Source organism: Triticum urartu, chromosome 3A, assembly GCF_056163025.1.
Source record: "Triticum urartu cultivar PI428250 chromosome 3A, HENAU_Tu73, whole genome shotgun sequence".
NCBI classification, from domain to species: domain Eukaryota; kingdom Viridiplantae; phylum Streptophyta; class Magnoliopsida; order Poales; family Poaceae; genus Triticum; species Triticum urartu.
The window spans coordinates 212,259,987-212,318,948 of NC_141875.1; the positions used below are offsets into that span (position 1 = coordinate 212,259,987).

Genomic DNA, 58,962 nt, shown 5'->3' on the forward strand with positions numbered 1-58,962 from the left:
ACTTTTCTTTTAGCGCGATGGTTGTGCTACAAGTACAGAATGGCGACAACGTGCAAATCGCCACAAGAAGATAAGGCTAGAGCATCTCTCTCCACAAATGCCTTCCAGAAAAAATTCCTTGATGGTCCAAACACATATGTGTCTGAAGTTAGGGAGAGAGCATCTAGCATCAAGTACACTATATCGAACATCTAGCATGCCCCAAATAGGGAACACAGAGTTTTACATATGTCTAGAAGAATCATGCATCAAAGAAACTCCTGCGAACTAGAGATTCACCAAACAAAAAGCCATAGTGTAAACATCCTATGAATGCTGGCAGTTGAAGCAACAACAGAGAGAGGTGTGGTGGCGTGAGACGTCAAGGAAATGCAGAGGAGTGTGGTGGCCCGGTGGTGAAGATACATATGGAAGTGGGGAGGAGATAGTTGCACTGCACGGGTATGGGGTGGTGTGGTCTCCCGCGGCGGTGTGACCCGGGGAGGCAAGCGGCTGTGGTGGCGGGATCCGAGCACCAGCGATGGCGAACCGGGTGCAGGCAGCGCCATGGAAACGGGGAGGGGCGTGGGCGACGACGGCTGCGGTGGTGGATGGTGCGGCGGGAAGCTGGCGGCCACGACGGTGGCATATTGGGCAGCGGGGAACTTGGGATCCACAGCGGCGCGCGGGGCTCCACTGCCGGGCGGCGGTGTTCGGAGATCCAAGGCCCGGCGGCGCAAGGGGATCCAGGGACGGCGGCGACCGGCGGATGGCAGCTTGCGTGCTGTGGGCGGCGGCTCCGGTGGCTGGCAGCACACGCAGGTGGGGCGGCGGATCCAGTGGCCGGCAGCGCTGCGGGGAAAGAGGAATCAGGTGGGGGACGGGCCAGTGGGGAGTCAGGGGAGTGCGTTATTTTCTTTTCTCGATTCGGGAGTTCGGGAGGATGTCCGTCGCCCCTATATATAGGTGATCGTGATCCAAATAACTATTCTAATCTCAGGATTAGAATAGTGCTATTCTATATATATATATATAGTGTTACTATTCATCACCCAGTGTGCAGAATAAGTTATTCTTCATCCGAGGTAATCTTACGATCATTTCATAATTAAATTATGTTTCGAATTCAAATAGTTACATTCCTATTGATTCACTACGTAAAATTTGACATAAGAAAAATGAAAATATAGGTCATAAGACAAAAAAATTTGCAGTTTATGTGTATTTTAAACTATGTTTTTACGTTTGTAATTTTACATAACATAAAATATTTATTACGGCGATTATATATTTTCTTATGGTCCCTTTTTGCGTCGAAAATAAAACAAAACTTACAGAACGTAAAATTACGGTGCATTGATGGTAAAATAGAGGGGGGGTGAAGAATAACCATTCCTCACCCAGTGTGACGAATAGCGCGACCCTATATATATATATATATATATATATATATATATATATATATATATATATATATATATATATAGCCATGTAACCTTTCGTATTTACCCTATTGTATAAGGGGTTTCCTGCATATATTCCACACATGTACATGTATATATAGTGGCCTATAGCCACCTACAAATAAAAGTTGCATATTTTCTAACATGGTATTAGAGCTAGGTCAATTTTTTGCACATCACAACTCGTGATGTTGATCAAATTTGTGGCCGCCGCTGCTTCTATCTCTTTCCGCCGGCTCTCCACCTCCGATCCTCTCTCCTGCAGGTCCACGCTGGCCTGCTCTTTCCTTCGTCCCGCCCGCTAGACCATTGTGTGTCGTCTCCTCCGATCCAATCAACGTCGCCCCGTCGCTGCAGGACCATCCGCCTGCTCGCCAGCCCAGGTCGAGCCGAGCGCGGACCTCCTGCTTGGATCGACCTCCCGCCTGGATCGCTGGATCGTGAGGCTGGATCGCTGGATCGCGAGTGCCCAAGGTTCTGCCCACTGCTTTGCTGACCAATCAACGTAAAGAGCTAGTACTTCCATCCGCAGCCTGCATGTTGTTCCTTGCCCATCGCTGCATCTCTCTTCAGCGGCTCGGCTGTCTTCTGCTGCTGCTAGCTCCGGCACGTCCGGTTGTCATTTGTTGCGGCTCTCGTCAGGTCCCTCTGCTACGTTCGTTGCTGCCTGTTGACCAAAAAAAGGTCACGATGTCTCAATCCTCGGGTTATGTTGTTGTTCCTCGTTGTCCGCTGATTTTTTATGGTACCAACTATGTTGGGTTTGTCGTCTTCATGCGGATTCACATGCGTGGCCTTCGTCTTTGGGGCGTTCTTTCTGGCGAGGTCCCTAGTGCGCCATGTCCAGTTCCTACTCCGCCGATGCCACCGGTTCTTGCTGCCGACGCTGATCAGGCTGCAAAGGATGCAGCTAAGCTGGCTGATGACGCTACCATTCTTGCTTACGATGAGCAGGTTCAGACCTATGAGGACGCACTTCAGACTTATCATGCAGCTCTGTCTGCTTACACTCAGTGGCCTAATGATGATGCTCGTGCCGCAGCTGTTTTGACTGCTGGTGTTCTGCCTCAGTTTGCCTCTGAGTTTCTCGGCCTCTCTACTTCATTTGAGACGTGGACTCAGCTTCGTCAGCGCTATCAGCCCTCTGGTGATGCCTTATACCTATCTGTGGTTCGTCAGGAGCATGCTCTTCAGCAGGGTGACTCCACAGTTGATGAGTTCTATGCACAGAGTTCTGCTATCTCACGACAACTTGATTCTCTCCGCACCGCTGGTTGTCGTACTTGTCAGTGTTGCCAAGCTGTGCGGGCTGATTTGGAGTTTCATCGTGTCTACAAGTTCTTGTCTCGACTCCGTAAGGAGTTTGAGCCCTGGCGCACTCAGTTATTTGCTCGTGATCGTATCCCCCTCATGGTGGCGCTTTCTGAGATTCGTGCTGAGGAGACCCGCCTCCGTGGCGCTGGTTTACTTGAGGTTCCCTCTGGCTTGCTACTCGAGTTCCTACTATGCCTGCTGCACCGACTCCTTCCCACTTGAGTGCTCCGCCGCTCTTGCCTACTCCCGCGGGCGGCCAGGGTCGGTCTCGTCCTCACTGCGGCTACTGCAAGATGGATGGTCATGTTGAGTCTCAGTGCTTCCAGAAGAAGAAACACCTGCGTAAGGCGCGATCATCAGCTTCAGGGACTTCTTCTACTTCGACATCTTCAGCCACCGCCTTGACTGAGCAGGATATTCTGCGACTTAAGCGTCTGCTTGCCGCTTTAGGTTCTCCTTCGATGCGTACTGCAGGTTCTGTGACTGATGCTTCCCGCACTGAGCAACCAACCTCTACACAGTCAGGTACATCCTCGTGGGTTCTGGACTCCGGAGCTTCTTTTCATATGTCTTCTCATTCTTCAAATTTGTCCTCTCTTAAATCGCTTGATTTTCCTGTTCATGTACTCACTACTGATGGTACTCCTCTTTCTGTTGCTAGTCGAGGCAATCTTACCACACCTTCTTACTCTGTTCCTGATGTTGCTCATGTTCCTTGACTTACCATGAATCTTTTTTCTGTCGGTCAACTTACTGATTCTGGTTGTCGCGTCATCCTTGACGTTGACTCTTGTTCTGTTCAGGATGGTCGAACGCACACTTTGGTTGGGGTTGGCCCTCGCCGCCGTGACTCTCAGGGTCTTTGGGAGCTAGACTGGCTTCGTGTTCCTTCCGCTGCCAGTCCATCCGCTTATGTCGCTTCAGCTACCGGCTCCTTCCAGTAATGGCATCATCGACTTGGTCATCTTTGTGGGTCCCGCTTGTCATCATTAGTTCGTCGAGGTCTTCTGGGGTCTGTCTCAGGAGATGTCTCTTTAGAGTGTTAGGGTTGTAGACTAGGAAAACAGATTTAGTTACCTTACCCTACTAGTGAGTCGGTGTCTCGGCGTCCTTTTGATTTTGTCCATTCTGATGTATGGGGTTCGGCTCCCTTCGCTTCAAAAGGGGGCCATCGATACTATATTATTCTCATAGATGATTTCTCTTGTTACACTTGGCTTTATTTTATGACTTTTCGTAGTAAGGTTCTTTCCATCTATAAGCATTTTGCTGCCATGGTTCACACTCAGTTCTCTTCGCCTATTCGTGTGTTCCGTGTTGACTCCGCTGGCGAGTATATTTCCAAGATGTTGTGTGGTGTTCTTGCTGAGCAGGGCACTCTTCCTCAGTTCTCTTGTCCTCGTGCTCATGCTCAGAATGGTGTGGCTGAGCGAAAGCATCGCCACCTTCTTGAGACGGCTCGTGCGTTGATGATCGCCGCTTCTCTTCCACCTCATTTTTGGGCCGAGGATATATTCACCTCCACCTATCTCATCAACATTCAGCCGTCCGCTGCTCTCCAGGGTGGTGTTCCTTTCGAGCGTCTCTTTGATCATTCTCCTGATTATTCAACGCTTCGCTTGTTTGGTTGTGTTTGCTATGTTCTTCTTGCCCCTCGTGAACGCACAAAACTGACAACTCAGTTTGTTGAGTGTGTCTTCTTAGGCTATAGTGACGAGCATAAGGGCTATCATTGTTGGGATCCTATCGGTCGTCGGATGCGTATTTCTCGGGATGAAACTTTCGATGAGTCTCATCCTTTCTACCTGCGTCCATCTTCCTCGACCATTTCAGTGGAGGATATCTCTTTCCTCACTTTTCCTGACACGCCTCCCTCTGTGCCCAGTATTCCTATTCCTCATCCTGCTATTGCAAATCCGACTCCATCCTCTCCTACGGATTCTTCCCCTCCCTTATCGCATGACTCTCCACCTTCATCACCGACACATTTCCCAGCTCCACCTTCATCACTGATACCTTCCCCTTCTCCACCTTCATCATCGCTACATTCCCTGTCTCCACCTCCAGTGATTCCACATCTTCCCTCCTTCCCTTTTCATTATACTCGTCGTCCACGTGTTGTGGATAAATCCATTGACGTGCCATATACTTCTGGTGCGTCGTCCTCCTCATCCCAGCCGACTTATGGTCTTCGGGCTTGCCCTCGCCCTCCCCCTGACCGCTATTCTCCTAGTCGATATGCTCTTTCGGCTATACTTGAGCCTACGTCTTATCGCGATGCTGTTGTTCATCCTGAATGGCAGTTTGTGATGGCAGATGAGCATGCTGATCTTGAGCGCACTAGCACATGGGATCTTGTTTCTCTTCCTCCCGGTGTTTGTCCCGTCACTTGTAAGTGGGTCTACAAGGTTAAGACTCCTCTGATGGTTCTCTTGAGCGTTACAAAGGTCGTCTTGTGGCTCATGGTTTTTAGCAGGAGCATGGTCATGATTACGATGAGACATTTGCTCTCGTGGCCCATTTGACCACTATCTACACACTTCTCGTTGTGGCCTATATTCTCCATTGGTCTGTTTCTTAGCTTGATGTTAAGAATGCATTTCTTAACGGTGAGCTGCGTGAGGAGGTATACATGTAGCCACCACCTGGGTATTTTGTTCCTGATGGCATGGTATGTCGTCTTCGTCGCTCTCTCTATGGCCTTAAGCAAGCCCCCGGCGCCTGGTCTGAGCGTTTTGCCTCTGTGGTAACTGCCATTGGTTTTTCAGCGAGTGCGCATGATCCAGCATTGTTTTTCCACCTTTCTCCTCATGGTCGGACTCTTCTTCTTCTCTATGTTGATGGCATGATCATCACTGGCGATGAGCCTGGGTATATTGCCTTTGTAAAGGCCTGTCTTAGTGAGAAGTTTCTTATGTCCGATCTTGGACCTCTTCGCTACTTTCTTGGGATTGAAGTCTCTTCTACCTCTGATGGCTTTTTTATATCCCAGGAAAAGTATATACATGATCTTCTTGTTCGTGCTGCTCTTGCCGATGAGCGCATTGTTGAGACTCCAATGGAGCTTAATGTTCACCTCCGTGATACTGATGGTGACCCCTTGCCTGATCCGACGCGTTATCGTCATCTTGTTGGGAGTCTTGTCTATCTAGCTATCAATCGTTCGAATATCTCTTAACCGGTTCATATTCTGAGTCAGTTTGTCTCCGCTCCCACTTCGGTTCACTATAGTCACCTTCTTCGTGTTCTCCGATATCTTTGGGGCACGATCTCTCACCGTCTATTCTTTCCTCGCTCCAGTTCTTTACAGCTTCAGGCCTATTCAGATGCTACGTGGGCTAGTGATCCCTCCGATCGCCATTCACTTTCTGCTTACTATGTTTTTCTTGGTGGTTCTCTCATTGCCTGGAAGACGAAGAAATAGACTGCAATTTCCCGTTCGAGTGCAGGGGCTGAGTTACAAGCTATGGCTCTTTTGACGCTAGAGGTGACTTGGTTATGGTGGTTACTTCAGGATTTTGGTGTTTCTGTTACTACACCTACTCCGCTCTTGTCTGACAGTATAGGTGCTATTAGCATTGCGCGTGATCCTATGAAGCATGAGCTCACCAAGCATATTGGTGTTGATGCTTTCTATGTGCGCGCTAGTGTGCAGGATCAGGTTATTGCTCTTCAGTATGTGCCTTCCGAGTTACAATTGGCGGATTTTCTGATGAAGGCCCAGACTAGAACGCAGCATGGCTTCTATCTCTCCAAACTCAGTGTTGTTAATCCACCATGAGTTTAACGGGGGTGTTAGAGTTTTATATATAGGTAAATTGTTTGGGGCACCTAGGTGCCTGGGCACCTTATTGTTTTGGAAACCGTGTTATATTTAATTTGTTTCCTAACTATTCTTCATGCAAGACTTTCCCTGCTTACATTTTATTTGATTTTTCTAATTACTACGCATGCAAGACTTGCCATACAATAAAATGTAAGAATATTGATTTTGTTAGGATTGATACAGGTATCTAATACGCGTATTTTTGTTTCCTAACTATCTAATACAGACATCTAATACCTACCAACGAAATTATGGACATACGTAGCTATGTATATATTCAATCATTTATTTTTTAAACTATTACATTTATTTGTTTCCCAATTATCTGAAGTGGGTATCTTATACTTTTTCGGAAAGGGGGACACCCCGGCCTCTGCATCAGAACGATTCATACGACCCTCTTATTAGAGAAATAAAAAGGTTCCAACAAGGTCTAAAAGTCTCCAAAAGAAGATAAGAAGGAGCTCACACAGAGCCAAATAAAAGACAGCACAACCGGCTGGCAAAAAGGAAAGATAGGTAAACTAATTGCCTATCCTATTACATGACCGTCATCCAAACCGGTTGAATATATCCCGTGCTGCCATCTCCCATCGGATAGATCCAGTAACCAAACGCTCCCTGGCCTCCATCGGAGTGAGTAGTGACCACGAACGGATCAGTGCCGTGGCTTGGAGAATAACCTGCAAAAAATGAACGCGTGTTGTCCTGTTAAAAACCAAATCATTTCTGCAATTCCAGATAGCCCACAGCAAGGAGCAAACTCCTACGCGAATATGTCTCGCTAAAGCGGGCTCTATCCCGTTAAGCCACGTTCCAAATAACGTGTTGACAGAACTCTATGGAGTAATATTAAAAGCAATATGGACCGTCCGCCATAAAACTTTGGCTAGTGGGCAATCAAGAAAAAGGTGTTTGATCGTCTCGTCCCGATCACAGAAACTACACCTAGTAGGACCTGTCCAATTACGCTTTATCAAGTTGTCCTTGGTTAAAATAACTTGTTTATGGACAAACCACATAAACACTTTGATTTTCAAAGGAACTTTGACAGCCCAAACATGTTTGGAACTAGGAATGAAGCTTGAATTGATGACATCAATATACATTGATTTAACTATAAATACTCCAGACCTAGTGAGCTTCCAACGTAATTCATCGGGTTGTTGAGAGAATTGCACCGCCATCAGTCTACTTACTTGGCGGAGCCTATCTTCCCAACGGTTGCCCACTAGCGCTCTTCTGAACTGAATATTAAGGGGGATAGATTGAAATACTGTTGCAACAAACACCTCGCGTCGTTGAACAATAGGATACAAAGACGGGTATTGAATGGCTAAGGGTGTCTCCCCGAGCCAAGTATCCTCCCAAAATCTCATACTAGCGTCGTTACCAATAATAAACTTTGTCCTATTAAACATGGATTGTTTGACTTTCATAAGCCCTTTCCAAAAAGGTGAGTCAGTCGGCCTTACTGTGACCTGAGACAAAGTTTTGGTTTGAAGATACTTGCTACGAAGGATTTGCGCCCAAGTGGCATTAGTTTCACTTGATAACTTCCACAATCACTTGCTGAGAAGGCATCTGTTCTTAACTTCAAGATTCTCAATACCAAGACCTCCTTGGTCTTTCGGTCTACATATGATATCCCATTTAGCTAGACGGTATTTTCTTTTTAGTTCATCACCCTGCCAAAAGAAAGTGATCGATAAAAGTCCAGTCTTTTCCTGACTCCAACTGGGACTTCAAAGAACGACAAAAGAAACATAGGCATACTTGTGAGAACCGAACTAATTAGTATTAATCGGCCTCCGTATGACATGAGCTTGCCCTTCCAGCAACTCAGTTTCTTTTCGAATCGGTCCTTGATGCACTTCCATTCACTGTTTGTTAGCCTACGATGGTGGATTGGTATACCTAGGTAGGTGAAAGGTAAAGCCCCCAAATCGCACCCAAACAATTGCCTATATGCCTCTTGTTCGTCATTGGCTCTACCAAAGCAGAACAACTCGCTTTTAAAGTTAATCTTTAACCCGGACAATTGTTCAAATAGGCATAACACCAGCTTCATATTTCTCGCTTTGGCCAAGTCATGCTCCATAAAGATGATTGTATCATCGGCGTACTGAAGGATGGACACACCTCCATCAACAAGATGAGGTACTGAAAGTGCGTTATATCGACTAGAGGGGGGGTGAATAGGCGATTTTTATGAAAGTCTTCAAAACATGAGAGTTATGAAGACAAACAGCGAAGATTATGCCTACTACTATGCAGCGGAAGTTAGATTACACTAGGCCAGCCATGGTCATGTATTCAATAGAGTGAAAGCACAATAACAAACAGCTGCAGTGTAATAAGGATCAGGTAGGAAGAAGTTATGAAGCCAAACAGATCATACATTCACGTTGTGAAGACAAAAGATAAAGCAAGCATGCAATGGCTTCACAATGAGTAACAGTAAGAAAAGGAAGTGAAGATGAAACCAGTGACTCGTTGAAGACAATGATATGTTGGACCAGTTCCAGTTGCTGTGACAACTGTACGTATGGTTGGAGCGGCTAGGTATTTAAACCTTAGAACACACAGTCCCGGACACCCAGTCCTGAACACACAGTTCAGGACACCAAGTCCTCACCGTATTCTCCTTGAGCTAAGGTCACTTAGTCCTCGCCCAATCACTCTGGTAAGTCTTCAAGGTAGACTCCCAAACCTTCACAGACTTCGTTCACTGGCAATCCACAATGTCTCTTGGATGCTCCGAACGCGACGCCTAACCGTCTGGAGGATTCACAATCCTCAAGTGTAATAAGTCTTCAGATCACATAGACAAGAAGACTTAAGTGATGCCCAATGTTCTCTGGCTCTGGGTGGTTAGGGCTTTTCTCCTCGCTAGGAATTTTCTCTCAAAGGCTTCGAGGTGGGTTGCTCTCAAACGACAAAAGCCGTGCACTGAAATCTGAGCAGCCAACCATTTATGGTTGTAGGGGGTGGGCTATTTATAGCCACTTGGCAACCCGACCTGATTTGTCCGAAATGACCCTGGGTCACTAAGGAACTGACACGTGTCTCAACGGTCAGATTTCAAACTCTCATGGCAACTTTACTTGGGCTACAAGCAAAGCTGACTTGTCCGGCTCTGGACAAGATTCGCTCTCATTGTCTTCACTCGAAGACATAGGTTTTTGATTTAGGCATCACTTCAGTCATTCTGACTGGTTCTCTTGGACCCCACTTAACAGTACGGTGGTTCCTATGACTCAACACAAAAGAAAAAGAACTAAAGATCTAAGTCTTCGAGCTCCATAGGCTTCATAACGTGTCTTGTTTTGTCATAGTCTTCAATGTGAATATCTTCATATACCACCTTTGTCTTCAATGTCTTCATACATTTTTAGGGGTCATCTCTGGTAGTAAAACCGAATCAATGAGGGACTTCTACCTGTGTTATCCTGCAATTCTCACGAACACATTAGTCCCTCAACTAGGTTTGTCGTCAATACTCCAAAACCAACTAGGGGTGGCACTAGATGCACTTACAATCTCCCCCTTTTTGGTGATTGATGACAAACTAGTTGAAGTTTTCAACGGGAAATATAGTCTGTGAAATTGTAAAGGATAGAAATTGTCTTCATAAGTTGCAAGGGCTCCCCCTGAAGATGTGCATATAAGTTAATTTGCTTTTGGAATGCGAATGCACATGGCAGGTTGTACTTGTGGAGATCCACTTCAGCTTATGATGACAATCCACTATGCATGTGAAAGTATATGAAGATAATGACATGCATAATGGAAAATGGACGTCTGCAGAATGAGATAAGTGCGGAATTTATCGTCGCACATGCGGAATTTATCTTTGCATACAGGGTGGCAAACGAGTAGCAGATGACCATCGAGTCTTAGTGTTACAACTCAAAGAACCAAATGAAGCAAAAACGAGAGTTGTAAGCACGAAGCAAAATATAGCAAACATAAAGCACCCGCCCATATAGACCTGCTTGAAGACTATCAACCCATATGCTTCTCCCCCTTTTGTCAGCAAGGACTAAAAAGGTTTGAAGACATAGAGTGTCTACTCGTTTCCAGGAGCGGAAGGGTCGTTGGAGGTGTTTGGCGGTGCAGAAGAGCTTGGAGGTGCTGAAGCAGGTGGCGGTGATGTAGCATCGTCTTCTTCATCAATAATTCTGGCAGTGACTGTGGCAGCAGATGAAGAAAACTCAGAGTCTTCAAGTGATGGTGTGTTGCGCATCACAGCCCTTCTAGGAGGTGTGGTGTCAAACTTGAAGCGCTCAGTGAAGCCATCCTCTTCAAGTTCAGCTTTAGTACATATCATTGAGAGCCCTTTCCATGTACGACGGCAGGTTTCATGTGTAACAAAAGCATTCTTGGTGGCAAGGTTTCGAAGACGATTGACATCCACCAAGAGGCTTTTCATCTGACGCTTTAGCCAGACGTGATGCCTATCTTGTTTTTGATGAAGGGCCACAAGAAGCTCTCGGTCAGTGAGAACACGAGTGCGCTTCTTGGGTCTTGAAGCATTTGTGCTGTCTGTGGCTTCAGTAGATGCTGGGCGTGGTGCACGTGTAGTGCTAGCCAACGGATACACCCTAGATATGGCTTCAACACCTTCATCATTCTGAGTGAAGCTCTGGTGTTCTGCATTCTGAAGACTTATTGGTTGCTTGGCAGGCTCAGGATATATAGCTTCAGCAGAGGTATCCACATCTGGCAAGAAGATCCGATGGTTTCGGGCTGAGAGCTGATACGAGATCACAGAGTGCAGTTTGATCAGCTTCATCACCCAAGGAGCATAGAACTTCAAACCAAATAAATCTGAGCCTGACGCTGCAAGTTGGCGTATGAAGAAATCCTGTGCGTTGAAGCATTTGCCATGAAGGATATAGAATATGAGAGTCTTCATTGCACCCTCAATCTTGGCATGTGGAGAGTGTCCCTTAATGGGCCAGAGAGTCCACCGGATGATGTGATATATGGTCCTGGGCAGGTACTCAAGGTCTTCAACGAAGAACTCAGTTGGATAGGGTGCATCATGAGGCAATGGCTTCATCATTGAGAGCATCTGACTCGTATTTGGTTCAGGCCTCTGGAATATGCTCTCAATAGCTTCAGCATGTAGTTGACAGCCTTCCTCGAAGAATTCACCAGGAGTGGGCAGGCCGGTGAGCTCAATGATATCAAATGCATTGGCTTCATGATGGACATTGCCGGTCATCCACTCCAGGACCCAAGTCTTCGGATCTCTGTTGTATCCTTTAATATGGAGGGTGGCATAGAACTGAAGCAGAAGCTCTTCATTCCAGCGCTCTTCATCAATGACAAACTGCAGCAGACCCACTTGCTTAAAGCAATCCAAAGCTTCCTCTAGACATGGCAGACCAGCAATGGCTTCAACCTCAAGGCGCTTGTGCGGGAAGATGCGACCTTGGTTGTATAGGATGCTTGAGTAGTAGCTGCGCTGAGGATAGCTCCAGAACCTATCTGATACAATCCTTTCCCTTGAATAGGGGTTCTTGGAGCTGTTGAAGAATGTGCTATCTGCCTTGAAGCTATTGATATCAAAGGAGCCAGGTGCTGATGCAGGACCTGGGAACCTTGGAAGCCTTGGGACTGGCTTCTGGACATGAGGCCTGTGCTCAACATGATAATCAAATTGAGGACCAGCAGCAGACTCAGGAACAGAAGTGTCTGGATCAGTAGCTTCGCTGTCTGCTGAAGCTTTTGGTGGGGAGGGCTCCACATTTGCTTCAGTGTGTGTTGTGGCAGCCTCAACATTTTCAGCCTCCACTTGTGTAGTTGGAGGGACAAACTCAGGCACGTTCTCCTGGAGAACTGCGTCTTGATGGAGCGGGGGAGTGGGTTCTGGTGGTGCTTCTTCATTGTCTTCGGCTGATGCAGCCGGAATTTCTTCAGTATAGACTTGAGGCCTTGGACCTTTGCGAAGCCTGCGGAATGCAGACGACGCCTGTGGGGTTGGAGTGGGCTGGGCCTCAATGTCTTCTTCCTCTTGAGGGCGATCTGCCCATGACGCATCTTGTGCAATTGGCGTCAGAGGATGACCAATGCTGATGAGTTCGCTTGTTTCAAGCTGAGGAAGGGCTGCATCATCTTGCACATTGTCCTGGTGACCAATGTCTTCAGCAGCTATGGGGTCGGCTGCTGGAATATCTTCAGCTTCAGGAGCCTCTATGGGAGCAGGCTCATGAACTGTCAGTTGTCTTTCTGCATTGGGGTGAACCATAGAGAGGGGTTCAACCATCAAGGGCTCTGTGGGAGCAGCCCGAGCTTTCTTGACCTTGCGCTTCTTCTTGCTGGGGTCAGAAGGAGAGGCTTCAGAGTGTTTCCTCTTCCTAGCTTCAGCCTCTGCATTCCGTGTCTTTTTGAGCTCTGAAGCGGTTGACCGGCTCTTTGGCTTCGAGCCAGTCGTGGCGGTTGGGAAGACAATCGGAACATCTTCTTGCCTTGGTGCCTCTGGTTCAGCTGGAACAGCCTTCTTCTTTTTCTTTGTGGCCATCTTGGGGTCGATGCCAGGACGCCCAAGTGCCTTGCACTTCTCGGCCTCATTGTAGGCCTGCACACATCTTTCAGCCAGAGACTTCATCCGCTCACGCGAGCCCTGAGCTTCAGCACGCTTCTTCAGAAAATTTTCCTTGAGCTCATGCAACATGGTTTTGAAGCTCTTCACTTCCTGCAGGCTGAGCCTGGCCATGTGCTTCTTGAACTGAGCCTTTTCATGATCAATTTTCTGCTTCAGCTCAACAATGCGCTGAGCAATGGCAAGTTCTGAAGCAATTGCGCCTTGGAAGGCAACGCTGAGGCCGACAGGCAGCTGCAGATCTTCGAAGCTGATGTCTGGTGAGGCAAACCATTCGTCGATGAAGTTGTGGATGATGGCGACATCAAAGAGAGGCAAATTGTTGAAGATTTCAGCTTCTTCTTTGCTTTTGATAAGCTGCTCTAGAGCGTCATCTCCAAGATCTTCATCGCTTGATAGATCAATGGCTTCGCTGCGCAGAATGGCAGCAGCAGTGAGCTCTTTGCCGGTGTGTTGCTGGGGCACCTTTTCCTTCTGGGGCTTGGATACGCGGGATACGTCTTCAGACTGCACACTGACTTCAGGAGGTGCAGTTTTCAATGGCTTCGCCCTTGAGATTTTTGACGAAGGGGCCGGCTTTGAAGCTTTTGGCTTTTTGGACTGCTTTGGCTTCGGTACAGCAGGAGCTTCATCAGACTTAGAGTCAGCTGGAGGGTCATTCACAGCAGTCCCTTGGACTAAGATGTGGGTGATGAGGCCCTCAAGGTTGGCAAACGGACCGATGATATTGGGTTCTGCGTAGCGTGTGCCATCTGCCCTTGGTGCCGAGGGACCAGGGTTGAAGTCTAACCCAAATTTCTTCTTATTCAGCTTCGCTGATTGTTGAGCAAACTAAAAGTTGCGCTTGAAGAGATTGTCGTCACGACACCAGAGGAGTGACGACAGATGCGCATCATCAGGCTGTGGTCCTCGGACCATGCATGGGTAGAAGCCTTGAGCAATGGCTTCATCTCTGGTCCTGGGTACGAGATTCTTGTAAAGGATGTCCCCCCATGGTTTCTTGATGGCACATTTCTCAGCATACTCCTGGGTGACGAAGCGGTATTTGAACCATTGTTCTGGCCAATAGCGTCGAATCCATTGGATTCGGGTCTTGCGCTGCCCATAACTCTCTTCAGGATCTGTTTTATACATTTCTGCCAGGTCTTCAGGCAGATCTTTGGAAGTCCCTTCACGTCTCTGTCTGCCCCCCTTCCTTGCTGCTGCTTCTGAAGCCATAAACTTTAACTTGAAAGGCTTCAAGACTTTCAAAGGCTTCAAAGGCTTTCTTTTGCTGGACCAACAGGAACTGGCTTCAGGAGAGTTTATGTGATGCTGTAGGAATTCTGCAAATGAATGCAGACTATGAGAACCGAAGGATTCTCCCACGGACATGTACCTGTGACAGCATTAAGGTGCGAGGGAAGGGGAAGAGGTCATATGCATTCTCAGAAGGTTTTGAAGATTAATCAGTTTAGAAGACATTGACCTCATCGTGCGAAGACATTCACTCATAGATAAGAAGTTGGTTCCAGATTTGTACGAACCCATAGATCAGTACAAGTGAGGAATCTAACTACTTCATGAAGCACAAGTGAATATACTAGGCATGTTATGAGATGCAGATTGAAAGATCTAACTCATGTGAAGATAAACTTCTTATGGTAGAAAGTGACAGAACCATGAGATCAAAGGGGCTGTAAAAAGAAGTTTTATTTACCACACTTGGAACTGCTAGACGGAAGTGAGAGATGATGCCGAGCAGTTCAGTCCTCCGTGCCCTAACTTCGCGACGGAAGACACCTACGGCGACGGCGAAGAGAACGATGTCCGCGGTCGGCGTGAGGACGGCGTCGGAGAGGTTGCGGCAGCGAAGCGCTTCGTCGCCGGCGTCGTCGAGTGCTAGCGGTGGTGCTAGGGTTCTTGCGAGGGTGGAAGAAGGAGATAATGACCGCGGTAAGTGTGAATTTATAGGCTCAGGGGCGGCACTGTGCTATTACACAGGTGCCCCTGGCGATTCGCATCTGAGGAACGCGTGGCCAGTTTGCGGAAGTTTTGGGTCTGTTCCACGTCCCACGCACGCCTGGATTGTCGGGCGGTCGTTCCTGCTTCTCTGGATTTTATGTGGAGGAATGGGCATTTAAAGCGGACTTTATGGTTGTCTCTATATCTTCAGCTGACAAGGACGCAGTGAAGACATTCGACAGTTTCAATAGAATGCATATGACTTGGAGAGATAGAGTTTGAGATAGAAAGCATAGAGAGATTAGGGTCCGATCACATTCACTTAGTTCAAAAGATTCAACCAAGAAGACATAGCTATAAGTGAATGCTGTAGAGGACAGAACACTAGTATGTATATATCTATATAATCAACGTAGTGAAGATAATCATGAAGACATGTTGAGTTCGAAGCCAAACCAAATGTGAAGATATTGCAAGGTAACGCCATGAGTGAAACACTTCGAAATGGAACGTTTGGTGGTGGCGTTACCCACCGTATAGGAAGTATTAGACCCAGACACGGCGCAGAATTATCGTGGCGCTCCGAAGTCAAATTCCACATTAATGTATTCACACTTAGAATGTATGTCTTCATTGATTGAAGATATACTTTACTTTGTGTGTTGCACATCTAAGTCATCATATGCATAAGTGTTAGGATGTGTGCCTGATCACAGGACATTTGAGGATTCCAGGATATTTAGCTCACACCGTAACTTGCAAAACCTCTTCTCTTCCAAGGGCTTGGTGAAGATATCTGCCAATTGCTCTTCAGTGTTGACGTGTATGATATCAATGTCTTCCTTCACAACATGATCTCTGAGAAAGTGATGACGAATTTCAATGTGCTTTGTCTTCGAGTGCTGAACTGGGTTGTTGGCAATCTTGATGGCGCTTTCGTTGTCGCAGTAAAGTGGTACTTGCTTCAGATGAATGCCATAGTCCTTGAGTGTTTGCTTCATCCACAGAAGCTGAGCGCAGCAAGATCCAGCAGCAATGTATTCAGATTCAGCAGTGGAGAGAGATACACAGTTCTGCTTCTTTGAAGACCAACATACAAGTGATCGTCCCAGAAAGTGACATGTGCCTGATGTAGACTTGCGATCAACTTTGTCACCAGCATAATCAGCATCCGAAAATCCAACCAAATCAAACTCTGAGCCCTTTGGATACCATAATCCTAGAGTTGGGGTGTGAGCCAAATATCGAAGAATTCGCTTCACAGCTAAGTGATGCGACTCCTTTGGTGCCGCTTGAAATCGAGCACACATGCAAACACTAAGCATAATATCTGGCCTAGATGCACATAAATAAAGCAAAGAACCAATCATGGAGCGGTATACCTTTTGATCAAACTCTTTACCATTGTCTTCAGGACCTAGATGATGTTTGGCTGGCATTGGAGTTGTGAAGCCTTTGCAGTCTTGCATACCGAACTTCTTTAGGCAATCTTTGAGATACTTCTCTTGAGATATGAAGATGCCATTGCGTTGTTGTCGAATTTGAAGACCAAGGAAGAACTTCAGCTCCCCCATCATGGACATCTGATATTGCTCTTGCATCATATATCTAAACTCTTCATTGTACTTCTGATTGGTGCAGACGAAGATAATGTCATCCACATATATTTGGCACACAAACAGTTCACCATCATATGTCTTCGTGAAAAGAGTGGGATCCAGGGGACCAGGTATGAAGCCTTTGCTCTTCAGGAAGTATTTGAGTGTGTCATACCAGGCCCTAGGGGCTTGTTTGAGGCCATACAGTGCCTTGTTGAGCTTGTATACCATGTCAGGATGTTTTGGACTTTCAAAGCCGGGCGGTTGTGCAACATAAACTTCTTCTTCAATCTTGCCATTGAGAAAGGCACTTTTCACATCCATTTGATATAGAAGTATGTTATGATGATTTGCATAGGCCAGCAGTATGCGTATGGCTTCAAGCCTAGCCACAGGAGCAAATGTTTCATCGAAGTCAATGCCCTCCACTTGAGTATATCCTTGAGCAACGAGACGAGCTTTGTTTCTGACAACTTGACCATGCTCATCTTGCTTGTTGCGGTATATCCATTTGGTGCCTATTATGTTGTGCTTCCGTGGATCAGGACGCTTGACCAGTTCCCATACATTATTCAGTTCAAACTGTTGAAGCTCTTCTTGCATAGCTTGAATCCATTCAGGTTCCATGAAGGCTTCTTCAACTTTCTTGGGTTCTGATATTGATACGAATGCGAAGTGTCCACAGAAATTTGTCAGTTGAGTTGCCCTTGAACGAGTGAGTGGACCAGGTGCATTGATGCTGTCAATTATTCTGTTAATCTGCACTTCATTGGCAACACGAGGATGTACAGGGCGAAGACTTTGCTCTTGCTGATCTGTGTGGTTGTTGGGAGGAATGTCTTCAGGCTGAGCATTGTCTTCATGTTGATCAGGTGCTGAGATGATAAGTTCTTCTTCAGGATGAGCTTCAGAAGGTATAATCTCTCCAGTTCCCATTAGCTTGATTGATTCACTAGCTGGAATCTCATCTAGCACATTTGGCAGTTGCTCTCTTTGTGAACCATTTGTCTCATCGAACCGCACATCCACTGTTTCAACCACTTTGTAATGAAAGAGATTGAAGACTCTGTAGGAGTGTGAATCCTTTCCATATCCAAGAATAAAGCCCTCATGTGCTTTTGGTGCAAACTTTGAGGTGTGGTGTGGGTCCTTGATCCAGCACCTTGCGCCAAATACTCTGAAGTAACTGACATTTGGCTTCTTGCCAGTTAGGAGTTCATAAGATGTCTTGTTCAGAAGCTTGTGAAGATAAACACGATTGATTGTATGGCATGCAGTGTCAATGGCTTCAGTCCAGAATTTTCTTGGAGTCTTGTATTCATCTAGCATTGTTCTGGCCATCTTAATGAGTGTTCTGCTCTTGCGTTCGACGACGCCATTCTGCTGTGGCGTGTACGGAGCTGAGAATTCATGTGTGATTCCCAAGGTATCAAGATATGTATCAAGGCCAGTGTTCTTGAATTTAGTGCCATTGTCACTTCTGATGTGCTTTATCTTGGCGCCAAAATTGTTCATAGCACGATTGGCGAAGCGTCTGAAGACATCCTGCACTTCAATCTTGTAAAGGATTATGTGCACCCAAGTATATCTAGAGTAATCATCAACAATGACGAAGCCATAGAGGCAAGCAGTAGTAGCAAAAGTTGAGTAGTGAGTGGGGCCGAAAAGATCCATGTGGAGCAGTTCGAAGGGTTGAGTAGTAGTCATGATTGTCTTCGAAGGATGTTTTGCCCTTGTCATCTTCCCTGCTTCACAGGCACCGCATAAGTGATCTTTCTTGAACTTGACACCCTCGATGCCTATGACATGCTTCTTCTTCGCAAGGGTGTGGAGGTTCCTCATGCCAGCATGCCCAAGCCTCCGATGCCAAAGCTAGCATTCTAAAGCTTTTGCAAGAAGACATACCGCAAGTTGTGGCCCTGCTGAGAAATCTACCACATATAAATCATCTTTCCGATACCCTTCAAACACTAGAGACTTGTCAGATTCCATTAGTACTAGGCAACGATATTTTCCAAACATTACGATCATGTTCAAATCGCAAAGCATTGAGACAGACATTAAGTTGAAGCCAAGGGATTCAACAAGCATGACTTTATCCATGTGTTGATCCTTTGAGATTGCAACTCTACCTAGACCCAATACCTTACTTTTACCAGTGTCAGCAAATGTGATGTGGCTCTTGTCGGATGGACGTAAGGTTGAGTCCATAAGAAGGCTTCTTTTGCCAGTCATGTGATTTGTACACCCACTGTCAATAATCCATTCTGAAGACTTTGAAGACGCTGGTGTCGTACCCTACAGTGTAGTTAGGGGGATAGGCTTCACGAAGAGAATTGTGAAGCAAAAAAAATTGACGAACCAGTGGGTTACGAAAACTTAGATCCAGGTTAGGACTAATAGGGAGAGTAGCATGCGATTCAGGAACGGAGTACATAATGATGCCATTCGGGCATTTTATCTTGCGCCCTACAAGATTTTTAAGGTCCCCAACAATAGCGTCAGAAGATTTTGTTTTTCTGCTGGAGACCTTTCCCTGCAAAAGAGAGTTAAGCTTTATTAACCACCCACATCTTCAAGGGTGGCTTAGAAGCAATAAGTCTAAGTGCAGCATCTGAGAATTTTGGCTTTGAAGCCTTAGCAAACAGTCTAGCAGGTGAACAATAATACTCATAGGAATAAGCAGAATAATTTTTGGTCATATGAACATGACGGTTCGAAGAACCGCTCTCATATTCATATGCCTGAGTATGGTTTCCCTGCAAAACGTTTGCGTTAGTGTGACTCAGGTGAGTCCTCTGTTTGTATGAAGCCTTTGGACCGTATGAAGCCTTTGGTCTGAGGTTTGTCTTCTTCAAGTGAGGTGTCATGAAGACATTCACAGAAAGATTTTCCAGACACTTTTTCGGAACCCAGATCTTCTTCATAGGCGGTCCATTCCTGCAGTTAGTACCAATGTACCTGGCAAACACTTCACCATTCTGATTCTTAAACAGTTTATAGTTTGCATCAAAGGATTCATCAATGATAATGGGGTTAGCACAAGTGAAGCCAGATAAATTGGATGGATCTGCTGAAAGTTCCTTTACAGCCACCCATGTGGTTTTGGGGTACTGCTCAGGTTTCCAGTAAGAGCCATCTGCATTTTTTTTCCTTACGAACCCAACACCCTCTTTCCTAGGGTTTCGGTTCAGAATCTGCTTCTTGAGGACATCACATAATGTCTGATGTCCTTTAAGACTTTTGTACATCCCTGTTTCAAGCAATGTCTTCAACCTAGCATTCTCATCAGCAATAGCAGTGGTATCCTCAGCAGAGGGGTTAGTTACCACATCAACAGTTGAAGATATTGCAACAGCAGTAGCAGTGGAACATTCAGCAACAGAAGTAGCATTATCACGCTCAATGCATTTAAGACATGGTGGTTCAAATCCTTCCTGAGCGGGACTGATCTGTTCGGCGCGAAGTGACTCGTTTTCCTTTTGAAGATCTTCATGAGCCGCTCTCAATTTCTCAAGTTCTTGCTTCCTTTGAAGATAATCATAGGAAAGCTTTTCATGAGTTGTTGAGAGAGTATCAAGACGATCCTCAAGTTCCTGATACTTAACGTGAAGATTTTTTATGTCTTCAATTAAGGATTCAGATCGAGTCATTTCAGCACCCAATAGATCATCGCTTCTGTCTAACAGTTTTTGAATATGTTCCATAGCTTTCTGTTGTTCAGTTGCAATTTTAGCAAGTGTTTTGTAGCTGGGTTTTGAATCACAGTCAGAGTCATCGTCACTAGATGTTTGATAGCGAGTAGTGCGTGTGTTTACCTTGGCACCGCGTGCCATGAAGCAGTAGGTAGGAGTGGAGTCGTTCTTGTCATTTGCATCGGTGTCGGTGATGCAGTCATTGTCTTCAGTGTTGAAGATGGACTTGGCGACGTATGTTGTAGCCAGACTCGCAATGCCAAAATCAGACTCCTCCTCAGACTCCACCTCCACCTCCTCAGAAGCGGACTCCTCCTCTGAATCCATTTCCTTGCCAACAAACGCACGTGCCTTGCCAGATGAGCTCTTCTTGTGTGATGAAGACTTTGAGGAAGACTTGGAAGAAGACTTTGAGTATTTCTTCTTCTTCTTGTCGTCAGAGTCATATTCCTTGCTCTTCTTCTTCCTTCTGTTCTCATTGTCCCATTGTGGACACTCAGAGATGAAGTGTCCAGTTTTCTTGCACTTGTGACATGTTTTCTTCTTGTAGTCATGAGTAGAAGCTTCATCATTCCTTGAGCTTGATCGTGAAGATTTTCTGAAGCCTTTCTTCTTGGTGAATTTTTGGAACTTCTTCACTAGCATTGCAAGTTCTCTTCCAATGTCTTCAGGATCATCAGAACAGCTGTCAGATTCTTCTTCAGATGAGGAAACAGCTTTTGCCTTCAAGGCACGAATTCGCCCATAGTTTGGACCGTAGATATCTCCTTTCTCAGAAAGCTGAAACTCATGTGTGTTGAGCCTCTCAAGTATGTCAGACGAATTGAGTGTCTTGAAATCAGGACATTCTTGAATCATCAGGGCTAGGATGTCAAATGAACTATCAAGTGATCTCAGCAGCGTATTGGCGATTTCATGTTTGGTGATCTCAGTGGCGCCGAGGGCTTGAAGCTCATTTGTGATGTCAGTGAGCCTATCAAATGTGTGCTGGACATTCTCATTGTCATTTCGCTTGAAGCGGTTGAAGAGGTTGCGAAGAACACTGATTCTTTGATCTCTCTGGGTTGATACGCCTTCATTGACCTTGGAGAGCCAGTCCCAGACCAGCTTGGATGTCTTCAAGGCACTCACACGGCCATATTGTCCTTTTGTCAGATGGCCACAGATGATATTTTTGGCAGTAGAGTCCAGTTGAGTAAAATTCTTGACATCAACAGCAGTGACACCTTCTCCAGCCTTGGGAACGCCGTTCTCGACGACATACCATAGGTCGACGTCAATGGCTTCAAGATGCATGCGCATCTTATTCTTCCAGTAGGGATATTCAGTTCCATCGAAGACGGGGCACGCAGCGGGGACTTTGATTATCCCTGCAGTCGACATAGCTAAAACTCCAGGTGGTTAAACCGAATCACACAGAACAAGGGAGCACCTTGCTCTGATACCAATTGAAAGTGCGTTATATCGACTAGAGGGGGGTGAATAGGCGATTTTTATGAAAGTCTTCAAAACGTGAGAGTTATGAAGACAAACAGCGAAGATTATGCCTATTACTATGCAGCGGAAGTTATATTACACTAGGCCAGCCATGGTCATGTATTCAATAGAGTGAAAGCACAATAACAAACAGCTGCAGTGTAATAAGGATCAGGTAGGAAGAAGTTATGAAGCCAAACAGATCATACATTCACGTTGTGAAGACAAAAGATAAAGCAAGCATGCAATGGCTTCACAATGAGTAACAGTAAGAAAAGGAAGTGAAGATGAAACCAGTGACTCGTTGAAGACAATGATATGTTGGACCAGTTCCAGTTGCTGTGACAACTGTACGTCTGGTTGGAGCGGCTAGGTATTTAAACCTTAGAACACACAGTCCCGGACACCCAGTCCTGAACACACAGTTCAGGACACCAAGTCCTCACCGTATTCTCCTTGAGCTAAGGTCACTTAGTCCTCGCCCAATCACTCTGGTAAGTCTTCAAGGTAGACTCCCAAACCTTCATAGACTTCGTTCACTGGCAATCCACAATGTCTCTTGGATGCTCCGAACGCGACGCCTAACCGTCTGGAGGATTCACAGTCCTCAAGTGTAATAAGTCTTCAGATCACATAGACAAGAAGACTTAAGTGATGCCCAATGTTCTCTGGCTCTGGGTGGTTAGGGATTTTCTCCTCGCTAGGAATTTTCTCTCAAAGGCTTCGAGGTGGGTTGCTCTCAAACGACAAAAGCCGTGCACTGAAATCTGAGCAGCCAACCGTTTATGGTTGTAGGGGGTGGGCTATTTATAGCCACTTGGCAACCCGACCTGATTTGTCCGAAATGACCCTGGGTCACTAAGGAACTGACACGTGTCTCAACGGTCAGATTTCAAACTCTCATGGCAACTTTACTTGGGCTACAAGCAAAGCTGACTTGTCCGGCTCTGGACAAGATTCGCTCTCATTGTCTTCACTCGAAGACATAGGTTTTTGATTTAGGCATCACTTCAGTCATTCTGATTGGTTCTCCTGGACCCCACTTAACAGTACGGTGGTTCCTATGACTCAACACAAAAGAAAAAGAACTAAAGATCTAAGTCTTCGAGCTCCATAGGCTTCATAACGTGTCTTGTTTTGTCATAGTCTTCAATGTGAATATCTTCATATACCACCTTTGTCTTCAGTGTCTTCATACATTTTTAAGGGTCATCTCTGGTAGTAAAACCGAATCAATGAGGGACTTCTACCTGTGTTATCCTGCAATTCTCACGAACACATTAGTCCCTCAACTAGGTTTGTCGTCAATACTCCAAAACCAACTAGGGGTGGCACTAGATGCACTTACAGGTACCAGGCCACCTACTTGACCAGCCTCCTTAGCTCTTCCTATCATAATTTCCAACATATCAGCTACAATGTTGAACAGGATAGGTGACATCGGATCCCCTTGTCTCAGGCCTTTATGTGTCTGGAAATAATGACCTATATCATCATTCACTTTAATTCCAACACTCCCTTTTTGCGTAAACGATTCAACCTGGTGGCGCCAGGCTTCATCAAAACCTTTCATACGCATGCCTGTTGGAGGAATGGCCATTTGACTTTATCGTACGCTTTCTCGAAATCCACCTTAAAAACAACCCCATCTAATTTTTTCGAATGGATTTCATGGAGCGTTTCATGAAGGACGACCACCCCTTCTAGGATGTTTCTGTCTGGCATGAAAGCTGTTTGGGAATGCTGCACCACAGAATGCGCAATCTGTGTGAGCCGATTAGTCCCAACCTTGGTGAAGATTTTTAAACTAACATTGAGAAGGCAGATCGGCCTGAACTGCTCTATTCTCACAACATCCGTTTTCTTAGGAAGCAGAGTTATTGTTCCAAAATTTAAGTGAAATAATTGAAGTTGTCCAGTGAATAGATCATTAAACATTGGTAATAAATCCCCCTTAATAATATGCCAACACTTTTTGTATAATTCTGCCGGGAAATCATCTGGCCCGGGAGCCTTATTGTTTTTCATCTGCGTTATAGCCTCATAAACCTCCTTCTCCAAGAACGGGGCAACCAAAATATCATTGTCAGTGGAAGTTAGTTGAGGCACATCCTCAATCCTAGACTCATCGAGGGACACACTACTATCCTCCGGAGGTCCAAATAACTGCTTATAATATTCGGTTATGTAAAGTTTTAGGTTGTCCTGCCCTAAGATAGTTCCTTCATCTTGTTCAAACTGAAAGATTCTCTTCTTTCGATGATTGCCATTAGCAATCAAATGAAAGAATTGAGTGTTCGCGTCCCCCTAGACAACTTTACGGACCTTTGCCCGCAGTTCCCACTTCAATTCTTCTTCGTGGAGAAGTTCTTTCAACCTCATCTCCGCATCTAGTTTAACTTGAAACTCTGTAGCTTGCAGAATCGAAGATTCGGCTTTTAAGTCTAGTGTCTGAATAAGTGAAAGGAGCCTTTCCTTTTCAACCTTATAAATTCCACTAAGGTGCTTAGCCCAACCTCATAAGAAACTTCTCAAATGCCTAATCTTATTCTGCCAACGCTCAACAGAAGTCCTTCCTCCTGCATCCTTAGCCCATTCCTGGGCAATCAGATCCAAGAATCCTTCTCGTTCGAACCAAGCCATCTCGAAAGAAAAGGTGTTTTTGTTTCCCACATGGTTTGGCTCACCTGAGTCCACGAATAAAGGTGTGTGATCTGAGACTCCTCGCGAGAGAGCCTGAACCGTTACGAGAGGGAACTTCTGTTCCCACTCGACGTTTGCGAGAACTCGATCTAGCTTCTCATATGTCGGGTTTGGCAACGCATTAGCCCAAGTAAACTTTCTACTGGAAAGCTCTATCTCTCTCAGATCCAAGCTTTCGATAATGGTATTGAACATAAACGTCCATCTGCCGTCAAAATTAGCATTATTCTTTTCCTTCCTCCTCCTAATTATGTTGAAGTCACCCCCAACTAAAATTGGGAGCTTCTCGGATCCGCGGATTCGGACAAGGTCCGCCAAAAACTCCGGTTTTAGCTCGGGTTGCGCGGCACCATAAACCGCCACCAAAGCCCAGTTAAACCCATCAGCTTTGGACCTGACCCGAAACTTAACCGCGAAGTCACCCATCATTACACTTCGGACTTCCAGCGAATCGCATCTCACTCCAAGTAAGATCCCACCCGATCTTCCTCGTGGAGGAAGGCAATGCCAATAAAAATCGACACCACCCGATAAAGTGTTGAGAAACTGCGGCGTGAAATTATCCCTACTAGTCTCCGATAGAGCAATAAAATCTAATCTATGCTCCAGAGACGCCTCAGCAAGAAACCTCCTTTTAGCCAAGTCCTTCAGACCTCTGCTATTCCAAAAGATTCCTCTCATATTTCATCATGAAATTTTTTGGTAGTCCGAATCCTAGCACTCCTACGGACCGCAGAAACCGGATATATCTTCCGCTTCCACTTACGTTTGGGTTTACTTTGGTCCTCCACCCGGTCCTCATAACCAGGCTCAGCGGGTCTAGCTACTACATCCTCTAGATTTACATCCTCTACCTCAGACTCAGGAATGGATGGTGCAAGATCCACACAAAAGTTCTCGAGCACCCTGACCCCCAATGCATCAATTTCTGCATCATTCATGGGTTTTACCGCTGCTAGGTTTCGAATAGTTTCTAAGACGCGTTCTGCTTCCAGATCTAGGAGATCATTGACTGAGTTGGAAATTTCACTATTATTACTCCCTAGCGAAACTCCTAATTGGTTTGCATTATTTATAATCTCCTCATTAGAAAAATGCAAGATAGAATTAGACACGTTGACAGACATACCAGTAGTGACCTCAATGTCACGAAGCTTGGCCGCCCTCATAGCGCACATCTGCTGCATGTCATCAATCTTCGGGTGCTCCTGGATACGAGAACTCATCCGTCGCCCCACAGAGACCGGGTCTGGGATCCCACCAAAGGCAATGACCTCCTCCCTAGAATTACCTCGCGCTGAAGGGTCAGCCAAAGATAGCTGCAGTGGGCTCCCAAGCCCCACAGACGAGTGTCCGAGACCGAAGCCCTGGGCCGCCTGACAACCAGGAGAGAGGGGCGCGGGCGTCGCCTGCCCGGACCCTCCCCCTGCTCCAACCCTCTGGCCAGAGGGCGCAACCATCCTGCCTGCCGAAGGAGAAGGGGGAGTCGGGGCCGCCTGCCTCAGACCCCCACCCGGCACCACTGGAGATGCGGCCGCTCTAGCCGTCACCGGAGAGGAGGGAACTGAGGCCACCTGCCCTGGTCCGCTTCCCCCTGGCCTGTCATCGTCGGCGTCGCCGGCGCCGCCGGCACCAGAATAAGAGGAGAGGGAGTCGAGGCCACCTGCCCCAGACCCCCCCCCATCAGCCATAACCTCCGAAGTAATCACAGGGAGAGCGTGGGAAAGAGAAGCCACAGGAGGCTCCACCTTCCCTCCCCCATCCAAGGATGTCGCCGAAGGCTTCCTCACCAAGCCTCCAATCAGGGGATTATTAGCAGTATCAAACTCCAAAACCGGAAGCGTGCACTCAAACACATCATCAGATTCCACCCGGTCACTCCATAGTCTGGGAGGGGCAGAAGCTGGTTCAAAAGACCCAAACCTCAGTGAACTCATAGGCACCGAGGAAGCTGGTGCCGGCTCTACCCCAGGCATGTTCCCGGGCGACTGAGCAACAGGCTCCGATCCGTTGGACATCTCTCGTCCAGCCTCATCAGTCGGTGCCCCTTTATCACCCGCATTGTCATCACCCTCATGCATGTCCACATCAGTCCCATTAATCACCTCAGTAAACAAATCTGCATCCTCAAACTCAATCTCAAGAGGAAACACCTCTCCCCTGTAAGTCCAGTTGACCACATCAGGGACGAACTCAATGTCTAGAACGCTCACTAGAAGTCGGGCCACCCCATGAGCACGGGTAAAGGACATATCCACTTTCTCAGTTTTTCCCACCATAATGCCCAAGCTAGCCACAACTTGAGCATCCTGCATTGGCTCAAAGGGAGCCCCAGAAAAGCGCAACCAAACCTGAGTAAGGGGTTTGCCCTTAGGCTCCACCTTCTTCCACTCGTGAAATTCCAGAATGCATTTAGTACCAAGAACTCTGCACAAACCAAATCTCAACAACCTCTGCAAATCATCCACAGTTGGGAAGTCTACCTTGAACACATTGGCCTCAACACTGACAAGCTCCCACTGGAAATCACCTGGAGCCAATTCCTGAAGCCTCTGCACAATCCGAGCCTCAGAAACCTCTCCCTGGATAACTTTCACAATCCTAGTAGTTAAGCTCTGCGTCTCTACCGGGATCTCTCTCGCAGCCGGGGACTCGAAGAACATCAGCTCAGCACAATATATTCCATACATAGTAAGAGCCGGAACCTGATCACGCAAAAACGGGCAATCCCCCGTGGCATGTGATGGCTTACCACATGTATCGCACAGCTCCGCCACACACTCAGCAATAAAGTGACCCTTCTCGCCACATCGATAACATACCATCTTCTCCTTCTTACGCGCCCACTTGGATGCTCTCTCTGAATCGGTCTTGTCGCCTTCCTCGGCAGTACCCCCAGTCCCAAGAACCTCCGCGTTGGCCAGTGCCGTCACGACCTCCATCACCTGGCTAGGCAGGTCCGTCGTCTGAAGGGGTGCGGCTGCCACGGCAGGGGGCGGATGGTCAACAATGACCGGCGACGGAGGCTGTCTGTTACGGTACCTACCACGACCACCACCGCGACCACCATGAGAACCACGGTAGCCACCTCTCTGCCGGTAGTCTGGTCTAGAAGCTCCCTCGACAAAACCACCCGGAGAGCCGAGAAAAGGTCTCTCAGTAGAACCATCACTTTGCCAAGCATGACCACGACCACCTCCCGTGGATGAGGAGCCACGGTGTTGGCCATCCCCATATGCATCAAAACCGTCATCCCCCCACTGTCGCTGGGGCGGATCAAAATTCTCAGTAGCAGCCGAGTTTTGCCTCGTCTAAGTAGGGCCCGAGCGTGTTTGCGCCGGCCTCGCAACGTAGTGTGGCGGCGGCGCGGCACATGGCTGAGACCCGGCAGCAGTGACCTGGGTCTGCTGCTTCTGAGTATAGGTGCCACGCCCGAAAGGTGCCTTCGTCTGCGGCCTCGGCTGAACAGGACCTCACCCCACGGCCATCGGTAGGGTTGCAGCCGGCACCGACGGCCGGATTCCTTGACCATCGCGCCTGGCGGCTCGAGTTACAGCCGGCACCGGCGGCCTGAAACCTTGACCACCGCGTCCAGCGGATGGCACGGCTGCCACTGTCTGCGTAGGCCGCGGCCCTGGCAGGATTCCTCTTCCGGCCGCCCCCGTAGTTGGAGGCCCCTGTGCGGCACCACGGCCAGCCGGCAGCACCGGCCGCTGGCCTTGTGTAACGCTGCCGCCCCGGGCTGCCGATGTCGCTCCGGCGATCGCCTGCTTGCTAGGGCCGGCAGGCGCAGCATCCGCCCGTCCCGCCATCAGGGGAGGGATCCGAGTCTCCCGCCCTGGACCACAGCGACGGAAACCCGATGAACCTGCGCGGTGCCTATACCTAGGGCACAGCTTCGGCGGAGAGGAAACGCACAGTGATACACGCTCGTACGTACGCATGCAAGGGCTATTAGCCTCGCCGCTCGTGGACCCTGTGGATACCGGGTTTTTCTGGGCCTCATACCCGGCCAACTCCGGCCCACACTGCGATGCCATCCGATGGGCCTCACACCCATCGTCAGGCCGCCCAACCAAGCCCAGCAACGAATTCAAACGCCGCCGCCTGGCTACCCCGATCGGGATCTCACCGGACAACCGCACCACCGTCGGCTCCGGCCGCCGGCCCTTCTTCCGACGACTGGGCACTACTTTCCGTTCCGAACCAAGAAAATCACCGAATGTAAGGGCCGGAGGACGTACCTTTGGAAGCGGGCCATGCCATGGCCGGACTGCCGTCGCCGCCGTCCTCCGATGCACAACGCGGCGAACGATCTCGATCCTCTCCGTCTTCTCCAGTCCAGTCCTTGCCGGATCGTCCTACGGGATCGCCTCATCCACCATCAACGCGACCTCTTCCTCTGAATATCCAATCCTGAAAGCCTCACAGATGTGATCTGAAGGCGTAGGTGACGCCGCCTCCGGTAGGCAGGCATGAAGATGTCGGCCGTTGTCATCACCCTCCTCCTCATCACTCTCCACTAGCGCTCAGAATCATCCTCCGACTCGCCGGTCGCCGCCGACGCCTGGGTCGCGAGACCCGTCTCCAGTCGCCCCGCCCATCGCGAGACCCCTCAGGTCAAAATGGTGCTATTAAGGGTATCTTATACTTACTAACAAAAGTATGTACATACGCGGGTATGTATATACCCAAGATTTTGTTATTTGATTAATTGCATTTTATTTTTGTTTCCTAACTATCCAATACCTACTAAAGAAAATATTATAATATCCGATCGACGTATATACCTCAAGTGGAAATACCCAATGTATCTGCACACTTATATACCCGGTTGTGTAAAAGAATCTTGGAAAATATTATACATACCCAATCTACGTGACATATATCTAAAGTAAAACATGGCCACGTATATATCCGCCTACGTGACATAAGGATTTCCTCTTTCCTGCACATATTCCACACTTGTACATGTATATATATTGGCCTATGGCCATCTGGAAATACAAGTTGCATATTTCCTAACACTATGGAGCTGGTGCATCCTCTGTACGGCACCTAATACAGGAAATGAAGAACACGAAGTGTTGGTGCATCAACATCAAGCACGACACCATTACAACTAACTAATATATATTGTTCCTCAAAAAAAACTAACATATACTGTTGACGACACCATTACAACTAACTAACATATACGCGAACAAACATATTGTCTTCACTAATAAATTATCAATACACTATCAAGTAAATTGTCCCCTCTTAATTATTATCGAAGCTCCACTCCGTCTTTTCAAATGTTTCGTCACAAATTTGTTAAAAAAATGAAAGTCAAAACGGAATCAAGGGGTACAAGTAATCAATTTATAAAGAATAAAATCATGACATTGCATATAGATAATACAATTTAAATGTAGTTCATCGGTCAGTCATGCCAATTTGCGAATAAGGTAGGGGAGGATGCCTCCATGGTTAAAGTATTCCAGCTCCACCTACATCACAAGAAAGGACAGGACAATGTAGGTTGTTTTAGAATATGTGCAAGAGGCATATTTTTATGTTTGGCCATAAGTTTAGAAAAATTAACAACATGTTACATGAATAAATATACATGGAGGCTAAATTTTAGTTTGAAGACTATATCAATGCCTCAACCAGTTTACATTATGGCTTAGATATGACATACCTGTGTGTTAATGCAAAGTGTGCAAGTGAAGGATTTCCCATTTTGTGTCGTAACGATCACATCTTGGCCTGGACGGATCTCGGTAATCTTGCCAGGGAGGTCGATCGTGAAACGCTCATGCCCACTGAGGTTGAGTGAATCTGCATCCTCGCCAGCCTTGAAGCGGAGAGGGATGATCCCCATCCCCACCAAGTTACTCCGGTGGATGCGCTCGAAGCCCTTAGCGATCACTGCCTTGACGCCCTGTTCCAAAACACCACACAACTTGTTGATTAGTTTCATCCTGAGCAAGATTGAGGATCGGCATAGAGTCTCTCTATGGAGATGAATTGATTACCAGGAGCAATGGCCCCTTGGCGGCACTATCACGCGAGCTCCCGGCTCCATACTCATCACCGGCAAGAATGACCATGTCATGACCCTCCGACTTGTATTTCTGCATTGCATTAATTACAACGACAAACAAAAAAGTTGTAAGAAGTGGTTTTGAAAAGTGCACAGTTTTAGCAAAACATCAATAGTACACTTTTGGTGGATAGATTGTATATGAACCGAGGCGTTAATGTGGGTGATTAGATATTATTTCAGTGACTCCACAACTACTCAAATACAGGTAATTTTGATGCAACTTTAAAAATAGACGATCACATACCATGGCAGCGTCGAAAACGTAATGCTTCTCCCCCGTAGGGACATGGACAGTTTTAGGCCCCACCTCTCCCTCCAAAAGCTTGTTCACAATCCTAATGTTGGCAAATGCCCCTCTCACAACGATCTCGTCGTTGGCACGTCGGCTGCCATATGTGGTGAAGTTCTCAGGCTTCACGCCGCGCTCCAGCAGATACTTGGCGGCAGGGGTTCCTGGCTTGATGACCCCCGAGGGAGAGATGTGGTCGGTAGTGATGCTGTCCCCCAGGCTTAGTAGGCAGTAGGCATCCTTCACTGAGGGCGGGCCGGGCGGGGTCATGGTTATATTTTCCAGGTACGCTGGCTTGTGGATGTAGGTGGATTTCGGATCCCACGGGTAGAGCGTCTCTTTCGGGACCACTAATTTGTTCCATGCATCGTTGCCCTCCGTGATGGAATCATACGTGTCCACGAACATCTTCGGCAACACGTTGGACTTGATAACCTAGTCATCATGTAGCATTTCAGTTATAGATGAAGGATCTAATAAGTTATCTATCACAAGATATTTTTTTCCATGAAATATTTAGTGGTACTATTCTCGCTTCATCAAAGAATTTTATCTCATATATTAGTAATCGGAGTGAGTAAATTTTACAACACATATTCTAGAGCGTGATTAATTTATCATCAATTTTAATCAGGTTAAACTTTACGTAATAAAGATAGCTAAAACATGGGCAGGAGTATTGAAGTTACACTACCTGCTCGATTTCTTCATTTGTGGGCCATACATCCTTGAAGTAAACCTCCTTGCCAACCTTTCCAATTCCAATAGGTTCGTTCTCAAAATCAATGTCAACCTAAAATGGCACAATTTGTAATGAGCCCTAGTTAACCATCATGCGAAGGAAAAAAGGGAGTTATGCCTATGTGAGCATCAAGGTGGGAGAATGTAATGGACTTACGGTGCCAGCAAGAGCATATGCAACAACAAGAGGTGGTGAGGCGAGGTAGTTAGCTCGAGTTAGAGGGTGCACACGACCCTCATAGTTACGGTTGCCCGACAACACAGCAACAACAACAACATCTAACCAAATAATATAAACCATGAGTACAAACGCATTGCAGTGAAAAATATTTAGTGTGCATTGTATTACCGTTATCTACAATAGCATCTGATAAAGATTTATCAAGGTCGCCGGAGTTGCCGATACAAGTGGTACAACCATATCCGACAAGATGGAAGCCTTGATGGTTCAAATATTCTTGAAGGCCACTGCATGAATAAATCACAACATATTTTAATGCCATTCCCCATATATACACTATAAGTTGCAACTATGATTCCATGTTTCTTCAAAAGGTCGCGGGGTGGCAAAAGGACATATATACCTGTGTTCCAAGTATTTGGTGACAACCAAAGATCCAGGGGCCAGGCTTGTCTTAACCCATGGCTTCACCTGAAGAAAAGTTTTTTTGCACAGTCAAAAACAGATTGTCACCACAAGAGAAGAGACGAAGCACAAACAAAGTCATCCATCAAATAGAAGATGTGAACCCATTATGAAAGAACAGACCTCAAGACCCAATTCGCAGGCTTTTTTTGCCACAAGGCCAGCACCGATCATAACGCTAGGATTTGATGAGTTTGTGGAACTGCATACTGCTGCAAGAACCACACTGCCATGTGTGATTTCAGCGGGTTGTCCATGGAAGTCAAATTTCACAATTTTATTATGTTCTTCCTTAGGCACTGCATAACCCTGAAATGTTTTTGAAGAAATTATAGGTATTTGGCGACTAATGTTGGATATTTAATCTCATTCCTGTCATGCATTAGCCATATGCCGCTAAACCAAAAGCTTACCTTGAAACCAACCTCATTGCCCAGGCAAGTATGCCAATCAGATTTCATCTCCTTCAAAGGAACCCGGTCATGAGGCCTACAATTTGATTAATCAAACAATACATCATAATGCACCTCCCCATTAGCAGAACAGTTATATCATGAAATAACATGAAGGAGGATATGGAAGGAACTAAATGTCCTCTAAATAGAGAGGAACTATGCACCCAAATTGAAGCACGAGTACTCAAACTTGGGAGCTTCCATATTTACTCAATGAGAACAACATAGTCGTAAAGACCACACACCTCTTTGGGCCGGCAACAGAAGGCTCCACCGTAGTAAGGTCCAGCTCAACATCTGAAGAGTAAACTGGTCCCGTTTGAAGCTGCCATCATGAACACAAGTTTGTCCATATTCTGAGTAACATAAAACTCAAAAGCGAGCATCATAATGAAAAAACAAAGGCAAAGCCATACCTCATTGCAGTCTACAAACATCTTGTTAGCTCGCAAATATGCTTCAATCATTGATACCTAAATCAAAATGCAATATTTGATTAGTTTGCATAAGGATGCAACCAACTTAATACATAGTATGTAGTACGCATGTTTAAGTGCTTTACTATTTACCTAAAAGCAGTTGAGTGACTTCCATGGAGAAGTGGTCGTGCTTTGGAAATAAACTAGTATCATTTTTATCTTGTGGGTTTTTTCTTCAGGGAAGTCCATATTTAAACTCTAAATTGACACAAATGTCTAAGAAACAACCCTAAACTTCAAAACCACCTAAGTTACAACCCTGGACTTTCAGAACGATGCAACTTTTAATCCTCACTCTGCTCAATCGGTTTTTGGTTAGTTTGACTGGTTTGAGCAGATGTCCCGCCTAGTCAACATCCACATGACCTGCCATGTCATGAGGAAAGGTCTTAAATATGTATTATCCTTGTATTTTTATCTGTTTGGCAAAGAAGTTTGAAACTTTCCCAAAATGATCATCACTGTACTGTTCATTTATACAATGTTTTCAATTGTTTCTCGACACTTCATTTTTGGTCAAAATTTGAACATAAAAGGTCCTGCTGTGTATTTTCCTTGTATTTTTTAATCTGTTTGGCAAAAAGCTTGAAACTTTTCCGGGTTGATCAGCATGGTAGTGTTTTTGTTAGAGAAGATTTTTATTTATTCTAGGATACTTCCATTTGTTGTCAAAATTTGAGCGAAAAAGGTCCTCAATGTGTATTTTGCTTGTATTTTTTAATATGAAAGGAAAAAAGTAAACTTTCATAGAATGATCAGCATGGTAAGTAGTGTTCCTGTTAGAGAATATTTTAATTTTCTAGGCACTTTTACTTTTGCTCAATCTTTTACAAAAAAGGTCCTAAATATGTATTTCTTTTTCCTTGTATTTTTTAATCTGTTCAGCAAAAATGTTTCAACAAAAAAAGTTTGGAACTTTCCCAGAATGATCAGCATGGTATTGTTCATTTTGTTGAAAGTCTTCAATATTTTGGAAACTTTTATTTTTGGGTCAAAATTTGGCCAAAGACAATCCTGAATATGTATTTTCCAAGAGCGGCTAGATGGCTCCCGAGCTCATCTGCTCCTGCGCATGAACAGTAAAATCAAAAGAAATACTAGAAAATTTCAAAAAATTCCGCATTTTTTCCATGGAAGATGGTGTTAGTGCATGAGGTTCGTGCCAAATTTCAGCTCGTTTGGACATCTGAGCTACTCTCAGCAAAAAAAACAAAACAAAATTGAGGTGTGTGAAAAAGTTTACTGTTTGGGACCAATTTTTCTCGACACGTCTATTTTTGGGTCAAAAAAGTGTGTTGGTGACGTGGCGGCTGATGTGAATGCTATCTGGGTCGGTCAACTGGTCAAAACCATCCAAACTGCCCAGAAGCCCGTTTGAGGGAGTCAGGGTTGAAATTTGCATGGTTTTGAAAGCTTAGGGTTATATCTTAGATGGTTTTAAAGTTCCGGGTTATTTCTTAAACATTCGTGTCAATTCAGCGCTGAAATATATATGGATTCGACTTCTCTCCATAAAATAAGAACGAAATATGGACTTCTCTTCTTTTTTGTAATTATTTGTTTCTAGGTCACTCAATGGGCTAAGTAACAAATTAAACTGGCAATAGCTAGAAAATCAAGCCCCAGATTACTCATGTCTTTTAACTATTAGGCTTTTGGATACGGCGAAAGCTTTTAGCTTTCTTGTGTGAATAGCTAGTTAATGACCTAACTGCCCAACCAAAAACGCCCTATAGTATGTGAGTTGTTTTATGGTACCCTCAAACTAATATAAGGCCTTCATTTGTTCTGATCTGATGGACAGGATTGTTTGGCACTCCAGTATAGATGCCTTGGAGTACTACCGTTAAAACTTCTGGAGTGCCACCACTTCAAGGGTAATTTGGTAATTAGGACTAGATTGTTATTTCTCCACTAATTAAGGGATAAAATCAACATGCTAGCGGCGCTTAAGCTGGCGACCGAGCCATGATTCACGGGATGCATAGAGAAGGACTTCTTCACATCCCAAAAACAAAATCACATCAGATCTCAAAAGAGATAAAACGCGATGAGGTGAAATAATGCAACTATTAGTAATTATGTGACTGTTGGAACTGGAAACATGAACCGATTGCTTGACAACGCTAGAAACAGAGGTGCATGCACTGCGCAGGTCCAGCGGAGGCCGGAGGGACGGGTTGCCGGCGGCTAAGTTGCCAGATTTTCATGCATGTGCGTGATAGGGCATGAGGACGGCTCCTCCGGGAGGATGCAGCAAGCCGGCAACCGTCGTTGTGCACGATCAGAGGCGGCGGGCGTGCGCTTGATCAGATGAGTGTTTTTTCTTTTCTTTTTAAGCTGATCGGATTAGGAAATTAGATCACGGGAATATCTCAACATTATACCTAAATTAAGGAGACAAAAAGTCTAAAGTGCCCTCTCAAATCAACGGTGCGATTTTGTTGGTACTCCCACCTCTATCTATGGAGTACTAGGGTACTATAAAAAAAACCTAGTATGTAGTGTAATGGAGAAGCGCTATGGTTGGCTCACGGTACCAGTTTAACCACCTATATCATGCTTATTTAGCTATCAACAAATAGAAATGTGATGGAATAGACTAAGAGTAGTAGATAGTTAAACATACTGTTTCATCACTTCGCCCTATTAGTCTGAGGTAATCTAATGCCACTTGATCTACAGGGAAAAATCCCATGGTAGCGCCATATTCCGGAGTCATGTTTGCGATTGTGGCTCTAGCAGGCAAAGGGATGCTGCCCACACCCTCACCTGAATGTAATAGAAAAAAGGAGAAAACACTAATTAAATATGACCAATATATACGAACATGTTATCTGTCGCTATTTAGTACGAACGCCTACCGTAGAATTCAATAAATTTGCCAACAACACCATGCTTCCTTAGCATTTGGGTCAAAGTAAGGGCAAGGTCTGTAGTAGTGACACCATCCTGTAACTTTCCGGTCAGCTTGAATCCAACCACACCTGGTAAAACCATGCTCATTGGCTGCATATGGTAATAACATGTGGTGAGATGCAGCTAAATCAAATGTTAACTAATAATAATCAACATTTATCATTATTATATTGCTGAACTTATAGTGAAATAAGGAAGACCAATCTCAAGAGCACGCGGACAACTAGTGTCCCAGAAAGAAATTATATCGAAACAAGAAGATCAATCTTAAGAGCACGCGATTTCCACTTGAGATTTACCTGCCCAAGCATTGCGGCCATTGCTTCGATACCACCCACTCCCCAACCTGCAACACCGAGACTATTAATCATAGTGGTGTGTGAATCAGTGCCAACCACGCTGTCAGGGTACAAGACACCATCTGCTTTGAAGACAACCCTGGAAAGATACTCAAGATTGACCTGAAATTTGTGTTACAAAACCAAATATGAGTACAAAGAGCTAGTCAGACAGGATACTTATTAGCCGTACAGAAATTGGCCCCTGGACCCAGATCATTTACTTGATGAAGGATCCCAGAACCAGGGGGCAGAACCAGCATATTGTTGAAAGCAGATGACGCCCATTTGAAGAAACTAAATCTCTCTTTGTTGCGGCTAAACTCCAGGTCCATGTTTTGTTTCAATGCATCGGCACACTTGGCTACATCCACCCGCACTGAGTGATCAATGACGAGATCCACCGGAACCTGCAATACTCCAGATGAGAAATCTGTATTGGAAAAAAAAAGTTCAAGATAAAGAAAATACGTGTTCTATATCCCTGGCTACTTGAAGTGATTTTGCTATGATACAGAACAAACTGATAGAGCATTTTGGATAACAAAGATGGCAGATGTGTACCAGTGGATTGATCTTTTTGGGATCACTGTCTAGCTCCGCTATCACATCTCGTATGGCTGCAAGATCTACAACAGCTGGGCCGCCAGTGTTGTCCTAGAGAGTAAGGGCAGTCATCAGCAAAATACATTCCAAAACATGGGGAATTAATCTTGTGTGATGTATCAGTTCAATACCATAAGAACAAGCCGTGCTGGCTTGAATGGTATCTCGGCAAGCTTTGGGGATGTCTTCTCCCAGTCGATGATATTCTGGACATCACTCTCCGTAACTTGGAAGTTATCGTAGTTGCGGACGGCTGATTCTAGAAGAATGCGGATACAGTAGGGAAGCTTATCTGATAAAGCGGAATATAAGATATTTGTCAGAATTATTACTTTTTGCAAATCTATGAAGAGTATATCATTGCAATCTATACGTACGCAAAATAGTATGATTATTATGTATGCAATTCGAATATGGTTGTACCGGCAAACGTGCATTGTGCGTTCTCAGTTGCGACGAATAAAAACTGCACTGATAGAGGAGGAGAAAACTCGAACAAATAAATGAAAAACAGAAAAGAGTCATTACCTATCTTTGGATCATTCAGTGCAGGAATGCTGTAGAACTTGCCATACTCTCCACCACCAGGCTTAGGGAGGCTGGTCAAGGTATTCGCGAAGCGATCGGTTGCTGCATGCAAACACAAACAACAAGATTCTTACACGTGCTTGATAGTTAACGTTATTATATTGCTGAACATCATGCAGCTTCATGTGTCGATCGTGGGCAGCCTCTGCTTTCTATGGTGTTTAGCAAAAACAACGGTGGTTGTAGCATTTGGCGCCGCTGGTTGAAGCTCCACCAATTGTCTCTGGTTCAAGCAAAAAAACGGCCGTACCATTTGGCACAGTTCGTTGCAGCTCCACGGCGTACTGGTTGCAGCTCCACTGTAGCCGGATGCAGCATCCAGTCTGATACTTCCTTCGTCCGAAAATACTTGTCATCAAAATAAATAAAAAAGATGTATCTAAATGTATTTTAGTTTTAGATACATCATTTTTATTCATTTTAATGACAAGTATTTTTGAACGGAGAGAGTAGCATATACTTCACCGAACCATATATAGCGCAGTAGTCCCCCGCTCCCCATAAATGCCTTTTGTAGCTCGAGTGTGAGTGAGCCTCTTCAAAAATTATATTCTATAGTTTCGAATTTTCTGAGAAAAGAATCCACATTGTGGTATACTACATGTGTGCAAATTTTCATAACGAAATATGTTAACAAGCAAGGTACACAAAAAGGAAAAAATCGTGATTTTAAAAGCAATGAACGGTATATGTAATGTTCACTATAAAAAAATCAACGATTTTGCCATTTTTTAGCTGGTGCGTGTTATTGTATTTCATCACGAGTAGTATACATCTATAAGAGCATGCACAAAAATTTCAGAATGTTTTGAAACTTTAAGATTCATTTTTTGAACTTCTGAAAAAAAAAAGACTCCATGGAGCTCGAGGACACAAACGTCTCTCCCCGCTCCCACACCAATTAAAGTCAAGTGGGGAAAATCAATCAACCCGGTGCGTTGCTAAGATAAGCCACGAGCGGATGGGATCCACAGCTACAGTTTCGTGTATATTACCTCTACAAAGCTACAGCTATCTCCATTCCCCGCATGGTCTCTCATCCGCTCCGACGACCAGCGGGTGCTCGCGCGCGTACCTGGGGCGGCCGCACCCGCTCCCTCCACGGCGCTGCCACAGGGAGCGGCAGCAGGCTGCTGACGCCCCCGCCGCGCCAAGAAGCCATCGCGGCTTCGTCGAGGCACCGGCAGAGAAGGTCCAACAGACCTTCCCTGCCCCAGCTTCTCCACCACGATCGCCGCCGCCACCGCATGCGAGCATCGTCGGCGGCAACGAGGAGGAGAACGCTCCAAAAAATCCCCAGCTGGAGGACGCGGGAAGGAGGAGCGGAAGCCAAGGTGGGATTGGGAGGATGTGAGGGTGGTGTTGAACCAGTGGCCGTGGGAAGTTTGGAGTCCAGCCGTGGACGCCATGGGGGATTTGCCCGAGAAAAAGCACCAGGCAGAGCACTGGAGTCGTAATGGCCAATCAGTGGAGGAGGAATTATTGGAGGGAATAATCTACTGTGATTGAAGGCAAGTGTGTGGGGCCAGTACAAGCACCGTAGCCAGTAGAGAAATGCAAGTTGGAGGGAGCAAACATCCAGCAAACACACGGCCGGCGGCAAGCAAAGCCGTCCCCGTCCGGCCGTCCGTCGCGGCAAACGAAAATAAGGGAAGATTAAAAACGAAGCAAACTAATGGAAGAACCCATGTGCAACATCTACATGCACGAATTTGTACGCGGCATGAGTGCCACACGAGGTATTATTCCTCATCGACCGGCTACTGGTACGTACGTGACAGCCATTCGATCAAAACTCGGTAGCACATTTTTAAATGTTTGAAAAATTCTGAAAAAAATCCAGCACATATACACAACACCAATGTATGTTGTCACAAAATTTAAAATCAAAATTCAAAACATAGTTTGAGAAACATAAATGACAAATTCGACGGTAAATAGTACACAACATAAGATGGGCTTTAGATTTGGCCCATTATCAATTGATGTCATTTTGTCATTTTTGTATCTTGAGCAATGTTTTGAATTTTGATTTGAATTTTTTTTACAACATACGTTGATACACTAGATTTTTTTTCAGATTTTTTCGAACATATAAAAATGTGCTACCGAGTTTGGAGCACCGGAAGCACCCTAGAGGTGGGAGTACCAGATATTCTCCCTTGCCTTGTAATATAACTGTCTATATAATAGTTCTATTACTGGTAGAAAGAAGGGAAGCGGATTCGTAGCACTCCGGGTGCTCTGCACCCCTGTGCGAACATTAAATTCAAAAAATATCGAAAAATTTGAAAAAAAATCAATATTTTGTAATATAAAACCTGACTTTCCGATCTACTCCTGTGTGTAATTTCGTTTAAAAAAATACAAGGAAACGTATTCGTGGCAAAAAAAGACAGAAATTTTTTATGTATAGAAAAAAACTGTTTGAATGGATTTTTTGTTCGGACAGTATTTCCTTCATCACGGATATGTTCTAGTATTTTTTTTCATGAAACTTCGCACGGGAGTCGATTGAGAACCCAGGTTTGATATCCCCAAATTTCTTTTTTTTTTGGTATTTTTGCGATTAATATTAGTATAGAGGTGTGCAGCACCCAGGAGCTCCTGTGTATTTTCCTAGAAAGAAGTGCTTATTTCAACCTGGTTGCCATCGTCTTGTTAACTCGGACAGTACGGAAGTGATTGGGACAATGGAGAATGGAGGACACTTGGCAGGAGGACAACTATAGTTTTCGATGATTGCTATTTTTTGGCTTGTGATTTTCCTATTATTAGATTTGAACATTGTAATAGGGAAGGAAATAAGGTAATTCCTGAAATTGCTATGCCAGCGAAATTTTCCGTCACTAGGGGTTGGTCTAAGGAGCCCATGAATGATATTGCACTTTTTCTTATTGACAATGTAACCGTTATTTCTAATTAATAAAATTGCAGTTTTATTCAGAAAAAGTGCTTATTTCAACATTGAACTCACGGATAAATGCCCTTTGGCTCATAAGTGTGTATACACCTGATATTGGAAAAGTAATTAAAAATTAAAAAAAATCAAAAGTTTCTTTGAATAAAATTGTCTTTTTTGGCACTACTATATATTGTTTTCGCGAATAAAAGCCCATCGTTGACTTTAGGGAAAAAAGTATTGTTATATACAAGTCACTATTCACACTTTTTTGTCTAAACTTCCATTTTTATTTTCCCCTGAAGTCAATAGGGTTTTATCTTTCGTGCAATTTCTTTTACGAGTACAATGGAAGGCCAAGTTAGTTTCAAAAATATTTTCAGATTTTTTTGACTTTTTAGTAATTACTAATATTTCCATAGAGTGTATATACACCCAAGAAGCAAATGCTCCTGTCCTGAAATCACGCCTTTATAATCCTGAACTCCAATAAAATTTATATTACAACTCTAAACTCTGAACTCCAACTTTCTGGCAGGTTTTGACATGTATTGAAGACTTGACCGCCTAGTAAGCCGCCATATCATTAATATTTGACCCAAAAAATGAAAGTGTCCAGAACAAATTGAAAAACCTAAAAAAAATGAGCCCCACCATGCGGACATTATTGTTTTGCTAAACAAAACGAAATATAGAACAAAAATACATATTTAGGACCATTTTTGGTCAAACCAAAAAAATAAAATTGTCCAAAAAAACTGAAAACAGTTTAAAATATTAAAACTGCCATGCTGATCATTGTGGCGAAATTCAAAAGTTTCTGCCAAACAAAATAAAAGCACAACGAAAATGCATATCCCAGACCATTTTTGGTCAAAAAATGTCCAAAATATAAAATTGTCTAGAAAAAATTGAAAACATTCCCAAAATGAGCCTTGCCACGCTGATCATTTTGGGTAAGTTCGAGTTTTTTTGCCAAATAGATTAACAAATACTAGGAAAATACATATCCTCTCCATCTTTGCTTGATTTTAGTTGTATTTCTAATTCTATTTGGCAAAGAAGTTTCAAACTTTCTCAGAATAATTAGCATGACAGTGTTTCGTTTTAGAATATTTTCAATTTTGTATGGACAGTTTATTTCGTCGTTAAATTTTGACCAAACATGGTCCTCAATATGTATTTTTATTACGTTTGCGAAAAAGCTCAAATTTTCACAAAATGATTAGCGTGACTAAGGATTTTTTTTCAAAATATTCTGGAAAATTTAATTGTTTGGTCATTTTGACAATAAAATGGTCCTGAATATGTACTTTTTATTCTATTTGGGAAAAAAGTTTCAAACTTTCCTTGAATTATCCGCATGGTATTGCTCTTTTTTGGGAAAGATTTCAAATTTTTCTGGACCCTTTAATATTTTTGGACTAATTCTGGTGATGTGGTGGCTGATTAGGCAGTCAAATCTTCAAGGCCTATCAAAACCGACCAGAAACTGGTTTGAGGGACACGAGGCTGAAACATATCTGGTTTTGAGAGTTTAGAGTTATACTGCACACGATATTGGAGTTGAGGGTTATAAATTAAATTAGGGCGTGAGTTCAGGGTTGAAATATGCACTTTTCTCTTACTAATACACTATAGTACTTACGTGATAATAATTTTGGATGAGTAACAGTTGGTACGGGTGTGTACAATGTAGGTAAAATCTGGTCTAAAAAACTCTTATACGGGAGTCCAAATATTGCAACATGCAAGTGTTGAGGAAATATCCTAAAACAAGCTTTAGTAGAACGTAGTTTTGACCTCCATAACCACTCTAGAAAATGCTTTCCTAAGTTCTAACGCATGAGATCCTTAAGGATGCTTAGCATTGCACTGGTTTCAGTTTTATTGCACTTGGCTCTACCCATTCACTTAGGGCATCTCCAGAGGCACCTCCTACTCTTGCTTCATTGTCCGTCTAGACATGGTCGCCCAAAACTCCCCATATATTTGAACCGTTCCTAGCGGTGTTTTTTGCGGTCAAATGGGGGACATCACGGAAACATCCAGACGTACCCGCCCGACAAATGAGGTACGTGATTTGGTGAATGCCCTTGGAGATACCCTTACAACCGATCCACATTGTCCATGTTCTTACAGTGATGTGTCACACTAATGACTTGTTAGAAAAATATATGAAATTACATATAAGGTCGCCTTTGCCTGGAACATGTAGTTCATATATAGGTCATAGTTCAGTTATATTGAGATGGTACCCAAGAGGTCATACAATTATAGTTTTTTTTTTACTTTTTAACAAATTTATCTTCTTTTGGGGTCAACCGTTATGTGCTTAATATATAACTAGCATAGTGGTCCACGCATATGCGTGTGGCAACATCATAATCATTGATTAAACTTTTTCTAAATGTATACGAAACAGGAGCATATAGATTCTGAAAGCCACGGACACTCATCCAAAAAATACCAACAATTTTTAGACCTACGAATGTTCATTTGTGCTTCAATAGTCTGCAACAAAACATGATTAAATTGGTGTATCGCCAGTAAAAGTATACATTTGCTATATTTTACACAAAAAATATTACAAGAGTCTCCATCTTTTTCAGGTTGACCGTTATAGATGCTAGATAACATTTTTGGCACCACAACACCAACGCTCCACTTATATTCAAAATTTCCAAAGTTATATTATTGTTTAAAATTATATTACCAAAGAACTAATGCTCCATGTGTGCATGTGAAAATGTACTATGGACATGCAAAACCTCATGAAAAATATGTTTTCACATGGCTTGCACACATACAAAATACTATGCCATGATTGGTTCGGTCACATAATTTATTTATTTACTTATTCGGCAGCTCAAATAATGAATGAAAAAAAACTGATTTACTCTTGGCCACACATGAACCTGTTTAAAAATATTAACCAAAGTTTTTTATCTGAGAAGCTCCAAAAGGACATTCACAAATGTACATCGCGGGAATAATTACAAAGATATAGATTCTATAGGGTAAATTTTAATAATTTGCAAACTGTGCAAAAAATAAAACCATTGTGCATTTACCTTTTGGGCGCTATAAATTTTCTAGTGCATGACTTTTTTTTCTTTTGTATAGATCAAACAATCGTAAATTTTAAGCACGGAGTTCATAAGGACCCATGTTTTAAAACCAAAATGTCTACATGCGTTAAAGTTTTAAAATTCCTCAAAATGCCAAAAAATGGAACAGTTGTAGCAGTGTCGGCAGGACAATCCAGATTCTCTAACTTGCTAGAGCGAATTCAGAGAGCTACCTCTAAAGTGAACAACCCTTATTGAATGCTGCACCAGAAATGGTACGGTGTAACTATTTCATGATGTGACTTAGCTTAGCTAAGTTAGAAACCTCAATCCTTCTTTATAAGGAAAAAAAACCTGTCCCATGCCAAGAACAAAAGTAGATAAGCTTTACCTGGCTCCACGCCTACTGAAAAAGAAAGCCTTCCGCAACAAGTCCAGATCCAAATCAGGTAGCTGCCTCATCGAGCGAGCTAGCAAGACTGGAAGGGGCGTTGGAAGGAACACATGCCAAGTTGCCGGAGGAACAGCGGCGTAGCCAAGTTCATGCTCACCAAGCTGGTCGTCACCGGCCGGCTACGGCGTCCACGTTAGTTATAGGTGCTCGCCATCACTGCCGACTACGGTCTGTGCTCACCGAGCTCGGTGCCGCCACCGACATACGCCTGGCCGTTGAAGTGCTGTTTGCCAAGCTCCGCTCGAGCTTGCAATGGCCGGAGAACACGAGAAGTGTGGTAATTTCCAACGGAGAGCGATGGTTAGCCGCTTGAGAAGAAACTGCAGCGGCAGGGGGTGGGTCTTCTTGGGCCACTTGGGTTATACTACTATACTGCTGACCGAGTTGACCAAAACATCCTCCATCTCCATTTCTCAAACTCATATGAATAGTTTAGTTGAATACACACACGGGAGAGAGAGAGAGAGAGAAACCACACGCGCACGCACCTGCGTCGGCCATCTTGCGCAGGAAAAATCGCTCGATGGACGGCCGGCACGGCGGCGCACCAGCCGTCGTTCCGGCGTCTGTCCGCGAGACGACACACGCCGATGACCACCCGCACGGCCGCGTGAGCGTGAGGCGCCTGGCCGCGGTGCGGGCAAGGAGCATAAGATCGGCGGAGGCAGAACGGAGCTGGAGGGAGAAGGATCTGCCGATGGGACTAGCTATGTACTTAGCAATAGTTTAATGAAAATGGTGCATGGCCACGAGCTACCTCCAACCCCAAAGCTACTAATATATTGCCACTTGCACCCAATTATCTGAGGACAACTGGACGTGTCACGTGAGTTGGATAGGGGGCATTGTATGCTAGTCTTTTTTTTTTCTTGAAGTGGAAGTCATTTTCTGCTGGCCGATCGGATCTAGGAGTAGATCCGAAGAGCAGCCAATGGAGACGATGCACGCTCGCTCATTCCATTAAACTATCTCACCGTTTACCTCGTGGGGTGCTGCTTCGCCACAAACAGTACAATCTCTCTCTCTCTCTCTCTCTCTCTCTCTCTCTCTCTCTCTCTCGTACGTGGAGTCGTGGACCAGCGATGATAAAGGTCTGATGGTCCTACGTGATTTGATTGCTCACGCTACAGAAACAGCATATTAGCTTCCGCGTGAGATGGATTGCCATGTATTCCGGTCACCATTAACGGTTTACAGGGACATCCCACCGAACTGAGTTCAAGCCTGCTACTCCGTATTTGTGCTCATCTGGGAAATTCAGCTAACCTATACCTAATATATTTAGTTTAATATTAAAAGGATAAAACTTTTATAGTTCTCCATACGTCATCCTTTTACACCCGTTGATTTTGTGTTAATCATAAAGATTGACGGTTGAGATTTAAAAATAGATCTACATAATATTACATCTTCATCTAATAATATCAAAAGGAGGACTCGATGCGCCCCTTTGCATCCGTTGATTTTGTAATCACAAAGATTGACGATTAAGATTTAAAAGTAGATCTACATAACGATGAACTGGGTCTGTATGTAGGAAGCGGAGATTAGGACTTCCATACGATGTACGTACCTCCTCGCCAAGGGCATATCTGGCTAGATTTTTTGTACGTCCCAAATCCCAATTCCATCTGGTATAGTCGGATCAAGGTCGCCTATATGTCTCCCGGCGGACTGCCTCTCCAGGCCTCCATGGTGCCTGGAATGACTTCAACTCCATTTTAAACGACCCCATGTACGTAGGCCTCCTCTACTTCGAGCCGAATCAAACCCAACCCTGTAGCGGCTATCACAGCGGTGGGTCACCCTGTGCATTTTAAAAACCAAATCCGGAAAATGAACCAAACCGAACCAATTTTGTGGTGTTTATGGTTTATGATTTCGGTATGGTATGAACTTTTCTTACAGTTCTGAATTCTGATTTTTATGGTACATACCAAAAAACAAATGGTTTACCAAAGTAAAAATTGAAGGAAATATGCCCTAAAGACAATAATAAAGTTGTTATTTATATTCCCTTATATCATGATAAATGTTTATTATTCATGCTAGAATTGTATTAACCGGAAACTTAGTACATGTGTGAATACATAGACAAACAGAGTGTCCCTAGTATGCCTCTACTTGACTAGCTCGTTAATCAAAGATGGTTAAGTTTCCTGACCATAGACATGTGTTGTCATTTGATGAACGGGATCACATCATTAAAGAATGATGTGATGGACAAGACCCATCCGTTAGTTTAGCATTATGATCGTTTAGTTTTATTGATATTGCTTTCTTCATGACGTATACATGTTCCTCTGACTATGAGATTATGCAACTCCCGAATACCGGAGGAACACCTTGTGTGTTATCAAACGTCATAACGTAAGTGGGTGATTAGAAAGATGCTCTACATGTGTCTCCAATGGTGTTTGTTGAGTTGGCATAGATCGAGATTAGGATTTGTCACTCCGAGTATCGGAGAGGTATCTCTGGGCCCTCTCGGTAATGCACATCACTATAAGCCTTGCAAGCAATGTGACTAATGAGTTAGTTACGGGATGATGTATTACGGAACGAGTAAAGAGACTTGCCGGTAACGAGATTGAACAAGGTATGATGATACCGACGATTGAATCTCGGGCAAGTAACATACCGATGACAAAGGGAACAACGTATGTTGTTATGCAGCTTGACCGATAAAGATCTTCGTAGAATATGTAGGAGCCAATATGAGTATCCAGGTTCCGCTATTGGTTATTGACCGGAGATGTGTCTCGGTCATGTCTACATAGTTCTCGAACCCGTAGGGTATGCACGGTTAACGTTCGATGACGATTTGTATTATGAGTTGTGTGATTTGATGAACCGAAGTTTGTTCGAAGTCCCGGATGAGATCACGGACATGACGAGGAGTCTCGAAATGGTCGAGACATAAAGATTGATATATTGGAAGGTTATGTTTGGACACCAGAATGGTTTCAGAAAGGTTCAGACATTTTCCGGAGTACCGGGAGGTTACCGGAACCCTCCAGGGGGGTTAATGGGCCTTCATGGGCCCTAGTGGAGAGAGGAGGCGACGGCCAGGTGGAGGCACGCCCCCCAAGCCCAAACCGAATTGGACTAGGGTTGGGGGGCGGCCCCCCTTTTCTTCTTCTCCTCCACCTCTTTCCCCTTCCCCCTTCTCCGGAAAGGAAAGGGGGGCCGAATCCTACTTGGACCAGGAGTCCAAGTAGGACCCCCCCTTTGGCGCACCCCCCTTGGCCCGACCTCCTCTCCTCCCCCCTTTTTATACGTGGGAGGGGGCACCCCAAAGACACACCAAGTCTTCTCTTAGCCGTGTGTGGTGCCCCCTCCACAGTTACACACCTCAGTCATATCGTCATAGTGCTTAGGCGAAGCCCTGCGCCGGTAACTTCATCATCACCGTCAACACGTCGTCGTGCTGAGGAAACTCTCCCTCGTCCTCAATTGTATCAAGAGCTCGAGGGACATCATTGCTACCTCTTGAGCATGCGTTGGTTTTCCCTTGAAGAGGAAAGGGTGATGCAGCAAAGTAGTGTAAGTATTTCCCTCAGTTTTGAGAACCAAGGTATCAATCCAGTAGGAGACAACGCACAAGTCACCTAGTACCTGAACAAACAATCAAGAACCTTGCAACCAACGTGATAAAGGGGTTGTCAATCCCTTCACGGTCACTCGCAAAAGTGAGATCTAATAAAGATAGTAAAGTAAATATTTTTGCTATTTTTGTTGTATAGATTGGAAAGTAAAGATTGCAAAATAGTAAACGAGATGCGATGTAAATAAAAGAGATGCAATATGATAAGAAAGAGACCCGGGGGCCATAGGTTTCACTAGTGGCTTCTCTCAAGATAGCATGTATTACGGTGGGTGAACAAATTACTGCCGAGCAATTGATAGAAAAGCGCATAGTTATGAAGATATCTAAGGCAATGGTCATGAATATAGGCACCACGTCTGTGTCAAGTAGATCGAAATGATTCTGCATCTACTACTATTACTCCACACATCGACCGCTATCCAGCATGCATCTAGAGTATTAAGTTCATAAGAACAGAGTAACGCATTAAGCAAGATGACATGATGTAGAGGGATAAACTCAAGCAATATGATATAAACCCCATCTTTTTATCCTCGATGGCAACAATATAATACACGCCTTGCTGCCCCTACTGTCACTGGGAAAGGACACCGCAAGATTGAACCCAAAGCTAAGCACTTCTCCCATTGCAAGAAAGATCAATCTAGTGTGCCAAACTAAACCGATAATTCGAAGAGACTTGCAAAGATATTAAATCATGCATATAAGAATTCAGAGAAGAACCAAATAATATTCATAGATAATCTTGTTCATAAACCCACAATTCATCGGATCTCGGCAAACACATCGCAAAAGAGTATTATATCGAATAGATCTCCAAGAACATCGAGGAGAACTTTGTATTGAGAATCAAAGAGAGAGAAGAATCCATCTAGCTAATAACTATGGACCCGGAGGTCTGTGGTAAACTACTTGTCGTGGAATTGTCACGGCAGATGTCCTAGTGTGACGATTTAGTCATGAGGCCGCGCATCTATGTGGTAGCTTGAGAGGGGTTGAGCGGAATCGAGAGACGCAACACAAGACAAGGGTTTAGACAGCTTCGGGCCCCGGTAAACATCATCCGGTAACAACCCTACATGCTGTTTGTAGCTAGGTCTCATTATCATCACGAGAGAGTCGCCGTAAACCGGCTCTCCCAGTTATCCCTAACCCTTAAGATTGTTTCCTCTTCCTTGTCCCTCTTTGGGGAGCCCTGCCCCTCCTTATATAAGTTGAAGGGGCGGGTTACATGTAGAGTCCAACTCGAACTCAAGACTTAACTATTATGACTTCTCTTCATGGGCTTCTTAACATCTTGGGCTTCATAAAGTCTCGGGCTTCATAACGTCTCGGGCTTCATAACCCTTGGCAACCCAGTTATCACTGTCTGCCGGGTTATGACTGGTGCCAGTTTATGATGGTCTGTCGGGTTATGACTAGTGCCGGTTTATGATGGTCTGCCGGGTTATGACTGGTGCCGGTTTATGATTGTCTGTTGAGTTATCATCTGACTTAACTCCTGCCGGGTTATCATCTGACTTAACACCTGACTTAACTGTCAGTCGGTTTATCATCTGTCTTAACACCCGACTTAACTGTCAGCCGGTTTATCAACCTGCTGGTTTACCGTCTGGGTTAACTGTCTGTCTTAACTGTCTGCCGGTTTACTAAGTCCCAGCCGGGTTATAACTCTGTCCGGATCATACTGCGGGGTATATCCCCGACACTACTCACGCTTCATCGGAGAGGCAATGGTGTTGATGTAGAAGCCCTCCGTGATCGATTCCCCCTCCGACAGATCACCGAAAAAGGCCCTAAGATGGGATCTCACGGGTACAGAAGGTTGCGGCGGTGGAAAAGTGGTTTTGTGGCTCTCTGCGATGTTTCTAGGGTATAAGAGTATATATAGGCAAAAGAAGTATGTCGGTGGAGCTATGAGGGGCCCACGAGGGTGGGGGCGCGCCTACCCCCCTGGGCGCGCCCTCCTGCCTCGTGGAGTTCCAGACTTCGACTCCAAGTCTTCTGGATTGCTTTCGGTCCAAGAAAGATCATCGCGAAGGTTTCATTTCGTTTGGACTCCGTTTGGTATTCCTTTTCTGCAAAACTCTAAAATAGGCAAAAAAAACAAAAACTAGCACTGGGCCTCCGGTTAATAGGTTAGACCCAAAAATAATATTAAAGAGCATATTAAAGCCCATTAAACGTCCAACACAGATAATATAATAGCATGGAGCAATCAAAATTATAGATACGTTGGAGACGTATCAAGCATCCCCAAGCTTAATTCATGCTCGTCCTCGAGTAGGTAAATGATAAAAACAGAATTTTTGATGTGGAATGCTACCTATCATAATTATCAATGTAATTTTATTTATTGTGGCATGAATGTTCAGATCCAAAAGATTCAAAACAAAAGTTTAATATTGTCATAAAAATAATAATACTTCATGCATACTAATAAAGCAATCATGTCTTCTCAAAATAACATGGCCAAAGAAAGCTACTCCTACAAAATCATATAGTCTGGCTATGTTCTATCTTCATCACACAAAATATATAAATCATGCACAACCCCGATGACAAGCCAAGCAATTGTTTCATACTTTTGATGTTCTCAAACTTTTTCAATCTTCACACAATACATGAGCGTGAGCCACGTACATAGCACTATAGGTGGAATAGAATGGTGGTTGTGGAGAAGACTAAAAGGAGAAGATAATCTCACATCAACTAGGCGTATCGATGGCTATGGAGATGTCCATCAATAGATATCAATGCGAGTGAGTAGGGATTGCCATGCAACGGATGCACTAGAGCTATAAGTGTATGAAAGCTCAAAAAGAAACTAAGTGGGTGTGCATCCAACTCGCTTGCTCACGAAGACCTAGGGCATTTTGAGGAAGCCCATCATTGGAATATACAAGCCAAGTTCTATAATGAAAGATTCCCACTAGTATATGAAAGTGACAACATAGGACACTCTCTATCATGAAGATCATGGTGCTACTTTGAAGCACAAGTGTGGAAAAATGATAGTAGCATTGCCCATTCTCTCTTTTTCTCTCATTTTTTTTATTTGGGCCTTTTTTTTCTGGCCTCTTTTTTTTCTCCCTTTTTCGTCCGGAGTCTCATCCCGACTTGTGGGGTAATCATAGTCTCCATCATCCTTTCCTCACATGGGACAATGCTCTAATAATGATGACCACAACACTTTTATTTACTTACAACTCAATTCTTAGAACAAAATATGACTCTATGTGAATGCCTCCGACGGTGTACCGGGATGTGCAATGAATCAAGAGTGACATGCATGTATGAAAGAATTATGAAGGTGGATTTTCCACAAATACGACGTCAACTACATGATCATGCAAAGAAATATGACAATGATGAAGCATGTCATAATAAACAGAACGGTGGAAAGTTGCATGGCAATATATCTCGGAATGGCTATGGAAATGCCATAATAGGTAGGTATAGTGGATGTTTTGAGGAAGGTAAATGGTGGGTTTATGGTACCGGCGAAAGTTGCGCGGTACTAGAGAGGCTAGCAATGGTGGAAGGGTGAGAGTGCGTATAATCCATGGACTCAACATTAGTCATAAAGAACTCGCATACTTATTACAAAAATCTATTAGTTATCATGCTCCGACTTCATCACATAACGGTTCACCATACGTGCATGCTACGGAATCACAAACTTTAACACAAGCATCTCTCAAATTCACAACTACTCAACTAGCATGACTTCAATATCACCATCTTCATATCTCAAACCAATCATAAGGAATCAAACTTCTCATAGTATTCAATACACTTTATATGAAAGTTTTTATTATACCCATCTTGGATGCCCATCATATCATGACTAATTTTATAGCCAAAGCAAATTATCATGCTGTTCTAAAAGACTCAAAATAATATAAGTGAAGCATGAGAGATCAATAATTTCTATAAAACAAAACCACCATCGTGCTCTAAAAAGATATAAGTGAAGCACTAGAGCAAAATTATCTAGCTCAAAAGATATAAGTGAAGCACATAGAGTATTCTAATAAATTACGATTCATGCATGTCTCTACCAAAAGGTGTGTACAGAAAGGATGACTGTGGTAAACTAAAAAGCAAAGACTCAAATCATACAAGACGCTCCAAGAAAAACACATATCATGTGGTGAATACAAATATAGCCTCAAGTAAAGTTACCGATAGACGAAGACGGAAGAGGGGATGCCTTTCGGGGCATCCCCAAGCTTAGGCTTTTGGTTGTCCTTGAATTTTACCTTGGGTTCCTTGGGAATCCCCAAGCTTAGGCTCTTGCCACTCCTTATTCCAAAATCCATCAAATATTTACCCAAAAACTTGAAAACTTCACAACACAAAACTTCAACAAAAAATCTCATGAGCTCCGTTAGTATAAGAAAATAAGCCACTACTTTAAGTTACTGTAATGAACTCATTCTTTATTTATATTGGTGTTAAACCTACTGTATTCCAACTTCTCTATGGTTCATACCCCCCGATACTACTCATAGATTCATCAAAATAAGCAAACAACACACGAAAAACAGAATCTGTCAAAAACAGAACAGTCTGTAGAAATCTGGAGATTTCAAATACTTCTGTAACTCCAAATATTCTGCAAAATTAGGACGACCAGGATAAAAAGTATATTGATCTACTGCAGTTGGAATTGGTATTTTATCGCTCTCTGGTAAAAAATGATAATTTTTTTCGTGCGCGCATACTTTCAGTTTTTATCAGCAAGATCAAACAACAATCACCCAAGAAGATCCTAAAGGCTTTACTTGGAACAAACACTAATTAAAACATAAAAAACACAATCATAACAGAAGCTAGATGAATTATTTATTACTAAACAGGAAAAAAGCAAAAAAATATTGGGTTGCCTCCCAACAAGCGCTATCGTTTAACGCCCCTAGCTAGGCATAAAAACAAGAATAGATCTAAGTATTGCCATCTTTGGTATGTAATTCTTCAATTGAACACACATAACCCCTAGGAGGTTCTTTGTTTTTGTTAATGATCAAACTCCTAGGCAAGAAATCAAGAAATTCATTTGTAGCAAAAGGTTCCTTAATGATATCGAAAAATTTGGGGTGAACACTTATTGATTTGAGGTCTTCATTTTCCTTACTAGAAGATTCACCCTTATTTTTAGGAACATAGATAAACTTGGAAATTTTGGTAGGAGGAGGATTTGAGGTATTTTCAACGGCAGAAAAAGCGGTCCCCAAGTTGGTAACAATATCTTCGAGTTTATCAATTCTAGTGGAATCTTGATCTATCTTCTCATTAACTATGGGTTCCTTTCCCTAAGATTTTTCCAGAGTAACTCCTACCTTAGATCCGTATTGGGTAATTTGGTTGTGGATCTTTTTATCCAATTTTTCGATTAACTCTATAGTAGCAATTTTATTTTCAATAATATCAAGCCTTTGCATCACATGTTCCAAAGTTAAAATAGTTCCATTGACCAAAAGAGGTGGCGGGCCTAACAAATCTATCATAGCATTATAAGAATCAAAAGTATGGCTTCCCAAGAAATTCCCTCCGGTAATGGTGTCAAGAACATATCTATTCCAAGGAGTGATGCCTACGTAAAAATTGCGAAGAAGAACGGAAGTAGATTGCTTTCTAGTAGATCTATTTTGAGCATTGCAAATTCTGTACCAAGCATCTTTTAGGTTTTCTCCCTCCCTTTGTTTAAAATTAAGAACTTTATTACCATGAGTATTAACAATGATAGGAGGACTAGCCATGAAGGTGAAACAAACGATCTAACACACAGACGCACAAGAAGCAAGCGAAAAGAGATGAACGGAAAAGGGGCGAAGAAAAGGCAAAGGTTTTCGAAAATCGTTTTAGAAGTGGGGAGAGGAAAACGAGAGGCGAATGGCAAATAATGTAATGCGAGGGAGAAGAGTTTATGATGGGTACTTGGTTTGTCTTGACTTGGCGTAGATCTCCCTGGGAAGGGCACCAGAAATCCTTCTTGCTACCTCTTGAGCATGTGTTGGTTTTCCCTTGAAGAGGAAAGGGTGATGCGGCAAAGTAGCGTAAGTATTTCCCTCAGTTTTGAGAACCAAGGTATCAATCCAGTAGGAGACAACGCACAAGTCACCTAGTACCTGAACAAACAATCAAGAACCTTTCAACCAACGCCATAAAGGGGTTGTCAATCCCTTCATAGTCACTCGCAAAAGTGAGATCTAATAAAGATAGTAAAATAAACATTTTTGGTATTTTTGTTGTATAGATTGGAAAGTAAAGATTGCAAAATAGTAAACGAGATGCGATGTAAATAAAAGAGATGCAATATAATAAGGAAGAGACCCGGGGGCCATAAGTTTCACTAGTGGCTTCTCTCAAGATAGCATGTATTATGGTGGGTGAATAGATTACTGCCGAGCAATTGATAGAAAAGCGCATAGTTATTGTCGGTGTCAAAACCGGCGGATCTCGGGTAGGGGGTCCTGAACTGTGCGTCTAAGGTCGATGGTAACAGGAGACAGGGAACACGATGTTTACCCAGGTTCAGGCCCTCTCTATGGAGATAATACCCTATGTCCTGCTTGATTGATATTGATGAATACGAGTATTACAAGAGTTGATCTACCTCGTGATCGTAATGGCTAAACCCCAGAGGTCTAGCTTGTATGGCTATGGTAATGAGTATCTCTCCTTTCTGGACTAAGTCCTCTGGTTTATATAAACACCAGGAGGATCCAGGGTTATATAAGGTCGGTTACAAATAAAGGAATCTACATATTTGATCGCCAAGCTTGCCCTCCACGCCAAGGAGAGTCCCATCCGGACACGGGTGCAGTCTTCGGTCTTCGTATCTTCACAGCCCATCAGTCTGGCCCATGGCTAACAGGTCGGACGCCCGAGGACCCCTTAGTCTAGGACTCCCTCAGTAGCCCCTGAACCTGGCTTCAATGACAAGGTATCCGACGCGTAGATCTATCTTCGGCATTGCAAGGCGGGTTCCTCCGTCCGAACTCCAAGATAGTCTTCAGACGAAACAATCGTGTCCAGATCTGCAACACACAGCCGTAGAGAGTATAATATTTCACGAATCCAATCTGCTGACCACTTTAGTAATGTGACGTCACGTCAATCCTGCCATAATTTTGAACCGTTTTTCGTCTGCCACTCCATGTTTCGAGACGCGGTTGCCATTGGCACGTCTTGGCAAAGCAGAGATCGTGTCCCCTTATTGCGGGATTTTCATCAATTCGGGCATGGGTAACCCAACCGTTCCTGTTTACACAGCCCTCGGGAATAAGCAAGGTTTAAGGCGAGTGGGGAGGCGTTCGATATTCACTGCCTTTATAAGGGGATAAGGAATCCTTGTTCTTCTCCCACGCCTTCGCCTTCCTCTGCCCTTCCATACTCAAGCTCCAGTGCCCAAGCTCTAGCTTTCCCCGCCCGAGAAAGCACTCCAATCATGTCCGGATCTGGAGCTGGAGGCAAGTGGATGGCCTCCTCCGTCAAGAAGGAGGACATCAAGGAGCTCCGGGAGGCCGGATACCTGGCCAAGGGGATCGTTTACCGACTCCCAGCCAAGGGAAAAATCGTCCCTACCCCAGAGCCCCATGAGAGGGTGGTGTTTCTCACACATTTCGTCTGCGGGCTGGGATTCCCTCTCCACCCATTTGTCCGTGGATTGATGTTTTACTATGGGCTAGACTTCCATGATCTAGCCCCCAAATCTATCCTCAACATCTTGGTATTTATTGTCATGTGCGAGGCCTTTCTCCGTATCCCACCTCACTTCGGCCTATGGCTGAAGACCTTCAATGTGAAGCCGAAGGTGGTGCGCGGCCAACAAGCAGAGTGTGGAGGCGCCATGGTGGGCAAGATGCCCAATGTCACCTGGCCCATAGGCTCCTTTGTGGAGACGATGAAGGGGTGGCAGTCGGGGCGGTTCTACATCACCGAGCCGCGCAACACCAATTGGGCGGCGGCCCCTGGATTTTGATCCGGAGCTCCGATGCGGCTCACCTGATGGCAAGAGAAGGGCCTAACCTGGGGCTCTTCGAGCGAGCTGACTGGGCTCCAGATGTGCGTCCAGAACATGATAACCAACAAGATCAAATTCATCAACGTGATCCAGGTTATGCTCATTCGCCGGATCCTTCCGTGCCAACGCCGGACTTGCTATTTGTGGGAGTTCGATCCGGCCAAGCACCAGACGCTACTAGAGCTCTTCGGCACGACGCAAGAAGACATCTTGAAAGTGCTCTTCAAGGCCGGCGAGACACCACCGTCCACGACCGAGGATCGCGGGCTCAGCTTAAAACGCCAGGCCAATTCGGTAAGTTCTTCCATGTTTTCAAGGTACACCCTCTACTGGCATATTTTGAGGAAGGAGTCTAAGCCTTCCTATCAATTTTTCAGTCCTGGACCGATATAGCAGGGAGGATTAACTGTCCGGCTCCGCTACCCGAAGACCAAGAAACCCCACTTCTGACGAAGATGCTGTTTTCGACGCCTTATGATGTTCCGGAGAAGAAGGCCAAGAAAATTGCCAAAGGGGCTAGGAGTGGCCTTCGCCCGGAGACGAGACTCACTCTTCGGCGGCCGAAGATGACGATGAAGAGGAGGAGGAAAATGACTCCCCCCTGAGGAGGGAAGGAAGAAAAGGGGGGTCTCCCCGAATCTGGAGGCGAAGGCGCCCAAGAGGGGGAAGGGCTCCCTTGCGGATAACTCCCCATGGGACGTTGATAGCAGTTCGGAGCGAATGCCCCGGACCAAGCCTCGGGCTGCCTTGTAAGTACCAAAAAACCCATGCACCTCCCAATACCCGGCCTTTCCAGTTTATGATATTAATATGTTTAAATTATGCCATTACAGTCCGGCCCGCGACGGCTCCCCGCGATCCTCGACAGAGGGTTCACTAGACTCAAAGGAGATGGCTAGTATGCCTCCGCCACCCGCTCACTCTGTCTCGCCCAAGGGTGATGACGAGGTGGTGTCCCAAAGGACCTTCCCAGACCGGGGGAGATTACGGAAATCGTCAGGGTGGCGCCCTAGGATGACTCCTCAGCTGCCGGACACATGGGGAAAAAGCCCCCATGGGGATTGGTGATGGGGGCCAAGTTCCATTCGGCTCTTAGTCGGACACCATTCCGTAGACCTTCACGGCTCCGAAGTCCAGCGAACGGCCTTCCCCAACAGGAGGAGGTGTGCATGTTCCACCAGTGACCTCTGTCCACCCAGAGGCACCGGATATTCTATTGGAAACGCTGTGAGGCGCCTCCATTGTGGATGAACACCGTGTCCTTATGGGTATGGTGATCGAGAAGGTTCAGTCCACCAAAAGAGGGTTGACCGAGGCCTGTGCTAGCCTTTTACAGGCTTTGAGGTAATAATTGTAGAAAGAATATCACAGTGTGGACAGTAGCCCCTAATGCTCTGTTCGGTGTTCAGAAAAAAAAGATGAACAGAGGATCAAACAATTTTTGCAGGAGTCTAACATAAGTAGGGATGGCAATTTTATCCATGGATCTGGATACCCATGGATACCCGATCCGGTTGGGCAAGGGTATGGAGCACATTTCTGCTCATGGGTCCATGGATATGGATACCCACGAACAGCCGGGTTGGGCATGGTTATAGTTTGTGCTCCATGGATATCCAATGGATACCCGTATGACTTGTGGGGCCATATGCCGTGACAGTAGAAAGAGCGAATCAATGGGAAATGGCAGGAAATATGCAACTTGTGCCATGAGCCATATGCTGCAGAATCAACCTCTAGTATGTCACACTTAAGGACTCATCGTATCACTTGTTGCCTAATTATGCATGTAGCTTATGTTATCATTTGTGAGTGAATGATTATGAGTTAATTTGATCTTTGTAAATGCTTCATGCTGACTTTTCTATGCCCATGGAGCTCCATGGGTTTGTGGGTATCCAGCGGGTTTGGCATGGGCACAAGTTGTGCCCATGGATAATTTGGTGGATGGGAAGAGAGTAGGAAGATGGGTCATGGGTTGGATTTGGACCAGCTCCACCCGCCCCAAACCCGAACCATTGCCATCCCTAAACATAAGATGTCTATGTGAATAAGCAGGCGTCGCTGTTGGCTGCTGCCGCTCATACTGCGGAGGTCTCCGGCTTGAAGCAGAGCCTGGAGCGGGCCAACAAAGAGCTCGGCCTCATAAAGAAGCAGCTGGAGGACAACCAAGGTATGCAGTAACCTGCGCGTATATTTTAGGAAGGATGAATGTTTCGTGCTGACTAAAGCGTCATGAACTTTGTTAGGGGCCACGACCGAGGTGGCGGCCCTCAAGAAGGCGTTAGCCAAGGCCGAGGACAAAGCGACCAAGGAACGCGCCGCGCGCGAGAAGCATGAGGCCCGGGTCGGCGAGGTCCAGCAAGAGCTTCAGGACGCTGTCAAGAAGTACGAGTCCTTGGAGCGTGATTCTAAGACGCAAGCGTCCGAACTTGCGAACGACCGCCGGAGCACACAAGAGGCTCGAGCCGAGGCCCAGAGCGCCCTTCAGGAGGTCCAAGCGGCCAAGAAGATTGCGGCAGGTAAGGCTTTCATTATGCAAAGCAAATCTGTGAAGGAAGCGTTCCTTTTACTTGCCCAAATTTGGAGCTCTCCAGGGGCGTTTACGGATTTGCCGCGCAGCGTATCAGACACTGCCGAGTTCTATCGAGCTGAAGAAGGGAGTTCTACGGAGAAGCTGTTCTGGTCTCAATATCTTGGACCTGAACATCCGGTGTCCTTCGACGACCAGCTGAAACAGCTGGTTGAGCTGCACAAGGCGGCTGAGCTAGCCATGAAGGAGCTGATAGTCCGACTATGGCCTGCCACCCAACAGTTACTTCGGACTTGTGAAGCGGCTTGTTGATGCCTGCCCACGGCTTGAGGTTATAAAGCGGTCGGTCTGTATCAAAGGTGCACGGATGGCCTTTGCCCGCGTCAAGACGCACTGGGCGGAGATGGATGCCAAGAAGATAATGACCGAGGGGCCGCCTGAGGGCAAGGAGCACCACCGACCCGAGTTATATTTTGATGGTGTCCTGGAGGGATCCCGCCTTGTGGTGGAGCAATGTACGAAGGATGTTATATTCCCATGAAAACATTCGTATTATCATGTCCTGTAATATGGAACAATGATGGTATGTAATAT

General features: G+C 45.0%; 2 protein-coding genes across 5 annotated transcripts; both read right to left on the minus strand.

Annotated features, from left to right (window-relative positions):
* Positions 1-22,217: 22,217 nt before the first annotated feature.
* LOC147979240 (uncharacterized) lies at positions 22,218-28,407 on the minus strand. Its single transcript, XM_087515100.1, has 2 exons — positions 28,189-28,407; positions 22,218-27,922 (listed from the first exon to the last, which is right to left on the minus strand). Exons 1-2 carry the CDS (start codon positions 28,405-28,407, stop codon positions 25,289-25,291), a joined length of 2,853 nt encoding a protein of 950 aa, XP_087371226.1. The 3' UTR covers positions 22,218-25,288.
* Positions 28,408-29,854: 1,447 nt separating this feature from the next.
* Positions 29,855-44,956, minus strand: LOC125543650 (putative aconitate hydratase, cytoplasmic). 4 transcript variants are annotated; one of them, XM_048707068.2, is made up of 22 exons: positions 38,970-39,564; positions 38,317-38,408; positions 38,017-38,064; positions 37,707-37,808; positions 37,310-37,470; positions 37,137-37,229; positions 36,797-36,982; positions 36,534-36,695; positions 36,180-36,324; positions 35,945-36,087; positions 33,253-33,309; positions 33,082-33,161; positions 32,795-32,870; positions 32,505-32,690; positions 32,320-32,387; positions 32,085-32,203; positions 31,893-32,014; positions 31,689-31,787; positions 30,950-31,429; positions 30,635-30,733; positions 30,298-30,540; positions 29,855-30,103 (listed from the first exon to the last, which is right to left on the minus strand). In XM_048707068.2, the coding sequence occupies exons 1-22, from the start codon at positions 39,173-39,175 to the stop codon at positions 30,041-30,043; spliced, it is 3,030 nt and encodes a 1,009-aa protein (XP_048563025.1). In that variant the 5' UTR covers positions 39,176-39,564; the 3' UTR covers positions 29,855-30,040. The 4 variants fall into 4 exon arrangements, with proteins under 4 accessions (XP_048563025.1, XP_048563020.1, XP_048563022.1 ...); XM_048707063.2 differs by lacking the exon at positions 38,317-38,408 and having other exon boundaries at positions 38,017-38,089; positions 38,762-39,571; XM_048707065.2 differs by lacking the exons at positions 38,017-38,064; positions 38,317-38,408; positions 38,970-39,564 and adding an exon at positions 44,682-44,956.
* Positions 44,957-58,962: the final 14,006 nt, after the last annotated feature.

Coding starts and splice junctions, on each gene's coding strand:
- LOC147979240 (XM_087515100.1), bottom strand. CDS start 28,407: ATGCTGCGCCTGCCGGCCCTAGCAAGCAGGCGATCGCCGGAGCGACAT. Junction 27,923..28,188: donor CGCTGGACGCGGTGGTCAAG/GTTTCAGGCCGC, acceptor GGCCCTACTTAG/ACGAGGCAAAACTCGGCTGC.
- LOC125543650 (XM_048707063.2), bottom strand. CDS start 39,175: ATGGCGTCCACGGCTGGACTCCAAACTTCCCACGGCCACTGGTTCAAC. Junction 32,691..32,794: donor GCAATGAGGTTGGTTTCAAG/GTAAGCTTTTGG, acceptor AAAACATTTCAG/GGTTATGCAGTGCCTAAGGA. Junction 31,788..31,892: donor CATATGCTCTTGCTGGCACC/GTAAGTCCATTA, acceptor GTGCCATTTTAG/GTTGACATTGATTTTGAGAA.